Genomic DNA, 72,089 nt, shown 5'->3' with positions numbered 1-72,089 from the left:
ATTTGTTGTTTTTGATGTGCGCGCATAGTATGTAACTCAACCTTAAGAGTATGTTGACTTATACCGTCAGGAGCGTCGCGTTGAAAAATTGCAACTCTGCAAACAAATGCCAAAAATCAACTCGTAAAGGTTTTTAATTTATTTTTAATTTTTATGACTAAAAACACTTACTACACTTGTTGCAGCACTGAATAACGCTCGCTTTCAAGTGTCAAATTTGAAAATTTTCCAACTTTTCCGCGTTGCTTTTGTGGGAATTGTGTGCAGAGTTGCATTTTTGTAACGCAACGCTCGAGAACAAAGGTCAACGCGCTCATTCATGTTTTGGCCTTAAGCCAACAGCACAATGACTTTACTAAAGTAAGCGGCAACTCTGACAGCCAACAGCTTTTAGTTGTAATTGCAAGCCGGCAGACTGGCAGTAAAAAAATGAAAAAAGATGCAACCATTATAGCAATCAAATGCAACCGCTTTTTGTCCAACGATTTAAACCACTTAATGGATTTTTTTGCATTATGTCACAATATGGTGCACAAAAGCAACATAAAATTACCAAAAAAGGAGGTAAAGAAAAAAATCGCCAGCATTAGATAAAAAAAAACACAATCAATTCATGATAATGACCAATTGGTACATCAGCGGAGCATCACAACCGATGCTTGAATCAGATCGAATTTACATTCCGCAATACAGTTTAAACACAAGATGTCCAGGTTTATAAGTCTGAAACCAAATTTGGTAAATAAATGTATAACAAATAAGAGCGTGCTAAGTTCGGCCGGGCCGAATCTTATATACCCTCCACCTCCATAGCATTTGTCGAGTTCTTTGCGCGGTATTTATTTCTAGGCAAACAAAGAATAATGAATAAGAACTGTTATGGTATTGGAATTATATCATGTTTTAGTCCGATTCGGACCATAAATGAATTGAATGCTGAATTCGGATTCGGATAAGAATTGCGTATGAGCTCAAGAAGCAAAATCGGGAGATCGGTCTATATAGCGATTCAGTCCATATTGGACACGTATGTTGAAGGTCATGGGAGAAGTCCTTGAACAAAATTTCTGCCAAATCTGATAAGAATTACGCCCTCTTGAGGCTCAAGAAATGGGATCTTGTCTTCTTGAGTCTCAAGAGGGCGCAATTTCATCAGATTTTGGCAGAAATTTTGTACAAGGTCTTCCTTCATTCTTCGGTTTATATGGCAGCTGTATCAGGTTATATACCGATTGGCGTAATACTAAGCAGAGTTGTGGGAAGACATAACGAAACACCTCATGCAAAATTTCAGACAAATCGGATGAGAATTGCGCCCTCTAGCGGGCGGTTTATATGGCAGCTATACCAGGTTATCAACCGATTTGAACCATACTTAGCAGAGTTGTTGGAAGTGATACCAAAATACCACGTGAAAAACTACAGCCAAATCGGATAAGAATTGCGACCCCTAAAAGCTGAAGAAGTTAAGACCCACTGTCGGTTTATATGGCAGCTATATCACGGTATGAACTGGTACAAAATTTCTGCCAAATCTGATAAGGATTGTGCCCTCTTGAGGCTCAAAAAATGGGATCTTGACTTCTTGAGTATCAATAGGGCGCAATTTCATCAGATTTGGCAGAAATTTTGTACAAGGTCTTCTTCCATTCTTCGATTTATATGGCAATTGTATCAGGTTATGTACCGATTTGCGCAATACTTAGCACAGTTGTTGGAAATGATACTAAAACGCCATGTGCGACATTTCAGATCATTTCAAATCAAACGAGAATTACGCCCTCTAGTGACTCAAGAAGTCAAGATCCAAGATAGGTTTATATGGCAGCTACATATAACATGAACCGATTAGGCCATTTACAATCCCAACCGACCTAAACAAATTAAAAGTATTTGTGAAAAATTTCAAGCGCCTAGCTTTACACCTTCGAAAGTTAGCGTGCTTTCGACAGACAGACGGACGGACGGACATGACTAGATCGACTTAAAACGCCATGACGATCAAAAATATATATACTTTATGGGGTCTTCGACGCATATTTTGAGGTGTTAAAATTATTGGATTGCCAAAAAGTAATTGCGGATTTTTTAAAAGAAAGTAAATGCATTTTTAATAAAACTTAGAATGAACTTTAATCAAATATATACTTTTTTACACTTTTCTAAAGCAAGCTAAAAGTAACAGCTGATAACTGACAGAAGAAAGAATGCAATTACAGAGTCACAAGCTGTGAAAAAATTTGTCAACGCCGACTATATGAAAAATCCGCAATTACTTTTTGGGCAACCCAATAGTATACCCCATCCTAAGGCGGAGGGTATAAAAATTGAAATTTTTCCAAAATTTTCTTCATAAAAAAATTTTGTCGCAATTTTGCAAAAAAAAAACTTTTGTTCAATTCTAAAATTAAAAAAAAAAATCGATGAAAACACATTCTAACCAAATTTCTTATGATTATAAAATTTGTAAGAAATGTTTTATGCATATATTTATACTTTTAGACAAAAATTGTTCATTACAATAATTTTTTTTACAAGCCTACAACCATATTTCGAATTCAGCTTAAAATTGAAAAATTTAATCATTTGCGGACCAAAAATGTGCCATCATGTTTTAACCATCATATGTAATGTAAATGGCTATATACGTTATTGACAAGAACCAGATGAGGTTATTCAATTGTAAAGTGTCTTCAATTGGATCGAATAGTCCGTCCATCCATGACAATCGAAACTTACAAATCTAGTTGAAGGTTAGTATTGTTGTGATGATGGTGGTGATATTTACGGCAGCAGTTTTTTGAGTGCTGATCTTTTTGTTACCCAACGATTCGTGATTTAGGCAAGCCTTGCTATCGCCATAGCAGCCGCCAATTGAATGGCATTGTGCTTGAAGTGCTGGAGGTGCATGTTGCAAGAGTGTTGGCCATCATATTGGCTGCCTCATGATGTTCACTTTTAATGTCAGCTCAATGAAATGAATTTGGATAGGATTTTGTACATGGAGGCACACATCTATGTACAGACATTCGTGCGTACTTGTTACACTTACCATTGATTAGTATGGAAGTATGAAAACATGATTTTAATGTATTTTATTTAAGGTTCTTCAAAATTTAAATTAACCATAAAAGAAGTCATGCTCATAAGTACAATGCTGAAGTGATTTTGGTTGCCAAGAACGTGGATTCGCAGCGGAGCTAAACGGGAACGTGAAAGGGAGGGATTGAGATTGGAAACCGTTCCGCTGCGAATAGTGAAAATTCCGCCCCCATTCCGGCGAAAACTGGACCGCTACACTTTAGCTCCGTTCCACGCCTCGAATCCATGGTCAAGAATAAACGTTTGTTGTTTAATTTTTTAGAGAAATCCAAAGAAGGCTATAATTGTGGTAAGAATATTGGAAAGTATTTAAGAGTTGGACTTGGGAATGAGTCTTTCTTGCAATGGTCTCCAAGGCAGGATCCACGAAATAATGTACTTTATAGTTCAGATCCTTCTCCTAATGCCAGATCTCGAAGATGGGTGCTTCGATTTAAGTGAAATTTTGTGCGCTCCCTAATAGTAACTTAAAAACAAAATTTTGATTAAGAGTATAAAACGTATCCAATAACCAACTGTGGGACCATGTATTCGGCGCATCGCCGCAGCCCCCAAAACACCCCTAACTCGGACGTATTTATCGACCCTGGCAATATGGGGATGAAATAAAAAGTATTTTAAAGTAGACTACGAATCTGATATCCGAATGTGGGACCAAGTGTTTGGGGGCCGCCCCTCCACCAAAACACCCCCAAAGAGGACAAATTTACCGTCCATAACAATATGGGGTTCAAATGAAAGGTTTTTGGAAATAGAGCACGAATCTGATATCAACATTCGGGACCACTCCCATAGCACACCCCACATGGGACGTATTTTCTGACCATTGCAATATGGGGTTCAAATAAAAGGTTTTTATTTTCAGGACCAAATCACTCAGTGGGCGCCCCATCCCATAAAACACCCCACAAACCGGACATGTTTGCCGACTATGCAAATATGGAGCTCCAATGAGAAATATTTGAAAGTGCGACTATGATACCAACATTTGGGACCAACTGTCTAGAGGACGTCCCACCCCCATAACAACCTCCAAATGGACTTATTTGCTCACCATGATAATTTGGCGACTAAAAAAATAGTGAAGCACGATGTTGATAGTTTTTAGGACCCACCCCCCAATCCGGACATATTTGCTGATATTTGGCTGAAATGAAAGTTATTTGTGATTAGAAAAAAAAAATTGATTTCCAATTTTTGGACCAAGTGTTTGGCCTGCTTAAACTAATGGCAATATGGGGTTCAAATAAATGATATTTGAAAGGATCACGATGGTGATATTTTTCAGGGCAAAGTGTTTGGGAGACCACCCCATTCCACAAAACACCCCTCAAGCGGATATATTTAACGACCATGGCAATATGGGGTTCAAATGAAAGGCATTGGGAGGTAGAGCACAAAATTAATACCCACTTTCGGGACCAAGTTTCTGGGGGTCCACCTCCTTCCGCAAAAAACACCCTAAACCGGACTTATTTACTGGCCATGGCAATATGGGGTTCAAATAAAAGTTTGTTGGGAGTAGAATACGAATGTGGGACCAAGTATTTGGCGACCGTCTCTACCGCAAAATGGCGCTCAGAGAGGTCATGTTTAGCGACCATGGCAATATAGGACTCAAATGAAAGATATTTAAGAATAGAAAACGAATTTGATATCCAATTTTGGGGTCAAGCGTTTGGGGGACGCCCCATCCCATAAACTCCCACTAAACCAATGCCAATATGGGGTTTTTATACAATAACTGGTATTTGAGAAGAGAACACGATGCTGATTTTTTTTTAGGGCAAAGTGTCTGGATAACCAGCCAAAACGTTATCTACATAAAATTGTAAGAAAATTCTCCGAAGAAACAATGGATCAATGAATCAAATCCTACTACACACCTCTGGACTTTTGAAATTTTCGCAGAGGCTGATCTCTTATTTTTTTAACTGATTTGTTATGCGAGTTACAAACCAATAAATGTGAAAAAGAAAATTTTTGGTATTTTTTCTTTAAAAAAGTTTTTTTTTATTGTTTCGTCTCTGTACAGAAAACTTGGCCTAGTACTATAAATTTAGCTTAAAGAGGTCTTAATGTAGATTCGTTTTAATGGTAATTTTTATAACTTCAACCATAGGATGGGGGTATATTAATTTCGTCATTCTGTTTGTAACTCCTCGAAATATTCGTCCCATAAAGTATACATATTCTTGATCGTCATGACATTTTTAATCGATCTGTCGAAAGCACGCTAACTTTCGAAGGAGTAAAGCTAGCCACTTGAAATATATATCTCAAATATATCTTATTAGTGTAGTTGGGATTGCAAATGGGCCATATCGGTCCATGTTTTCATATGGCTGCCATATAAACCGATCTTGGATCTTGACTTTTTGAGCCACTAGACTCAATTCAATTCTTGTCCTATTTGACTGAAATTTAGCATGAGGTTTTTCATTATGACTTCCAACAATTGTGCCAAGTATGGTTCCAATCAGTGTATAACCTGATATAGCTGTCATATAAACCGATCTTGAATCTTGACTTTTTTAACCATAAGAAGGCGCAATTATTAACCGATTTGAAATTTTGCATGACGTGTTTTGTTATAACTTCCAATAGCTGTTCCAAATATGATTCATATCGATTCATAACCTGATATATTGGGTTGCCCAAAAAGTAATTGCGGATTTTTCATATTGTCGGCGTTGATAAATTTTTTCACAGCTTGTGACTCTGTAATTGCATTCTTTCTTCTGTCAGTTATCAGCTGTTACTTTTAGCTTGCTTTAGAAAAAAAGTGTAAAAAAAAGTATATTTGATTAAAGTTCATTCTAAGTTTTATTAAAAATGCATTTACTTTCTTTTAAAAAAATCCGCAATTACTTTTTGGGCAACCCAATAGCTGCCACATAAACCGATCTAGGATACTGACGTCTTGAGCCTCTAGAGGTCGCAATAATTATTCGATTTGGCTGAAAATTTGTACAACGGATTCTCGCATGACCTGCAACATACGTGTCAAATATGGTCTGAGTCAGTCTATAGCCTGATACAGCTCGCATATAAACCGATCTACCTATTTTACTTCTTAAGCACCTAAAGGGCGTAATTTTTATACGAATTGGCGAAATTTTATCCAATGACTTCTACTATGGTCAATTATGGTCCGAATTGGACCATATCTTGATGTAGCTCCCATAGCATAGCAATTATTTTCTTTTGTCCTTTGTTTGCCTAACAAGAGATACCGGGAAAAGAACTCGACGAATGCGATACATGGTGGAGGGTATATAAGATTCGGCCCGGCCGAACTTAGCACGCTCTTACTTGTTATAAATTGTGTGAACTTTAGTGAGAGATATGAATAAAATTTTTGTGTCATCTAAGAATTGAGGCCTTTAAGGCTATTTTACTAAAAAATGCCAATTTTGCAAATATTTTTCCCCAGTATGGAGATTTTGGGTATTTTCCTCAAGAAATGTAGGTAAAATGTGTATGTGTAGCGATGTTATATTTTCTACATAATTATAACAAGTGTTGCCACCCAAGAAAATTATTTCCTACCGAAATTCAAGAAAATCTACCAAACTCGACCAAAAACCTACTAAATGTTCTGCAAGCTAAAAATACGGTATATGTTTTTTACCCACCACCGGTAATTCCATTTGCCACACATCAACTTATACATTCTCAACCCTACAAAATACACATACTGCATCGTTGTTTTACTCATAGACGATCTAGACATGTCCGTCCGTTTGGTTGTTAAAAACGCTGTACAGCCTTAAGCTCAGAGATTGCCTATATCTTGATATAGCAACCCTTATATCGATTTCCCGCTTAGAAATCTTAAGTTCATAAAAATTTTATTATTGCCTTGATTTTCATGAACAAACGTGCCGAGTGGAAATACAGCGATCTCTCGATAGTTTGAGCTCAGAAATGCACTATCACTACCCATTTTCGCCCTTACAGTGAGTTGTATGGACCCTTCAACATCTGAGTAAGGACCAGATCTGTATGCTGTTGCCATATTACCTTGTTTTCGGATTGAAGTCTTTGAACGCACCTCATCCTCATTTCCTATTCCAACGAAATATGAAAGCCATCCCTTAACATTCGTAGCAGTTACAATCAAAATCAGAATTACGCCCTTTTTCCTGAAATTTGAAGCAGTGAGGCCAGTCGTAACAGTATTTGGTCCCTCGACATCCATGGTTTTATTCTGCACTCTTAACGAATACACAGAAACTACTGAAAGTGAAATTTTGCACAGATTCTTTTTTTTATCCATAAGCAGGTTAAATTCGAAGATGGGCAAAATCGGACTATATCTTGATATAGCCCCCATATAGACCGATCCGCCGATTTAGGGTCTTAGGCCAATAAAAGCGACATTTATCATCATTCCGTTTTTTAACTCCTCAAAATATTCGTCCCATAAAGTATACATATTCTTGATCGTCATGACATTTTTAGTCGATCTGTCAACAGCACGCTAACTTTCGAAGGAGTAAGGCTGGCCGCTTGAAATATATATCTAAAATATTGGGTTGCCCAAAAAGTAATTGCGGATTTTTCATATAGTCGGCGTTGACAAATTTTTTCACAGCTTGTGACTCTGTAATTGCATTCTTTCTTCTGTCAGTTATCAGCTGTTACTTTTAGCTTGCTTTAGAAAAAAAGTGTAAAAAAAGTATATTTGATTAAAGTTCATTCTAAGTTTTATTAAAAATGCATTTACTTTCTTTTAAAAAAATCCGCAATTACTTTTTGGGCAACCCAATTTTGCTCAAATTCCGGACAGTGAGTTGTGTTAGGCCCTTCGACATCCTCTTTCAATTTGGCCTAGATCGGTTCAGATTTAGATATAGCTGCCATACAGACCGATCCGCCGATTTACGGTCTTAGACCCATAAAAGCCACATTTATCATCCGATTTATCTGAAATTTGGGACAGTGAGTTATATACGGCCCTTCGATATCCTCCCTCAATTTGGCTTAGATCGGTTCAGATTTGGATATAGCTGCCATACAGACCGATCCGCCGATTTAGGGTCTTAGGCCCATAAAAGCCACATTTATTATCCGATTTTGCTGAAATTTGGGACAGTGAGTTGTGTTAGGTCACTTGACATCCCTCTTCAATTTGGCCCCGATCGGTTTAAATTTCGATATAGCTGCCATATAGACCGATGTCTCTATTTAAGGTTTTGGGGCCACAAATGGCGCATTTATTGTCCGATGTCGCCAAAAATTTGGGACAGTGAGATAAGTTAAGCCCCTCGACATACTTCTACAATATGGCAGAGATCGGTCCAGATTTGGATATAGCTGCCATATAGACCGATCTCTCGTTTTAAGGTTTTGAGCCCATATAAGTTGCATTTTTTGTCCGATTTCGCCGAAATTTGGGACAGTGAGTTGTGTTAGGACCTTCGCAACCTTCCTCAATTTGACACAGATCAGGCCAGATTAGGATATAGCTGCCATATAGACCGATCTCTCGTTTTAAGGTTTTGAGCCCATATAAGGTGCATTTTTTGTCCGATTTCGCCGAAATTTGGGACAGTGAGTTGTTAGGATCTTCGATATTATTCTGCAACTTGGCTCAAATTTGGGCCCTTCGACATTCTTCTTCAATTTGGCTCAGATCGGTCCAGATTTGGATATAGCTGCCATATAGACGATCGCTCGATTTAAGGTTTTGGGGCCATAAAAGGCGCATTCATTGTCCGAGTTCGCCGAAATTTGGGACAGTGAGTTGTGTTACGATCTTCGATATTATTCTGCAACTTGGCTCAAATCGGTCCAGATTTGGATATAGCTGCCATATATACCGATATTTCGTTTAAAAGTCTTGGCCCCATAAAAGACGCATTTATAATCCGATTTCACTGAAACTTGACACAGTGACTTATGTTAGGCTTTGCGACATCCGTGCCGTATATGGTTCAGATCGGTTTATTTTTAGATATAGCTACTAAAAAGATAAATATTTTGTTGTACACAATTGAAAAATGACTTGTACTTATTTGGTCCAAATCGGAACAGATGTCGATATAGCTGCTATGGGGCATAAGGTATACATTTTTCATCGGATTTTGACGAAATGTGGTTTACGCATATACCCGAGATGGTGGGTATCCAAAGTTCGGCCCGGCCGAACTTAACACCTTTTTACTTGTTAATATTTTCATTGAGTCATTAATGATTTGAGCGTTACTATTTCTATCGATCGATCCAGTGAAGGGAGAACATGTTCTTCTGTGCATATCAGTAAGAGCGCAAGACAGTCTATAACAACGTAATTGAGCGTTTTTGTCTCATTGAGTGGTTATTGTCTCATTGAGCGTTTGAGTAATGATTAACCATTGCTATGCTATACTATCGATCGATCGATTGACTATAGCATATTTAATGTCTCATTGAGTTTTTGAGTGCTTGAAATGCATTGTAATACTAAGTTTTGATAATAGATTAAAGCCCATCCGGCTATAAAAGTCCATGCAATGCACAAATCTGTCTGATTCTTGAGAAGAGCTCGTTGAGGTAAGATAACTAAGCCTTAGTGGAAACGCATTAGCGTGGCCGGTTGTCTAAACTCTTACATAGCTGATGGCAACTAACACTAGGCGAAAGCGACAGCAGTCACTTGTGTTTTTGCTTTAGCCTTTCCAAAAATATATATTTTATATATAGTAGCCAGTAAGGAAAGGCAAAATTTGGGCGGTGCCAACTGTATAATACGTATAATACCCCACACCTACCCTTTAAGTACAAAGTGGCAGCTTTATCTAACTCTGAACAAATTTTGATAAAATTGTTCAAACTGTAATAACCACTGTTGATAAATGACAATATTACTGCAAATTACTCAAAATCTGACGAACGCATACGTGGGAGCTATATCTTAATCCGTACCGATTTCGACCAATCTCAACAGATATGGTGGTTGTCGTCGAGGAAAGCGTTTGGCAGGATTGGTCAATAAATGCGGTTTCAGTGGCTCTAGAAATGAAAATTGGGCGTATTACATGTAAGGCAGCTATATCTAAATCTGAACCGATTTCCATGATAATCAACAATAATATAAAAAGTCATAGGAAAATCCCTTCTGCCAAATTTCGAGAGAATCAGTTAACAATGTGACATTGCAATTGCCGTCACTTTCTTAGTTTTACAAACTTCACAATTTTCCAGACACCGTTTGATTCATAAGGAAAATCTCTTTCCGTAATGTTGCTAGATGAAGCAACAATCTAAAGTGTTCAATGAAAAACATGGCAAAAACCATAATTTTTTTCCTTAAAAATTCAAGGTCGATTTCAATGTCAAACAAGCTGTAATACCTTCATTTTTTCGAATTTCTAAAATTTTCTAGCATTCCGCAGTTTGAAATTCGAAGATGATTCATAAAGTAAACAATATTGCTTGAAATTTTACATTTTATTTTTTTTTTTTTGCATTTTTTTAGCAAAGATTAACCTTTATGAAAGTTTTCAATTTTTGATGCGAAAAAATGTTTTGAGTTGAGCATACGGTATTGAAGATTATGGCAAAAAATCCGCTTTATTGAAACTCCTATGTTTTTCCTTCAAGAAACCAGCTCAAAATCGCATGATCAATAGCCAAAAACCGCAAAAAAATCAACGTGAGTTTGAAATTGCTGTAACTTCCTTAGTTTTGCTTCATAAAAAAAGCTTCATAATTTTGAGGACACCGTTGGATTCGTGAAAAAAATCTCTTTCCGTAGTGATGCTGCATGAAGCAATACTCTTTTCAATTTCCTTGGAAACTTTAGAGTATTACATCAAAATCACATAATTGATATCCAAAAATAAAAAAAAGAAGCCAACATGAGTTTGCAATTACTGTAACTTCTTTTGTTTTACAAACTTAGAAACTATTGGATTCGTGGGGAAAATCTCTTACCGTAGTGGTGCTTCATGAAGCAATACTGTAAAGTTTTCTATGAAAAACATTGCAAAATGCAATTTTTTTTACGTAAGAATTCAAGGTCGTTTTCAAGGTCAAAAAAGCTGTAACTCCTTAATTTTTTCGAATTTTGAAAATTTTCTAGCATTCCGCAGTTTGAAATTCGAAGACGATTCGTAAAGTAAACAGAATTACTTAAAATTTCACATTTTATTTTTTTTTGCATTTTTTTAGCTTTTTTTTTGCATTTTTTTAGCAACCCCTTTGAAAATTTTCATTTTTTGATGCGAAAAAAATTTTCGAGTTGAGTATAGAGTATTGAAGATTATGGCAAAAAAAATCAGTTTTGCCCAACTCCTATGTTTTTTCATCAATAAACAAGCTCAAAATCGCATAATTAATATCTGAAAAATGCTAACAAAGTCGAGGTGAGTTTGAAATTGCTGTAACTTCGTTAGTTTTGCGAACTTCAACATTCTGAAGACACCGTTGGATTCGTGAAGAAAATCTCTTTCCGTAATGGTTCTACATGAAGCAATACTGTACAGTATTCTATGAAAAACATCGCAGAAACCAAATTTTTTTTATGTAAAAATTCAAGGCCGTTTTCAAGGTCAACAACGCTGTAACTCCTTCATTTTTTCGAATTTCGAAAAATTTTAAGCATTCCGCAGTTCGAAATTCGAAGACGATTCGTAAAATAAACAGAATTACTTAAAATTTCACATTTTATTTTTTTTGCATTTTTTTAGCAAAGGCTAACCCCTTATGAAAATTTTCAATTTTTGATGCGAAAAAAATTTTCGAGTTGAGTATAGAGTATTGAAGATTATGGCAAAAAAATCGGTTTAGCGCAACTCCTATGTTTTTTCATCAAGAAACAAGCTCAAAATCGCATAATTAATATCCGAAAAATGCTAACAAAGTCGAGGTGAGTTTGAAATTGCTGTAACTTCGTTAGTTTTGCGAGCTTCAACATTCTGAGGACACCGTTAAATTCGTGAAGAAAATCTCTTTCCGTAGTGGTGCTGGACGAAGCAATACTCTTTCCCATTTCCTTGAAATCTTCAGTGTATTGCATCAAAATTGCATAACTCATATCCCAAAAATTAAAAAAAACCAACTTGAGTTTGCAATTGCTGTAACTTCCCTATTTTGGCAAACTTTACAATTTTTCAGACACCGTTAGATTCGTGACAAAAATCCCTTTCCGTAGAGGTGCTACATGAAGCGATACTGTAAAGGTTGCTATGGAAAAAATAGCAAAAACCAATTTATTTTGGGCGTAAAAATTCAAAGTCGTTTTCAAGGCCAACAACGCTGTAACTCCTTCATTTTTTCGAATTTCGAAAAATTTTAAGCATTCCGCAGTTCGAAATTCGAAGACGATTCGTAAAATAAACAGAATTACTTAAAATTTCACATTTTATTTTTTTTGCATTTTTTTAGCAAAGGCTAACCCCTTATGAAAATTTTCAATTTTTGATGCGAAAAAAATTTTCGAGTTGACGGTGTCCTCAGAACTTCAACATTCTGAGGACACCGTTAAATTCGTAAAGAAAATCTCTTTCCGTAGTGGTGCTGGACGAAGCAATACTCTTTCCCATTTCCTAGAAACCTTCAGTGTATTGCATCAAAATTGCATAATTCATATCCCAAAAATTAAAAAAAAACCAACTTGAGTTTGCAATTGCTGTAACTTCCCTATTTTGGCAAACTTTACAATTTTTCAGACACCGTTAGATTCGTGACAAAAATCCCTTTCCGTAGAGGTGCTACATGAAGCGATACTGTAAAGGTTGCTATGGAAAACATAGCAAAAACCAATTTATTTTGGGCGTAAAAATTCAAAGTGGTTTTCAAGGCCAACAACGCTGTAACTCCTTCATTTTTTCGAATTTTGAAAATTTTCTAGCATTCCGCAGTTTGAAATTCGAAGACGATTCGTAAAGTAAACACAATTACTTAAAATTTCACATTTTATTTTTTTTTTGCATGTTTTTAGCAAAAGCTAACCCTTATGAAAATTTTCAATTTTTGATGCGAAAAAAATTTTCGAGTTGAGTATAGAGTATTGACGATTATGGCAAAAAAATTGGTTTAGCGCAACTCCTGTGTTTTTTCATCAAGAAACAAGCTCAAAATCGCATAATTAATATCCGAAAAATGCTAACAAAGTCGAGGTGAGTTTGAAATTGCTGTAACTTCGTTAGTTTTGCGAACTTCAACATTCTGAGGACACCGTTAAATTCGTGAAGAAAATCTCTTTCCGTAGTGGTGCTGGACGAAGCAATACTCTTTCCCATTTCCTTGAAATCTTCAGTGTATTGCATCAAAATTGCATAACTCATATCCCAAAAATTAAAAAAAAAACCAACTTGAGTTTGCAATTGCTGTAACTTCCCTATTTTGGCAAACTTTACAATTTTTCAGACACCGTTAGATTCGTGACAAAAATCCCTTTCCGTAGAGGTGCTACATGAAGCGATACTGTAAAGGTTGCTATGGAAAAATAGCAAAAACCAATTTATTTTGGGCGTAAAAATTCAAAGTCGTTTTCAAGGCCAACAACGCTGTAACTCCTTAATTTTTTCGAATTTCGAAAATTTTCTAGCATTCCGCAGTTCGAAATTCGAAGACGATTCGTAAAATAAACAGAATTACTTAAAATTTCACATTTTATTTTTTTTGCATTTTGTTAGCAAAGGCTAACCCCTTATAAAATTTTCAATTTTTGATGCGAAAAAAATTTTCGAGTTGAGTATAGAGTATTGAGGATTATGCCAAAAAATCGGTTTAGCGCAACTCCTATGTTTTTTCATCAAGAAATAAGCTCAAATTCGCATAATTAATATCCGAAAAATGCTAACAAAGTCGAGGTGAGTTTGAAATTGCTGTAACTTCGTTAGTTTTGCGAACTTCAACATTCTGAGGACACCGTTAAATTCGTGAAGAAAATCCCTTTCCGTAGTGGTGCTGGACGAAGCAATACTCTTTCCCATTTCCTTGAAATCGTCAGTGTATTGCATCAAAATTGCATAACTCATATCCCAAAAATTAAAAAAAAAACAACTTGAGTTTGCAATTGCTGCAATGCAATTTCCTTCAAGAAACAAGCTCAAAATCTAATAATCAAAATCCGAAAAATGCAAAAAAATCAACGTGAGTTAGAAATTGCTGTAACATCCTTTGTTTTGCGAACTTCAAAAATCTGAACTGGATTCGTGAAGAAAATCTCTTTCCGTAATGGTGCTGGATGAAGCAATACTCTCTTCTATTTCCTTGAAAACTTTACGAGTATTGCTTCAAAATCACATAATTGATATACAAAAATAAAAAAAAGAAACCAACATGAGTTTGCAATTGCTATTAACTTCTTTTGTTTTACAAACTTCACAAACTTATACACTGTTGGATTCTTGGGGAAAATCTCTTTCCGTAGTGGTGCTTCATGAAGCAATACTGTAAAGTTTTCTATGAAAAGCATTGCAAAAAGCTAATTTTTTTACGTAAAAATTCAAGGTCGTTTCCAAGGTCAAACAAGCTGTAACTCCTTAATTTTTTCGAATTTCGAATATTTTCTAGCATTCCGCAGTTTGAAATTCGAAGACGATTCGTAAAGTAAACAGTATTACTTGAAATTTTACATTTTATTTTTTTTGCATTTTTTTAGCAAGGCTAATGAAAATTTTAAATTTTTGATGCAAAAAAATGTTTTGAGTTGAGCATGCAGTATTGAAGATTATGGCAAAAAATTCGATTTAGTGAAACTCCTGTGTTTTTCCTTCAAGAAACCAGCTCAAAATCGCATAATCAATCGCCAAAAAACGCAAAAAATCAACGAGTGTTTGAAATTGCTGTAACTTCGTTAGTTTTGCGAACTTCAACATTCTGGGGACACCGTTGGATTCGTGAAGAAAATCTCTTTCCGTAGTGGATGAAGCAACACTCTTTCCCATTTCCTTGTAATCTTCAGAGCATTGCATCAAAATTGCATAGTTCCTTTCCTAAAAAATTCAAAAAAACCAACTTGAGTTTGCAATTACTATTACTATCTTACTTTTACAAACTTCGCAATTCTTTAGACACTGTTGGATTTATGAAGAAAATCTCTTTCCGTATTGGTTCTACATGAAGCAGTAATGTAAAGTTTTCTATGAAAGACATAACAAAAACAAAAATTCTTTTGGCATAAAAAATTCAAGGTCGTTTTCAAGGCCAACAATGGTGCAACTCCTTAATTTTTTTTTGAATTTCGAATATGTTTAAGCATTCCGCAGTTCGAAATTCGAAGACGATTCGTAAAGTAAAAGGATTACTTAAAATTTCACAGTTAATGTTTTTGCATTTTTTTAGCAAAGGCTAACCCTTATGAAAAATTGTAATTTTAATGCGCACTATTCTCTTTGGCATTCTCCCCTAGGTAACGAGCAGAGATGCATGTCCTTGGCAGAGTAGATTGACAGCTCCATGATTTGCGCGCTGAATGGGGACGCCTCCACCATAAGAATGGGTAATTGCTGAACAGTAGGTGGACTGGGGTACAGCTCACCGGGGGCAAGGTTCGTATTTGATCTGGGACTGAGAGAGTGAAACGCTTTTGAATTTGGTTTTATATGTTTTATTTGTTCGATGGAGTCTTAAAACTAATAAAAGGTGAGGGGTGTGTTTCAAAGGCACGATCGCTGAGATGCTGGGTGACATGGTTGGGCACTGGGGTTCGACAGCCAGTAGGTGACACGAGGTACGCGCCACTACTCGGTTGGGCGCTGATGGGTGGCTAGCATGCAGACCCTAATACACGTCATTATTTGGGTTAACCAGCTTTTACGGCACAAAGATGCGGAAGGTCACACCGTAGCGAAGCGAGATATCCGGGCAGGGTAAACGAAGGAAGTCACACCCTAATATGTGGTACGATATGGGAATTGGTGTCAGGGGCACATCCTTATACACGACACTGTTTGGGGCCACAGAGGAAAAGCGCGGGGAGGAGAGAGAGTACTCATTGTTGATAAAAGTGGGGTTTCGGGCGAGGTGACAAGCGAGTGGCAAGGAGGCATTTCCTATTTTACGACACTATGCGCAGGTTGATGGCTAGGAGGCACATCCTAATACACGGCAGTATTCGTGTTAACTAGCTGACGGTACGAGGAGTTGAGAGAGGGCACTCCGTTGATAAAAGTGGGGTTTCGGGCGCGGGGGGAAGAAAGGGGCAAGGAGGCACACCCTGCTTTACGATACTACACGCGGTTTGGTGGCTAGGAGGCACACCCTAGCACACAGCACTGTTCGGATTCACTAGCTAACGGCACGAGAAGACGAAAGAAAGCACTCCGTTGATAAAAGTGGGATTTCGGGAAAGGTGGCAAGAGATTGGCAAGAAGACACACCCTGTTATACAGCACAATACGCGGGTTGGTGGCTAGCAGGCACACCCTAGTACACGGCACTAGGAGGCGAGAGAGGGCACTCCGTTAATAAAAGTATGGTTTCAGGCGCGGTGGCAAGCGAATGGCAAGGAGAAGGAGGAGACACACCCTATTATACGAGACTGTTCACAAAGCTAAGAGGCAAGAAGTCACTCTGTTAACAAAAGGCGCTGGGCGACGAATTGGCACACCCTAATATGTTTGAGACTCTGGCCCCTTCGTTGAAAACAATTTGGTTTTCCCAAACTCGAAAATAAGTTATTTACCACTTTAAAGTTTTAAACAACTCCTTGTTTTGTTGGTGCAGTAACAGTTGCAAATGTTTTTGACAAAAACAACCCCTGTGTTGTGTTGTTGCAATTTGTCCCCAAAAGCAAGCCCTAACATTTTGTTGTTGTCTGCTCACGGGCCGTTGAGGAGGAAACCAACCTAAATGACATTGTTGGTCAATAGGCTAAATAGACTAAGTCAACTTATGATCAATTAACCATTTAATTAATTTTCTCTAAAACTATGCTGATTAACTTAAACCTACTATGCAATTCATTATTCTTAACCTAAGGTGTGGAATAAAACAAAGTTTGCTGGCTTTCGTCATCACAAAGTCAAATGTGCCCATGAACATTCCATTAAGGAACAGAGACAAACTTATCACATCAGTCAGAAGTTTGTCAATGAGTGCTTTCCGATTCAAGTTTAAGCTCAATGATAAGGGGCATCTTTTTTATAGCTGAGTCTGAAAGGCGTGCCGTAGTGTAAAACCTTTTTGAGTTTTTACATGGCATAGTACCTCTCAAATTTCGCCGGCATTTGGAGGAGATAACCACCGCTAAAAATTTTTCTGATGCTCACGCCGTGATTTTTCTGATGTTAACGCCGTGACTATATATTCCCGAATCCTGGCCCTGCACAAGAAAAAAAAACAATTTTCATCATCAAGGATATCTGCACCCTTTCAGCATATCAAGATTTAACAGACTCTAACTAAAACCTCTTTTCAACTTAACCCAACCCAATAAGTTTTCTGATTGAAACAAATGTTAATATTTTTTTATGTTTTAAGTTTTATCCCAAGTTTTAAGTTTTTAATGTTAAACTACTTAACTCAATTGGCTTTTATTGCTTAGTCATTAAAAACAAAATAGGCAGGTTCTAATATTTGTAGGAAATATTTAAGAATGGTTGTAAAGCTACATAAGATAATATCGTTAGATATTTTATTTATCACACACCCGTTATCTAGCCATAAAACACAGAGGACTGATAACATCAACATCAATTTGCCTTTCTTAGACTTTTACTCGAGTATTACAATAGTATTATGAAATTTTAATTACCAAGGTCACTAACACTTAAAAAAGTTAGGCGCAATCGAAAGGGGCCTAATGGAGGGTTCACTTACCCAGCATCAAAGAAGTAAATACGTAGACGGACAAAAGCATAAAAACTTAGAAAGAATTGCTTTTTTCCTCAAGTGACTATGGCCACATAGTGACTATGAGTGTTTTCTAGGGCCCCAAGTCACAGGTTACAAGTAGGAGCTGTGAGCGCCCCAAATTATGTGGCACAAACTCAACTTGGAAAGTTCTACCGCCGTATTGTTGTCTTAGTCTAGACAAGGAATCGAACACATGGCTGGTCGCTGTTTGATTGGAAAAGTTCTGAAAACCTGAAGAAAGCAAATGAACAACTTTGCGGAAGCTGTGAGTGCTTTGAGGAAAAGGACACTAGAGAACATCTACTATGTACGCATGCCGCACTAGCTATCAATAGTGTAGATGCAAGTCATTAAAAGGGGCGTTCATCGTCATAGGAGGACATGCTATCCTCTGCCCTACGTTGGTTTTTGTAGTATCACAATGTTCTAAAATTTCTAAAAGTATCTGTTTTCAGGCTGTCATTATAAGCCAATATAACTGTTCATTGGCCCGACATGGATAACTATGAGCACCACACAGGCTGGAATTTTGATAACCATCGTTATCTCGGGAAGCTTAGCTGAAAGCTACCGGGCGCATCCACAGTTTGCGAATAGTGGAGAACTTCGTTTTTATGTGGAGTAGCTGCACATGCTGCAGCGGGCAGTCAGCGATTTCGAGAGGAGAGTGTCAGTAAGGAGTCAGGTAACTCTAAATTAAATACTTAGTGCCAATGATACTCGAGATGACAAGGCGAGTTATTGGCGCCTTCAAATAGCCAACATCAGCGTCTGTTTCCAGGGTGGATGCGGATGGAGGCGAGCGTCGGATTTTGAAGCAATCGGCTCAAGACAACAAGGGATACATGTGCGATCTCACAAAACCCATGCGACTGGGGCGCTGGGCCAGTAACCCGCCCCTGGAAAGCTATAACAATCATTCTGAGAAACAAAGGAATAGTAAAAACGGACCCCCCTAACGTTGACGACCCACGTAAACGAAATAAGGACCATGATTTGCGGATCTGCACTTGGAATGTCGGCACTCTATATAGAGAAGGTGCAGTATATTCGCTGACGAATGTATTGGGGAAGTACAAGGCAGACATTACCGGCTCACAGAAAGTGCGATTGGCCGGTAATGGCGTCACAACAACACCGAACAGTGAAGAAATATACTATAGCTGCCATAACGCGCGGCATGATTTTGGCTGCGGATTTATGGTTAGTCGGAGACTGAAACCCCTTGTCTCAAGCTTTACTCCGGTGGATGAGAGGCTAGCCACAATCCGCATAAAAGCCAAATTCTTCAACATCAGACTTATTTGTGCTCATGCCCCGACGGAAGACAAGGACTAGCAGACCAAGGATAGTTCCTACGAGCGCCTAGAGAGATAATATGACCGCTGCCACGCCCATGATATTAAAATCGTTCTGGGAGATTTTAATGCGAAGATAAGGAAGGAAGACATCTTTGGTCCAACAGTCGGAAAATTTAGCCTCCACGAGATAACGTCCGATAATGGGTTGAGGCTAATAGATTTCGCCGCGGCAAAAATACATGTAGTAAGCAGCACCAGATTTTAACATAAAAACATTTACAGAGCCTGTCACCCGATCAAAACACGAGGAACCAAACTGATCACGTTGTGAGAGATGGAAAGCATTCAATTAGCACGTTAGATGTACGATCGAATATAGATTTGGATCATTACCTTGCATGGCGAGGAAAATACAATCTGACACTGCACGGAATCTGGTCATTGAAAAGCTGCAAACACAACAGTTGACAACGGTATAATCCACTCGACTGACCCAAATGCTTGATGAAAGCACTCCTTGATCCGATGATATAATGGCGCAGTGGCAAACCGTTGAAACTGCCAAGAAATCCGTACGACCAAGAAAATACGAAATACGTTACGACCAAGAATGTCTAGATGCTACTGAAGCCAAGAATGCGACATACAGAGCAACCCTTCAATCCGTAGCAACGCGCCAGATGAAGGAAAGGTATCGAGAGAAAAGGAGAGAGGAGAAATGTCTTTTCCGCAGAAAGAAACAGGAAATAGAATTCACGTCTTTCTATTTCCTGTTTCTTTCTGCGGTATAGACGTTTCTCCTCTCTCCTTTTCTCCCGATACCTTTCCTTCATCTGGCGCGTTGCTACTGATTGAAGGGTTTCTGTAAGCGAATTGAAACGTACAGCAGTTAGAATAAGGTCCAGAAATTCTACCGAAGAATAAAAACTCAAACTGCTGGCTTTGTTGCAGGCACATCCTTCTGCAGAGACAAAGAAGGTAATCTGGTACTGACACAGAGCGCTTGCCGAGGATATGGAAAGAACATTTTACTCAACTGCAGGTGTCCAACGATGGCGGCGAAGAGGATACTGTAGAATCAACCCCTGATGATGATATGGAATGATCACCTCCCAGTCAGAATGAGGGCCAAGTAGCAGTGACCCCGACTGAAGAACAACAAGGCAGCAGGAGCCGACGGGTTACCCGCTAAACTATGCATCAGCTTAACTGCGCAATCTGGCTAGAAGAACATATACCCGATGATTGGAACCTCAGCATACTATGTCCCGTATACAAGAAAGGAGACTAGACAGAATGTGCCAACTACAGAGGAATTAGTCTCCTCCCCATCAAGGTACTCTCGAGCGTAAAGTGTGAAAGATTAAAACCTATAGTCAATAAGATAATTGGGCCCTTTTAATGCGGCTTTAGACCTGGTAAATCCACACTAGAACAGATATTCACACTGCACCAAATCCTGGCAAAGACCTGAGAAGGCCAAATCAACACCTACCATCTCTTTGTGAACTATTTACAAAGCCCCTTTCGATAGTCCTATACATTCAAAGGTCTGAGTTTGGTATCCCCGCAAAGTTAATAAGACTCTGCAGTATGACACTTGCTGATACACGTCCCTCAGTAAGATTAGAAAAGAGTCTCTCCGAACCATTTAATACCAAACGAAGTTTCAGACAAGGTCGTGCTGGAGAAGATTCTACGAGATGCAGATGTGAATAGATATGGCACACTACTCACAAGACAACAAATGCTACTCGCCTATGCCCACGACATCGATATCATAGGTCGGTCACCGGAAGTGGTATTTTCAATCTTTGAAAGAATCGAAAGGGAATCAGGGAAAATGGATCTAGAAGTAAATGATGAGATAAAACGAAATGGATGGTATCAACTCTAAAAATGCCCTGTAGAACCGATCAGATAAAGAAATGAAGAAAGTTGGGAACCACAACTTTGAGATAGTCAGAAACTTTATCTACCCCGGCACCGACGTAACCGAAACAAATGATGCCAATTTTGAAATAAAGCGGAGAATAATACCGGCAGACAGATGTTACTTTGGATTAAGTAGAACCGATCAGATAAAGAAATGGAGAAAGTTGGGAACCACAACTTTGAGATAGTCAGAAACTTTATCTACCCCGGTACCGACGTAACCGAAACAAATGATGCCAATTTTGAAATAAAGCGGATAATACAATAGACAGATGCTACTTTGGATTAAGTAGACAGTTTGATTAAGTAGACAGTTTAGAAACAAGGCCACCTCTCGACAGACGAAGATTACGCCATACAAAACACTGATACCACCCGTGTTGTTATATGGTTCTGAGTGTTCTGATGGTTGGAGTGTTTGAGAGAAAGATTCTTCGTAAAATACATATGGACCAGTTTGCCTTAATGGAGAATATAGGCGTCGTATGAACCACGAGCTGTATAACGACGATAGCATAGCTACACGTATCAAAATACAACGGTTGTGTTGGTGTTGTCATAATGGATGAAGAAGCTTTAGCAAAGAAGTCTTTTGAAGGCAAACACGGTGGTACACGCAAACCGGGACGACCAAAAGCCCGATGGAAAGATAAAGTGGTGGAAGACACCTCGAAACTTGATGTCAGAGATTATAAAATTAGCGCAGAAAATCGAGGCCCTTGAAACGCTATTCTACGTTTAGCTAGTGGGACATATGTTCAGTCATATTTGCAGCTCAATAACACTTCACATAAGAGAGGCTCAAAAAATGCCATTATTTCGGGCCTGGATAAATAACCCTTTCCAAGCTTTTATGAAAATGTTGGTAATGCCGCAGATTATAGACAGAAAATCACACACGTTTTAATGCTTTATGGCAGATAAGAAAGTAAGAGCAACCGGCAGTATAAAGCAAAAGATATTGAGCAAATCTTAATAGCAGGTCGTTGAGCTGAAAATTTATAAATTCAACAGTTTTCATGCGATTCCATGTGCTATTGGGAGAACTCGCCCAAATGGAAGCATGAAGAATAGAACGAAAAAGGACGCGAATTAAAAAAAATAATAATAAAAGAAAAGAAAAGAAGAACGTTAAACAAATGTGAATTTAAAAAAAAAAAATTATCGATATTAATTTGTGTGTGTAAAATTTTCAAAAATGTCCTTTTCAAATATCACTCTATCCAACATGGTGACACCACCCAACATAATACGTGACATTAGCCAATTCACTTTTGGTTATGTGGATTATGGTGTATTTGTGTTCATGCTTTGCATTTCGGCCAGCATAGGAGTCTACTTTGGATTTTTTGCAAAGAGCGCGGATACCACTGAAGAATATTTACATGGTGGCAAACAAATGAAAACATTACCCATAGCCATTTCCCTGGTAGCCAGTCAGTTGTCGGGAATTTCCATTATGACCATACCCGCGGAATTATACACCTTTGGTATAACATGGTGCTTTAATGTGGTCTCCATGATTTTAATAGTGCCGATCTTGATTTGGATTGTAATACCGGTCTTCTACAATAATAATATAACCAATTGTTATGAGGTGCGTATGTGTGTGTGTGGATATATGTGTGTTTATGTCCCAGTGTACCCTGAAGAAAATAATGTTATGTGATATATTCGCTACAAACATTTCTCATAATTTTGGAAGACTGTTCGTCCCCGCAATGAATAAAACAATCTTCTGAATATTCCCTACAAACATTTCTCATAATTTTGGAAGACTTTTCGTCCCCGCAATGAATAAAACAATCCTCTGAAAGACTTTTACACAATTTCCGTATATGTCGCGAAACACTCTTCGTTGATACCATAGCACAATCCATTGCGTATGCTGAAGTTTTAGAAATTCTTCGCGACAATTCTCTTGCGTTAATCGTCCCTATGACTCGTGAAACACTCTTCTAGGTTATCATTAGACAATCCATTGCATGTGCGGAAGTTTTAGTAAATCTACGCTATAATTCTCTTACAACCCATTGCGTTATAATCTTCCGTATGACTCGTGAAACACTCTTCTAGGTTATCATTGGGCAATCCAATACGTTTGCGGAAGTTTTAGCAACTCTTCGCGACGATTATTGCGCAACCCATTGCGTTATACTCATCCAGAAGATTTGTTTATTAACCAACTGAGTTAACTTTTTGCGATTTTTTTTTTATTTAGGGAGGCCACCATGGTGCAGAGGTTGGTATGGCCGCCTTTGACGCCGAAAACGTGGGTTCAAACCCCGGCGTGAACATCACAAAAATTTTCAGAGGTGTTTATCCCCTTACTAATACTGGCAACATTTGTGAGGTATCCTGCCTGGTTAAAACTCTACATAGTGGTGTCGCTATGCGGTACGCCGTTCGGATTCGGCATAAAAAAGGAGGCCCCTTATTATTTAGCATAAAAACTTTTATCGGACTGCACTCATTGATATGAAGGAAGTATTCACTGTCCTTAATGGAATATTGATTGAAAATTTATTTTTGTTTTAAACCCTGGTGCGTTTAGGACTTGTAATTTTGTAATGTTTTGAGTGGACAACTTCCACAACAACAAACAGAATTCTCACTTGGGTTATATGACGATTGGTACTTCTTTTTTAATTTTTTCGTAGCTATGACGTTTTTGATGAACAACTTATCTTGATATGCGTTTTTAGACCTTCTAAGCGAATAACACGCAACTGTTTTTAAACAATATTCAATAAATATTCCAAAACACTAAAACTAACTCGTTCAGGCGAGTAATGCGCAACTCTTCTACAATAAAAGAGTGTTTTATTAATCATCCAAAACACTAATTTGTTATTCGCCCACATTATTCTTGCGCGTTTCTAAGATCTTTCAAGACTCTTCTGACTTACTCTTTTGCAACTAATAGGGAACATTCGAGGAACACTCTTCCAGAAGATTCGTTTTAACGACACAACTCCTCAAGACGGGGGAATCGTCTACGACTCTTAGACGAGCACGTTCGCGATCGTAACATTCTTCTAGAAGATTCGCGAAAGATTGTTTGGCTATCGAAAATGTTTGCAATAATTGCTGCGTTTTAATTTAGTCTTACTCTGCAAACATTTTCGATTACCAAAAAATTTTCTGCGAATCTTCTGAATGATGATTATGATCGCAGACGAGCTCGTCTAAGAGTCGTAGACGATGTTGTGAGGTGTTGAGTTGTGTCCTCAAGACGAAGAGTTTTTCACAAATCTTTCATATAAGTTGCTAACGAGTTAGTCAGAAGAGTTTTGGAAGATCTTAAAATCGCGCACGAATGCTATGAACGAGTAACAAATGAGCGTTTTGGAAGATTTATAAAATACTCTTCTATAAGAGTTGCCAAAATTGGACCAAGCGGATGGACATTTGAGGCGCAGTCGCTATCAACATTTGCATGAAATAATCTTCAAACATTAAATTATATATTGGGTTGCCCAAAAAGTAATTACGGATTTTTCATATAGTCAGCGTTGACAAATTTTTTCACAGCTTGTGACTCTGTAATTGCATTCTTTCTTCTGTCAGTTATCAGCTGTTACTTTTAGCTTGCTTTAGAAAAAAGTGTAAAAAAAGTATATTTGATTAGAGTTCATTCTAAGTTTTATTAAAAATGCATTTACTTTCTTTTAAAAAATCCGCAATTACTTTTTGGGCAACCCAATACTATCGATTAAATTATCGTACTATCGATTCGAATAGAGATTTCATGCATTTTTCTGAATTTTATGTTTTTCGTTTTATGAAAAACTTTCCTATAGCTCTTAAAAAAGCACCCTTTATATATATATATATATATAAATATGTGAACTTTATATAAATCTGAATCGATTTTTACCAAATGACAGAGTTTGGCTAAAAAAGTGATATATGCGAAATTTCGTGAAGGTTGGACAACAATTTCGATCTGTGCCTTGATTCGCGGACAGACGGACATGGCTAGATCGAACTATAAAGTATATTTGAGTCGATCAGTAGACTTTTAATTGCCAAAGTAGTGGTTCTAGGTGTAACTTGTGTTAAAAAGTATCATATTAATGTTCACTTTGTGCTCAAATAAAATTCTAAAACATAAAATCCTCCAATGGAATCCAAAAAATTCCCTCTTTTCAATTTTAAACACTGTTGCGGCATGTGTTATCGTTAACCGATGATCATAATATTTCATATTTCCCTAAATGAGATCAAAAGGAAAAAAGGGTGGAGGGAATGCATTTCTCTATTTGCAAAAAAAATTTCTTCCTTATAAGATGGGACGGTCTAATGTTCATAGTGGCATGGGGCGAATTAACAGAATCTGATAAACTGAAAATTGATTCATACATACTTCATCGAACAAGTAATTTCAAAAATTGTTTGCCACAACTAACATTTAAGGGCAGGTTTCAGGTAAAAATAATGAATTATAAATTTTTGTATTAAATTGTTTATTTTCAGTATTTGGAAATTCGTTTTAATCGGCAAACCCGCCAGATTCAAACAGTGGCATTTATGAGTACTCTATTCTTGTTTTTGCCAGTTTTTATTTTCATACCATCATTGGCTTTTTCACAGGGTAAGTTATTGATGAAGATAACTCATGATTTCTACAAGACATTGCTAAATTTTAGGGTACTGATTCTATTTAAAAGCAAGTAAAAGCCTGTTTAGTTCGGTCGTACCGATTCTTATGTACCCTTCACCATGAATCATACATAACAATGACTTTTTCAATTATATAGGATTTACATATGAACTATATAGAGTTAGGAACTGCTATGGACCATACAAAAAATGGACTCAAACTTAAAGATTTTGTCCTTGATCTAAGGGTTTCGGCAATAATTGGAAGCTAAAGAAGCGAACCTTCAAAATACCCATGTGACACCGTCTCGCTACCAATGTCACGGGACATGGCGCTCTTAGGATTTCGGGCATTTGGAAGGCTGCTGGGATGACTACGTGACATTGGCAGCGTGCGAAGTTCGTGTCGAGCGGATCTTTCTTCAATGGCGACCTAGACACTATTCCATCCAGAAGTCTATGTGTCTCACTCAATCCTAGGAACGCAACAAAAACCCTGCCGCGGTGCCCTCATCCAACTTGGACCCATCCGTGTAGACAGAGGGACCCAAGAATGGCGGAACATCCCAGAGCAAGCTTCCTCTCTAGGAACACAACCTCCAGGTCACCATCGAATAAAGATCCACCCGGCACAAAGTCCATCGAGCCGTCAATGTCACATAGTCATCCCAGCAGTCATCCGAATGTCCTAAGTCCGAAGAGCGCCATATATCCGACTCCCTCAGTCTGAAAGCAGTTTTCAACGCCATGTACTCCACGTACAAGTGTCGGATTTCGGACATTCGGAGGGCTGCTGGTATGACTACGTGACATTGGAGGCGCGACGGACTTTGTGCCGAGCAGATCATACTTCGATGGCGACCTGGACACTGCACCTTCCAAAAGTCTATATGACTCCCTAAAACGTAGAAATTCAACAAAAGCCCAGCCTCGGGACCCTCATCCAACTTGGACCCATTCGTGTAGACAGATGTACCCAAGAATAGCAGAACACCCCAGACCAAAGCTCCTTCCCCGGGAAGACAACCTCCAGGTCACCATCGAAGAAAGATCCGCCCGACACAAAGTCCGTGTCGCGCCAATGTAATGTAGTCATCCCAGCAGCCTTCCGAATGCCCGAAATCGGAAGAGCGCTATGTACCCGATTCCCTCGGTCAGAGAGCAGTTTTTAACGCCGTGCACTCAACGTCCAAGGTTTATATCAAGTATAGCATTCAGCTTTGCTGAGCACCACCCCAATACCCTGCACCTTCACCAATATACCACGAAGACACACCTTCTCGAGAGCCCGTTGCACACCAGGCACCCATTCCAGTTCAAACTCTGGTTAAGAATAACGCCCAGGCATTTAGCCTCCGGAAAGAGCGGCAGTTCCACTTCGCCCAGGACATTTCCCCTGAACTAGCCATATCTTCTCCTTCTTGTGGACAACACCAGCTCTGTTTTCCTTGGGTTTATGTCAAGTCCATTTGCCCTCAGCCATCTCGGGAGCTTTCTCATCATGCCCTGAGGGATATTCGTGCCAGTAGAGAGAAAGCAACCGACACTCAAAATGACGACATCATCGGCAACCACCATTGATAACCAAGCGTCAAGAGAGAGGGAAACCTGTTCCCCAGTTCCCCTCTATGTAAACCACCGCGTCATGGAGGGCGCTATTGACTGACCGACACTTGGTATAGTCATGCTGGTAAACGCTTACCAGCGATGGGTACGCATCCAGCAGTCTCTCAAGTGTCTTCAATGCGAAATACGATAGACTGATCGCCCTTAAGTTCTTGGACCGGTAGTGACCCTGTTCCCTTGCCTTGGGAATGAAAACGAACTTAACCTCCCGACACGCAGTTGGCAGAAGCCTAATGGCATACAGCCCGCCCTTTGCAGCATGCCAGGCTATATTCCATCCGATCCGAACGACTTGTAGGGGTCAAACGAACAAACTTCTTGGACTAACCTCTCCCCCGTTAAAATCCTCTCAGCAACCCACCCCAAAGTTAGTCGCTTTTGGAGTCGGTGATAACTTCACTCGATTTCTATCGAGCTTTCTCAGAGATCACACTATACGAGTGGTTGTAGATGGGTTCTCAACCGATGAGTATACATTGACCGCAGGTGTGCCACAAGGCTCTGTTCTTTCCCCTTCCCTTCTACCTATTTTCATTGACGATTTATTGGTCAGACTTCGAATTCAGTCTACTCATTTCCCGATGACCGTAGTCTGTGTCATTCATATTCATTCCACCAAAGGCCCAGTCCTCAAGAAATTGGGGACAGAAGGCGCATTATGGTAAGACGCTCTCCCAGGATTTGTTGGCCATTTCCGTGTGTGGTAGAATGAACAGAGTAGACTTAAACGCACAGAGAAGACGCAGTACAGTTTCTTGTCTAATAAGCGATTTACTGACCTACTACAATCGTAAATATCTATCGACGGTATAGTCATTGAGCAGTCAGATGCTCTTGATGTTCTGGGCATGAAGATACAGTATGATGTCCGTTGGTCAATACACGTATTTGAAGTGTCAAAAGAAGCATTCAAGTGTTTGGACTTTCTTAAGCTCGGCATAGCAATCCTAGGTTATGTTAGGTTAGGTTGAAAAGAGGGTGTGGATATTAATCCGCCCTATGCCACTATGGACATACACCTAAGCCAGTTATCGGCTTGTTGTGCGCTCTACAGCAATCCCAGTTAAATCTCCCATCATTTCTGTATGGTGGATCATTGTCCGTGGACAGGCCTCTTCGGACACTCTCCAATCCTTCAAAACAGTATCTCAAAAATTTGGGTGCCGTGCCAAAGCGGAGTAAGGTGGAACGAAAAAGCCGACTAATTGGTCGTAGGTGCCAGAGGACTACCATCAGTAATCTCGCTGAAGGGGAAGCCTTTAAGGACGACACAACAGTAAAACGGTCAATAATATTACGAAAACCCTACGATGGAATCCGGATCATGAGAAGACAAGGTTATTACTGAGAGTAAGTAGAAAGGAGGTCAGTTTTGCTTTCGGTGTCATTACGGGTCACATAGGACTACGGTCGCAGTAATGAAAAAGTGAGGAAGTTGACGAAACTTGAAACAATTTCAAAATCAATGCCTTATAACTTGAAACATATTGGAGGCATAGAATGGAAATCGGTTGGGATTTTTGAAAGCAGCACGGAATTCCTGACATAGATGCTCAGGGCCATTTTTCGGATGGTAACGGCATACTCCAGTCGACTGATCCAATTACTTGAAAAAAATCACTCTCTTTCCCGATTATTAGCACCGCAAATGCATCGAAATTCGTAGTCGGGAACCAAAATCCTCACCCAAGGCACCTGGGGTTTCGAAAAGTTACTAAAGCTAAGAACTTGGACTACAGAACAACCTTGTGAGCAATAGCAACCCCCCAGACGAAGGCGTGGTGTCGGCAAAAAAGGAGAGGGAAAAAAAACGCATATGCCGCCGAAAAAGAGAAGTGAATGTAGCGCATCCTTCCGAGACTTCTATCAAAGATTTAAACATCAAACCGATGGCTTTGATGCAAGCAAATACTCCTGCAATAGTGTGCTTAGGAGAAAATTATCTCAGCTCTTGGTATCCGATAGTGGTGGCGATGGGGAAACCAACGAACTAATCCATGATGATGGTTTGGATTGTGCACAACCCATTGAAAAACATCCAGGCAGCAGGAGCCGATGGGTTGCCAGCTGAACTATATAAGACTAGAGGCGGCACGCTGGTGATTGTTATTGTATAATGATGTTTTGTTTTAACCCTAAGCCCTCAGAAGGCACAAATTTTTTTCCAGGCATTTCTGTTATAACCTCTAGTTGTACTCTGCGTATAAAAGGAAATCGGTTATATTCCGACAAATTCGTTCCTTGGTACATAAGATTCGGCACAGTCTAACCATTTTACATGTAACCTCTAAGCCTATAATACTTCTATTTTTACTTAGATATATGGTCGTAGTTTTTGGCCGTTAATATGTATCCCTTTCATTTCTTCTGCAGTATCTGGATTTAATATTCACCTTATCAATGTTATTGTTTGTGCCATATGCGTCTTTTATACCATGTTTGTAAGTATAGAACAGTAACTCGTATCGTAGAATCAACAATCGATAACCACTTTCCGCGTTCTCTTTTCCTAAAAGGGTGGTATCAAAGCAGTCGTCTGGACGGATGTGGTACAAGGCACTATAATGGTTATATCAGTTGCTTTGGTATGCATTTTGGGTGTTATTAAGGTGGGTGGTATCGGAGAAGTGCTACGCCTTGCTCAAGAAGGACAGCGTCTGCATGTTAAGTAAGCCCGCCTATCATAACCTTATAGAAATGATTAACTTTTACTTTTGAAACCCCTACAGCTTTGAATTGGATGCCACAACACGCATGACTTTCTGGAATGCTTTTATCTCATCTACCTTAACATGGGTGGCTTATGTGGGTCTCAATCAGAGCTGTGTGCAGCGCATTGTCTCTTTGCCCACTTTGAAAAATGCTCAAAAGTATACAACTTTTTCCTTATCCTTTAGAGTAGTTTAACTTTCATTCTTATTTCCAGTTCCCTTTTCATTTTTGGTGCTGGCTTTTTGCTTATCATGTTCTTCACTTCCTTTACCGGCGTTGTAATGTATGCCCGTTATTACGATTGCGATCCCTTGACTGCCGGCTATGTTAGCAAAGCCGATAAACTTATGCCCTTCTTTGTGCAAGATGTTGCGGGTCATTTGAGAGGAATGCCTGGTATCTTCATTTCATGTGTCTTTAGTGCAGCCCTTAGCACAATGTCAGCTGGAATGAACTCATTGGCCGGTGTTGTCTACATTGATTATATCAAGCCTTACATTCGCCATACGGAACGTCGTGCCAATTTTATAATGAAAACCTTTGTTTTCCTTACCGGCTGCTATTGCATTGTGGGTGGCACTGTGGTGGAGAAATTTTCCTCGATTCTACAGCTGATCTACTCGATTGGTGGTGTTACCTTTGGTTCGGTCATTGGTGTGTTCATGTTGGGAATGTTAGTGCCGCGAGCACATGGAAGAGCTGCTATTTGTGGCGTCATCAGCAGCTTATTGTTTATGTTGTATATTGTGACTGCATCACAGGGCAGAAATCATTATGAGCCCTTGCCGAGTTCGGTGGAAGCATGTCCAGCTTTAAATGTTACCACGTAAGTAGTATTTCCTTTCTAGTCCCAAACTTTGCACAAATTCGTGGCGTTATCGTGAAGAGAGATAACCTGAGTAAGGGCTTCCCACATTAGGACTTCCTTCAATCCAGTTTGTAATTCTTTGTCACTGCAAACTTTCCATAGGGAAAATTAGATTGTATCCAAAATGGTCACCTTTTCCATAGTGAAACGGAAGTTTAAGTACCTTTTCCATTAAAAAAGTGTAGTATTAGTAACTTTTCTACAGGGAAAGGGTAGTTTTAGTACCATTTCCATAGGGAAAAGGTAGTTTTAGTACCCTTTCCATAAGAAAAGGGTAAATTAGTTTCTTTCCAAAAGAAAAAGGTAAATTGAATACCCTTTCCATAAGAAAAATGAAGTTTTACAACCCTTTCCATCAGGAAAAGGCAGTTTTACTAGCCTTTTTATTAGGAAAGGAAAGTTTTACTACTCCTCTCATTAGGAACGGAAAGTTTTACTACCACTTTTATTAGGAAAGGAAAGTTTTAGTACACTTTTTACTAGAAAAGGACATTTCTAGTACCCCTTCCGTAGGCAAAGAGAAGTTTTACTACAATTTCTCTTTCCCTTTTTATAATGGTTATATCAGTTATATCAGTATAAAGGAAAGGGAAGCTTGAGTACCATTTTAGTACCCTTTCCATAAGAAAAAGTTAATTTAATACCCTTTCGATAAGAAAGGAGGAAAGTTTCAGTATTGTTTTAATACCCTTTCCACAGCGAAAAGGTAGTTTTAGAACTCTTTACCTTGGGAAAGAACCCTTTTCATAGGGAGGGGGTAGTTTTAGTACCTGTTCCATAGGGACAGGGTAGTTTTGGTACCCTTCCATTGGGAAAGGGCAGTTTTAGTACCTTTTCCATAGGGAAAATTTTGTGTTAGTTCCCGTTCCACAGGGAGAGGGTAGTTTCAGTACCATTTCCATAGGGAGAGGGTAGTTTTAGTACCCTATCCAAAGGAGAAGGTTAGTTTTAGTAATCTTTTCATTGGGAAAGTGTAGTTTTAGTACCCTTTCATTGAGGAAAATAAAGCTTTTGTACCCTTTACATAGAGAAATAGTAATTTTTGTACTTTTAGTACCCTTTCTATTAGTAAAGGGTAGTTGTTTCCATTGGGAAAGGGTAGTTGTTTCCATTAGGAAAGGGTAGTTGTAATACCCTTTCCATCGGGAAAGGGTGGTTTTTGTTCGCTTGCCATTGGGAGATGGTAGTTTTAGTTACCTTTCCATTAGGAAAGGAAAGTTTTAGTACGCTTTCCACTAGGAAAGGACACTTTGGAAAGGGTACTTTTAGTTCCCTTCTCATTGGGAGAGGGTAGTTTTAATACACGTTCCATAGGAAAAGGGCAGTTTTACTTCTTTTTCTATAGGAAAAGGGGAGTGGTAATACCCTCTGCTTTGGAAAAGGGTTAGTTGTAGTACCCTTTCGAAAGGGAAAGGGTAGTTTTAGTATCTTTTCCCGAGGGAAAGAGTTTTTTTAGTATCCTTTCTATTAGGAAAGGGTAGTTTTTATACCTTTTCTATTAGCAAAGGATAGTATTTATACCCTTTCCATTAGGAAATGGTAGTTTTTATACCCTTTCCATAGGAAAAGGCAAGTTTTAGTACCCTTTCCATAGGGAAATGTTAGTTTTTATACCCTTTTTATAAAGAAAGGGTTGTTTTGATACCTTTTCCATTAGGGAATGGTAGTTTTTATACCCTTTCCGTAGGGAAGTTTTAGTAGCCTTTACATAAAGAAAGGGTAATTTTAAAACTTCTTTCAGAGGGAAAGTGTTATTTAAGTACCCTTTCCATGGGGAAAGTGGAGTTTTTCAAAAGGAAGGCGTAGTTTTAATACCCTTTGCATAGGATACTCTTTCGATTGAGAAAGGGTAATTTTAGTACCCTACCCAAGGGTAGTTTTAGGGCATAAAAACACCCTTTCCCAATGTATGTTTGTACCCTCTCCATTGTGAGAGGGTAGTTTGGGACCCTTTCCAATGGGAAGGGGTAGTTTTAATACCCCTTCCATAGGGAAATGGTTGTTTTAGTACCATTAACATAGAGAAAGGGTAGTTTTAGTAACTTTTTCCATAGGGAAAGGATAGTTTTAGTGAATTTTCCATTGGGAACTTACACTTTCCATAGTTTTGGTACCCTTTCCATAGGGAAAGGGTAGTTTTGGTACCCTTTTAGTAGGGAAAGAGTTGTTTTTGCATCCTTTCCATAAGAAAAGGGTAGATTCTGAATAACCAGTTGTGGGATCGAGGCCCGATATTACAATATTTAATAGAATGTTCATAAGGCTAGGATTGAGTCCTGTCCACTTTCCTTACTGTCTTACTATCTTACCAACATAATCTTGTATTCTGACTAATCTATTTCAGTTTCTTCTCCATTTCCAGCATTCCACTGTTTTCGAATTTATCTTTGTCTCACAATCATAACACTTCCATTGACAAAGGATTTAATATACTCGATTTATCCTTCAATTGGTACGTTACTCTGGGAACTATTATCGTATTCGCTGTTGGAATTCCTCTCAGCTACATCCTCCCACCTGATAAAGGTACCAAATTCGATGTAAAGCTATTGTCACCTATCATTCAACCCTTTGTCAAATATGAACTGGCCGAAACGGAAGAAGTGGTTGAAGTTGTGATGGCAAACATGAAAACGTAAATTTCACACCAACAACTCAACTTAGAAATTTAGATAAATATTTATTTTAGTGTCTGACATGTAGCTATAAAAATCTCTTGTTTTTGCCATATACATACGTATATATGTATAAACTTGTGTATCTGTTAAAATAGAGATTAAGTGAATGTAGATATTTACACTTCTATGTACTTGCTAAGATATTTAAAAAATAGTTAATGTTAGATAATTATTGCAGCTAATTAGATTTTATCTCAGGGTTTAGGTTATATTTGAAAGACGTCACTTTGTTGTCACATTTTGTGCCGACAATTTATTTCAGCAAAAATTCAACATCACCTTTAGTTGTAGTTTCACACTAAGTATCACCATGAGTAAACATAAATGTTGTCTGAGATAAAATGCTATGACGGCTATGAAATTAAACTGCCACTCACTTATGTCCATCGCAGATGCTCTGAAATCGTTAAATGGTTGTAGAAGAAACTGAAAGCTTTTATAGTTTAAAGCAAAATAAAAATCCTGACTCCTTAATCGATTTATGTTGTGTAAGCAATCCTCGACCAGTTTCTTAAGGTTGCATGATCGCTTCCGCACATAAAACTGACACTGTGGCAACGATTGATCGCTTGTATCGATTCTATTCAACTATCTTATCGACTTTGCAACTGTTTTATCGAAATCCCTTTTGTCACATATGCCTGTATTTACATTACAAAAACACATAGACAGATATAGCTAGATCGACTCGGTAAGGGATGCTGAACCGATCGGTATACATTTCAATAGGAGGGAAGGTATATCTCTTTCAAGTTGTTAAAACTAAATGAATATAATTTATAATACTTAATTACTCTGAGAAAATGAAGAAATATAGAAACGAGGTCCCCTAACGTTGACGATCACCGCAAACACATTAGACCATGATCTGCAAATCCGTCGGAACTTTTTACAGACAGTACAAGATTGACATTAACACCTTATAGAAAGTGCGATGGGTTGGGAGTAGAGTCACTACAACACCGAAGAGTGAGCCGCGGTACTATAGGAACCATGATAACTATTTAGCTATGGATTTGGGGTTAGTTAGAGACTGCAACACTTTATCTCCAGATTTACTTCGGTGGGTGAGAGACTAGCTACAATCCGCATAAAAGAAAAATTATTTTTTATCAGTCTTTCATGTGCTCTTACCCCGACAGAAGACAAGAACGAACAGACCAAGGATATATTTTATGAACGCCTAGAGAGAATATATGAACGCTTCCTCGCAAATGTCATTCATATCGTCCTAGGAGAATTTAGTGACGATCAGAAAATTCAGCCTCCACCAGTTAACATCCGATAATGTATTAAGGCTAAAAGACTTCGCCGCGGCAAAAAAAACATACTAGTAAGCAGCAACGGATTCCGACATCGTAAAATTCACAAGCCCACATGGTTGTCATGGTTGAGAAACCAAAGCGTTGTAATTGATGGAATCCATTCATCCAGCATGTAGATGTACAATTGATCCGAAAAGTGAATAAAGATTCCGAGTAATACCATGAATTAAGCATCGCACTCGTCTAAGCGTGGCGAGAAACGAACGATCTAACACTGTATGTTCGCTGGGAGTCGAAAAGGCAACAAATGTTAAAGGCATATTCCACTTGACCGACCCAACCATTGTCAACTCACTGTAAATTACCGCCAAATCCGTACTTAGGTACCAGAAGCCTCCTCCAAGCAACCCATAATAAGACCAAGAGTGTCAAAATGCCACTAAAGCCGAGAATGCGGCAACGAGCGCAACCCTGCAAACACTAGCAATGCACCAGGTAGAGATATTGAAAGAAAAGAAGAGATAAGGAACATATATTCCACAAAAAGAAGAGGGGAATGGAAAGACGTGAGTGTAAATTTCGGAAAATTTACCGAAGCATCAATCATCAAACCGATAGCTTTGGTACAGGCAAATCTTCCTGTAGAGACAAGAACAAGGCAGCAATAGCCGATGGGTTGGCACATAAACTATTTAGGACAGAAGGCGACACGTTGATAAGGTATATAAAATAAGCTTTTCTGCGCGATCTGGATAGAAGAATGCATACCCGATTGGAACCACAGCATACTAGACCACGTACACAAGAAAAGAGACAAGGCAGTATGTGCCAACAACAGAGGATTCAAAATACTGTCGAGCATACTGCGTCAAAGACTAATCTTATCTAATCATTAAAACAATTGAGTCCTATCAATGCAACTTTAGAATATGCATAACCACCAAAGACAAATCCTGAAAAGACTCGAAAAGAACAGGTCAACACTTACCATCTCTTCGTCGACTTCAAGTCCACATTCGATAGTCCTATACGTTCAAAGATATTTCAAGCCATACCGGATTTTGATATGCCTTGAAAATTGGTCAGGCTCTGCAAGATATACCTTTAAGGTTAGTCAGCAATTTCAGCTAGCGATTTTAGTAAAAACAAGTAAAAGCGGGCTAAGTTCGGCCGGACCAAATCTTATATACCTTCCACCATGGATCGCATTTGTCAAGTTCTTTTAATGACTTTTTATACCCACCACCACAGGTTAAGGGTATACTAATCTAGTCATTCCGTTTGTAACACCACGAAATATTCGTCTAAGACCCTATAAAGTATATATATTCTTGATCGTCTCGACATTCTGAGTCGATCTAGCCATGTCGTTCTTTGTCCGTCCGTCTGTCGAAATCACGATAGCGGTCGAACGCCCAAAGCTAGCCGCTTGAAATTTTACACAAATACTTTATATTGATGTAGGTCGTTGGGGATTGCAAATAGGCCATATCGGTTAAGATTTAGATAAAGCTCCCATATAAACCGATCTCCCGATTTGACTTTTTGAGCTCCTGGAAGTTCCAATTTATGTCCGATTTGGCTTAAATTTTGTAAATAGTGTTCTGTTATGACTTCCATCAACTCTGCATCAACTCCCGATTTGACTTTTTAAATCCCTGGAAGCCGCAACTTTTGGCCGATTTGGCTGAAATTTTGCACATAGTGTTCTGTTACGACTTCCAACCGATAACCGATTTGATTTCTTCAGCTCTTACAATCCGCAATTTTTGTGCGATTTGGCTGAAATTTCGCAAGAAGTGTTGCGATATGACTTCCAACAACTGTGCCAAGTACAGTCCGAATCGGTCTATAATCTGATATAGCTCCCACATAAACCGACCCCCCGATTTGACTTCTTGAGTCCTTATAAGCCTCAATTTTTATCCGATTTGATTTTTTACATGAAGTGTTCCGTTATAACCTCCAACAACTTTGCCAAGTACCGTTCAAATCGGTGAAGAACCTGATATAGCTCCCATATAATCCAATCATCCGATTTGACTTCTTAAGTCCTTACAAGCGGCAATTTTTTCCGATTTGGCTGAAATTTTGCATGCGGTGTTGTGTTACGACTACCAATAACTGTGCCAAATACGGTCCCATGCAAACATCGATCTTCCTTGTTCGGTTCCTAGAAGCTTTACTTTTTGCTGATTTGGCTGGAGTTTGGTATGTGGAATAAAATTATGCTCTTCAACTAAATCTATTTTGTATACATTTTTAGCGGAATCCATGGTGGTGGGTTCCCAAGATTCGGCCCGGCCGAAATTAGCACGCCTTTTCATTGTTTCATTTAATTTTCCAAAAATTTTTGTTATTGCTGCTTATCGTGCTTTACATTGAATATAACCTCATCCACTTGGGTTCTCGTTATTTTCCCTACAAAATGTCATCCAAGTACATATTATTTAAGTTGTATGTTAAGTTATATGTTATATCACTGTCATTCTGACAAGAGCAAATATTATCGTTAAGTTGTACACAACGCCACAGAAGGGTGTTTCTAGACAAATAATTACACAAGATTATATCAGCAAAGAAACAACTTAAGTGATATTTTTTCCACATTGTTGCTGTTTCTCTCTCGCATATAGGCATAGTAAAGATAAACAAGTTTTTTTAATAATAAATTATTTTTACAGTTGCTATTTTTAGAATAATTACAAGGATATTTGTGCATGTAATAAAGTTATTTTCGTATTTTATAGCCTTTTGAGAGAATGACTCCATTTTAACACTAGAAAGAACGGCTAGTCATTTTACCGATTTTTAAAATTCATTCGAAATTTTCTTCGAGAAACAGTTATTTTTGTTCGAAATTTTATGTAGCATTATAATAAATTGGCGTAATCTTTACATTTAACACATTCTTTTAATTCTAATTTTGTTTCGGGATATGTGGAACTATGTGGTATACCTAGATTGATTTACCGGCCATATTGACACCTTATATAAAATTGTACCATTGTTCGCCAAATTTCATAAAGTTCATTCATAAAGAATATATGAATGAACCCTTTGATCAAATGGAAGCACATTTTAACGGTATCCCAAACTTTTCTTGGGATACAATTATTATACCCTACACCACCACTGTACACAGTACAGGGTATTATAACTTAGTGCTTTTGTTTGTAATACACAGAAGGAAGAGATGTAGACCCATTGATAAGCATACCGAACGACTCAGAATCACATTCTGATTCGATTTTGCTGTGTTCGTCTGTCCATATTAATTTGTGTACAAACTACACAAGAGGGCTGCGTAGAGACGAAGCCTATTGGAATCGGTAAAAATGGTTCAGATTTGGATATAGCTCACATATTTACACTGTCGGACAAAATAAAGTGCGGTTGTGTACCCTTCTTCATTAATCCTCAATATTGTTTATTTACGTGTATTATTTACTGTTTTTTATTGTCTCGTTATATGTTGGAGTGCCTCAATTATTTCCATGAACATTTGAAATTTTCAAACTCGTTCATTCAGATTTCTGATGTAAAAGTATTGTAGTGATCGTGAAATTTATAATATTTCTTGGTTTTTTTACAAACATTTTTGGTAATTTGTAGCAAAGCACCTAACTTTTTCGTTCAATACCTTTTTCGGACCATTACTTTTTCAAAATAAAGCTCTTAAACGAAATCCAAAAAGTTATGGATGTGGATATGGAAAATGGGATGCAATGGAAAGCTTTGAGTTCCAAGGATAAAATATCACAAACTGGGGTCAGAAAAATTATTGCTTTGTATAAAATAAGGAAGTCAAACAAAAAGTTTGAAAAAATTATGTGGCAGGAAACGTAAGACGACGAAGCTTGAGGATGATCATATTGCAATTTTAGTAAATAGAAATTCTTTTACGACAGCCAGAGATATAAAAGAGATATGTTAATATTTTGGAAGAAAATCTTTATAGCAGTGCGGAGGAAATGGGCTTGGGGGAGTTCATCTTTCAACAAGACAACGACCCCAAGCACACGAGTAAGATCGCTAAAAATATTTTGAAGAAAATAACGTTGAAAAATTAGAATGGCCTGCTCAAAGCCCTGATCTAAGCCCCATAGAGCATCTTTGGGCAAAATTCCGATGGAATCCAGATCAAATTTTCAAACATTTAAGGGGAAAAAAATGCAAAGTGAATGGAGGGTAATTCCAACAAATACTTTGAAGAACCTTGCTTTAAGTATGCCGAAAAGATTGAGATAAGTCATAAATAATAAAGGAGGAGCAACTTCGTACTAAATTTTAAAGTTATTTCATTTTATTGAGATTCCATTGCAGGATATTGTTATTTAATTTTTAATAATATTTATTAGAGAAGTTTTACTTTATTTTGTCACTTGAATTTCCTTATGTGCCATATGGATTGTATTATAAGTAGAAAATGTAAAGTAAGAATTCAATGTTACGTTCATTATTAGATAAAATATAAAACCAATTACAAATATTGGGTTGCCCAAAAAGTAATTGCGGATTTTTTTAAAAGAAAGTAAATGCATTTTTAATAAAACTTAGAATGAACTTTAATCAAATATACTTTTTTTACACTTTTTCTCTAAAGCAAGCTAAAAGTAACAGCTGATAACTGACAGAAGAAAGAATGCAATTACAGAGTCACAAGCTGTGAAAAAATTTGTCAACGCCGACTATATGAAAAATCCGCAATTACTTTTTGGGCAACCCAATAGTATATCCCCTTCCTATAGTGGACGGTAAAAAAATTTTCAGCGGTTTATCCACTCCTAACGCTGGCAACAGTTGTGAGGTACTTCGCCATGTAAAAACTTCTCCTCAAAAAGGTATCGCACTGCGGAACGTCGTTCCGAATCGGCTATAAAAAGGAGTTCCCTTATCATCGACAACACTCAATGATTTATGACAAATTTGCACCTGTTCCTTAATGGAATGCTCATAGGCAATTTTACTGTAATAAAGGGTATTATCAGACTCATTGATAAGTATACGGATCGACTAGGAACCACTTTCTGATTAGATCTAACTATATTCATCTGTCTGCCCCTGGTAATGTATATTCAAAAAAGAGATCGCAATTTTCAATGAGTTGTTCTTTCGTCGTATGCTTCTTTTTTATTTTATTGTCGTGAATTGCAATTTCATTGCAAAAACTTATCTTCACTTTCCTTGTCAATGTGGAGAGGGTTCATAAAACTCTTCATTCAAAACACCAAAAACGTCCAAAATTACTGTCTTTTTTTCGTGGAAAGATCTTCATGTATGATTCCCCTAATCATTTAAAACGAAAAGTAAATATTTGTGCTAGAAAGCTGCTGCAGGTTAGATAGTAGTTTTATTGTAGTAAAAATAAAATAAAATTTTTGGTGGAGTATTTTAGAATTGCCATAAGAAGGAAATCGACTAACATTTTACAACACCAGATTGTATTTGATGACATTCGGATTTTAAAATTATGATAAAATGTCTGCTATCTGTTGATCGCACATGGAAACATATGGCATGGATTTTTAGGATTTTCAAAATAAAATATCAAACTCGATATAAAGGTATTAGCTAAAACTAGTAGGTTCTGGTAGCGTGCGAATCAACTTGACTGTACAAAAAAGTGTAACAATTAAAGGTTTTTGCTGAATCGAAGGAACTTGGTAATGATTTCGAGCCAAAGAAGCCGAACTTCTTAATAAGAATCTTGTTTTTAAGTTTAACAGACACAACTTTTCACTCACTGACGGCAACTGTTCTCAAACTTAGCGTCTTTACTTTTACATCGGTATTGACAAAACTTAATGCAGCTTAAAAGTTGGTTTATTTGACAGTTCTATGAAGAAAATCTGTCAAATAACCCCACATTAAAGCTGCATAAAGTTTGGTAAATTCAAGTGTTAGTATATATGTATTTAATGACTCTCCTATGGTAAGGCTCTTCTTCTTTACCTAAAGTATAAAAGTTGTCATTGCCACAAAGTTCAATAATAAATTGCAAAATTAAGATCTAATAAACTAACACTTAAGATTAAATTTTCTTAATATCAAGTAAAAAAACCCCTTCGCTAAAGGAAACTTTACCCCAAAACTTAGAAAACTGGATTATGTAACACCAAAGGCCTACAGACCTATAAGCCTTACGTCCTTTCTATTCAAAATCATAGAACGTATTGTGGATACCATGATAAAGAGTAGGACATCCAGCGAACTGCCCAAACACAAATAGCATGCCTACGTCAAGGGAAGGTCGGTGGAGACTGCCATGCACGAGGTTAAATAGGTTAAAATAGAAGAACCCTTTGATGACGTACATATGGCGGTTTGCATTGACATCGTGGGTGCGTTTAACAATGTGCAGGCCGACACATTGATCCAATCCTTAGACCAGTACCAGGTGGATCGGGTTCTTAGAGACTGAATAAACCAAACGCTAAGGAACAGGTGGATAGATTGCGGGTGCCATGAAATAAATATAAGGGAAAAAGTGGCACAGGGCAAGCCACGAGGGAACATTTTATCGCCGCTCCTTTTTGTGACCACCACAAACCTATTACGGATACTGACTGAGGAGGGATTTGAACACGTCTGCTATGCAGACGATATTTTAATACTTCTTAGGGGTAAGGATCCGAACCAGCTATACAGAAGGGCCGAAAGGGTCTTGCATATGGCATATGACTGGGTTAGACCCAGGGGTCTCAATGTTAACCCAGAGAAGACTGAAATATGCCTGTTCACGAGGTGGTCCAATTTGACGCACCACGTTTCCTCAATAAAACGATATCGATATCTGACAAGGTCAAATACTTAGGAGTGATCATGGATAGGACACATAATTGGAAGTATCACATTCAGGAGCGTACTGAGAAGGCTCACAGTTGTTGGGCACTATGTGGACGGACCGTAGGCTCGAAATGGGGCCTCAATCCTGTACAACCAGTGTTTTATCCATTGGCTCTACAGGAGCGTGATAAGTCCAATACTTACTTACGCCTCAGTAGTTTGGTGGACTGCTATGGAAAAAAAGTGCAACATAAGGACCATGCAACAGGTTCAGAGAACATGTTGTCTTGGCATAGGCGAAGCGATGAGGACTGCGCCCACTTGGACACTGGAGTCTATTCTAGATACTCGTTGACATACAAAATAAGTGTGAGGGAGCCACTGCGGCTATGAGACTTAAAGCGATGGGAGAATGGATTGAGGATGGGAGCAGCTCATATCATCGCGGTATAATCGAGGCGACGATAGGAAACCTGGAAGGAAGGGAAGAGGTTTCCGATCGGATACCTGAGACGACACTTAAGATCGTGTGCGAGGCACTGCTGCCAGCGGCACAGTCTTGGATTGACGGAACCCAAGTATTACCATCTGGAAGATCATGTTACACAGATGAAGCAAGGCTAGAGGACAGATTGGGCCTGGGGGTCTACATTGAGAACCTAGGGACTGAGATTTGTTTTAGACTGCCTGACCATAATACTATCTCGCAGGCGAAAACGTCGAGTGAGAACATCTTTACGGACAGTAAAACAGCCATAAGGGCAATAAAAACCAGGAACCTTAAGTCACGAACAGTCTTGCACTGTAAGAAGGAGATTAACGCCTTCTCTGACGATGGCTTAATCTGGGTGCCGGGCCATAACAGAGTAAGGAGGAATGAAAAGGCAGTCGATTTGGCAGTGTAGGCCAGAGAACTGTCATCGATAACTTTGGTTAACCCGAAGCCTTTTGGGTCGACGCAGTCCGAGTTAAGGGCATGGGCGAGAAATGCACATGCAACCCTGTGGAACAGCGAAGCAGACGGTAATATGGCGAAAATCCTATGGGGTGATCCGGAACGTGAGAGGACGAGGCTATTACTGAAAGGAAGTGAAAAAAAGTCCAGTATAGCTTTCGGTATCATTACGGGACATTTACGAGCTCACTTATGTAAAATCGGTGCGGCAAGTGATAGCATGTGTAGGGCATGTGGGGAAGATGATGAGACGTTGGAGCATTTCCTATGTCATTGCCCGTCTTTCGCATCAAAAAGACACCGGTATTTAGGTGGGAACCCAATACCAGACATGAAACAACTTTTGGGAGTGGTATGGAAAACAATTAGGGATTTTGTATGTAGCACATTCCTAACTTAAAATTGTCTTTTTCGAGGTTATTTTTTACTTTAGGTATATGTCCATAATGGCATGGAGCGGATTAATATCCGCACCCCCTTTTCAACATAACCTAACCCAACACTAATGTGTTATATAGAGTATTATAACTGAATGCATTTATTTGCAACGGCAAGAGGGAAGAGAAAGTTATAGATCCATTAACTTCAACTTGTAGAACTTTATTCAAAGAGAACAACAACAGATCCGTAACCAAGGCACGTTTTAAATATTTGTGAAATCACTGACACAAACTATTTATTCACAAATAACACCTTAAATATTAACAATGATTACAGCCTCTTGCCTAATGTTTACATAAGAAGCGTCAATATTGACATTTATTTGAACGGCTTATCTTAGGACAAAAAAGGGTACACCGCAATGTGCCATAATCTATATGGCAATAGAAAAGACAGATAGATAACTCACAAGACAAAAGAAAGTGATAAGCATACTATTTTTATGACACTGCAAATTTGTCCATGAATATTCCATTGAGGAATAATAAGGGGGAATACTTCTCTCATACCAATGCCCTCCAATCAGGTACAAGTTCATTGTATGACACTACAGCCAGGACAAATAATGAGGATAAAAGCAAACTTCGTCTGCTCAGTATATGTAGTAGATTTTTTGGTTTAACATGTCCCCCTAGCGAAGTCCTAAGTTAAAATCCTGGCAATTACATTAAAAATTTCTTCAGCGGTAATACTTTTCCAAATGCTTGCAACCTTTATGAGTATTAAGTATTGGTTGTTGTTGTAGCAGTTTATTGTGTTCTATCTTTCGTCTGCGTGATTCTGTTGAGTGTCAAGACCCAGGAACTCCGCGACTAAGATGGGGTGCGTCCACAGGGATCTGGGTGTGAGTCGAGTGGGTCTGGCCGGGCAGTTAAACAGGTGACGTGTATCGTGCGACCCTGGTTACAATCGGGACATACATCTTGCACATCGGCATCAATCCTAGCTCTGTGGGAATTGAGGCGGCTGCATCTGCCGGAACGTAATTGAGCCAGAACTACTCTGGTTTGACGGGGGAGGTCGATTTCTTCGGGTGTAATGGGTGGCGGTCGTTCTCCAAGGACTACATTCACCCGGTAGCCAATTACCGCGTCTGCTACCGTGTCTGCATGAATGTTGTTCAGACCCGCTTGATGCCGCTTGATCTAGAGGTTCTCTCTTGTAGCGCTGAACCTCACGCTCTAGATCGTGTAGATCTACCTTAAGGCTTCTGGGCGGTGGGTATCTATCCACAAGATGATGATTTGGATGGTTTCTGCGATAACAGCCCAAAAGGTATTGCTTAGACAGTATTGGTAAAACATCTCTACAAATAGGTGTGGCTCTGCGATTGGCCGTTCAGACTCATCGTTAGACAGAAGGTTCCTTATCATTGAGTTAAAAGAAACTAGAATCAGAAATCACTTATTGATATTAGAGAAGTCTTTCCGCTATTCCATACTGTTAAATTCCTTAATGTGATGCAAAATTCTATTTTAAGACGTCATGGTTATGCGACTTTCACCGCTTCAATGAGTGCTTATGAAAAACTGCGAATACGATTGTAAATATGCCAGGATGCTTTAGATAAGCTTTTTAATATAAATTACATTAACAAATATTGTATAATGAACATTAACCCGCTCCATGCAATGCCAAGATGCCGCTATTTTATGATAATGATATGAACGGCAGGAAAGACAGACAGACATTTAGATCGACAGATGTCTATCTCATCTCATTTCGTTTACATGGGCATACTTGTATGAAGCAGAACATTCATCTCGTACAGACTCTGTGATAAGATTTGAAATTTTCATCTCAAAAGAAAGTTCATCTCCTCATCTTTTTATCTCTCAGAAAACATTTAGTGGTCAATCGTGATGGATCGATGCTGGCGGTATCGTCTTACAATCGAGAAGTGTTAAAATTTTAATTTCGAATAACTTAAACGCTCACAAAAATGACAAGTTCTTTAGCAATGGCAAGTTCAACCGTTGCTACTAGCGCTGCGGAAAATATAGCGCAGAAATTTACTTTCGGTACAATCGATTATATAGTGTTCGTATTTATGTTGTTGACTTCAGCCGGTATTGGGGTCTATTTTGGCTTCTTTTCAAAATCGAAAAATACCACCGATGAATATTTGATGGGAAGTAAGAAAATGAAAACTCTACCCATTGCAATTTCACTTGTAGCCAGGTAAGTAATTCCTTTGGGGATCCTTTTAGCTGCTTTGCCTAACTTATAAAGTTCGATTGTAAAAGGACTGTTAACTATGTGTGAATATAAGCTCCTTCTTGCCATTAGGTGATACTACCAATATATTGGGTTGCCCAAAAAGTAATTGCGGATTTTTTAAAAAAAAAGTAATTGCATTTTTAATAAAACTTAGAATGAACTTTAATCAAATATACTTTTTTACACTTTTTTTCTAAAGCAAGCTAAAAGTAACAGCTGATAACTGACAGAAGAAAGAATGCAATTACAGAGTCACAAGCTGTGAAAAAATTTGTCAACGCCGACCATATGAAAAATCCGTAATTACTTTTTGGGCAACCCAATATAATAACTCCAAATAAAGAAATATTGAAATTTGTAGAGAACATGTTAAAAGATGATCTGAGGAATATGTGACGAGTAATTTGTAACCCCTCGGCGCATGCGGGCTTGTAGTTTTTCAGTCGTGTCGCAGCTATTGGACTTCTTTGTGATTAGTTGGTATGCATTCTATACCATCATCAAAGATTGGATCAAATGCTAGCAGCTGGGAAAAATGTGTTTTTTCATATCCTAAGCACATTTTTGCACCCTCCACCATAGGATGGTGGAATCGAAATGTATTTAGTGAGTGGGCCGGTCCCAGACTCTGCCAAACGTGTATACCAGACTCTGCCAAATGTATTTACCAGATTTTGTGGAGTTGGTCATTCATGACCATTTTGGGGTATTTTAGGGTTGGGGATTGGGACAATATGGGTATCAAATGAAAGGTATTTGGAAGTTGAGTACACATCTGTTTTAAGAAAGTAGTCCAAAGCTTCCCCAACTCTAAAAATCCCCAAAATGACCATGAATGGTCAACGTCACAAAATGGGTATAAAATGAAATGTCTTTGGGAGTTGACTACGAATCTGGTAGAGTTTGGGAGCGGCCCACCCACTAAATACCCTTCAATGGGACATGTAGATCTATCGGGACAATATGACAATTAAAAGAAAGGTCTATGACAGTAGAGTTCGAATCTTATGTAGATATGAGTGTTCAAATATGTGGGTCACGCCCTGAAGTTCTATCGTTCAGCAGGACATGTAGATCGCGACAATAAAGGACTCAAATAAATTATTTTTTGGGTCTTAACGTCGGAGAGACCGACCCCCTCCTCCCAATAAAAACAACACCAAACCGTCATGTAGGACGACCGAGAATATATTGCACTCAAATGAAAGGATGTGTCAGAGGGCAATCCCCCTCCTACTATCCTACCAAAAAAAAAGATTTTAAAAAAATATATAAAGGCCTATCACGTCAAATCCCCCTGCCATCAGGAGGACCTAACGCCGAAGTGGCCTTACAATTGCAGAGATTTATCTGCAGGAACCGGACCATAGTCAGGATTCATAACTTCCACCACTGTTGCGTAAGCCTCTTCTTCTGATTACGCCAGGAATTCATTCTCACAAGATTCGTTAGATCTTGTCATGATGAGCTTCCGTACGCATCCAGAGGCAGGTGAGAAAGCAGTGGACCCACTCTTCCGGATGGCCTACCCATACAGGGCTTGCCGGGTCCCGTTTCGATGTCTTCCTCTCCCGTCTCGATCGTGGCAAGGGGATTTTTAGTCTCCTGCAATCCAATCAAAGTACACACAAATACAAGTCGTACTAAAATCAATTTAAAAAATTCTTATTCAACGGGATCTTCTGCCAATATCATGTGTGAACTCGATCAAAAAAAAGAAAATAATGCCCAAAATAAAAATAAAAAAAAAATTGGTACCGCATAGCTTGCCTTGCCGGGCTTGGGTATTAACACTACTACCCTTGCCTCTTGCCAGGCCTTCGGAGTATACGCAAGTCCCAGGCTTTCTGTATGTATTGCTGTCAGTTGGACACCAGTTAATCCGTCTCTCTCTGCAGTAACGCCAGAACAATATTCCATCAAGTCTGGAAAACATAAATGGTTAAAAAATATTCAAGATTTTCCGTAATGGTTAACCCTCGATCAACCTTATTGTTCCAGAGTACTGGTGTCTCCACCCTCCACCCTTGCCTCTTGCCAGGCCTTCGGAGTATACGCAAGTCCCAGGCTTTCTGTATGTTTTGCTGTCAGTTGGGCACCAGTTAATCCGTCTCTCTCTGCAGTAACGCCAGAACAATATTCCATTAGGTCTGGGAAACATAAATGGTTAAAAAATATTCAAGATTTTCCGTAATGGTTAACCCTCGATCAACCTTATTGTTCCGGAATACTGGTGTCTCCATGTGTCCAGTCGTATCGCGTGCCAAATCCGCTTTCAACAGAAGCCTCAACATATCCTCTGTTTTCTTTGTTTTTACTCCCATGCCATATTGCAGTTTCAGTTGGACAGGTGTTTTGTAGGGAATCTTTTCAATCTTCCCGGCATTGACGCTCTCGACCTGATCACAGAAAAGCTTCAGAAGGTACGTTTAGCCGCTCTGATCATCTTATTATATTCCTTGAGCCGTGTGTAATACACATCCCAATAAACTGCCGCGTTTTTACGATGTGCTCGGTTATAAAGTCTGCGATGTGCTCAGTTATAAAGTCTGTGGACCTCTTTCCCAATGTTGCGAATCTCCACGGCCATCCAGGGACGCAAAGCGCAGCGTTATGATACCCCCTCTACACTCGCAGCTCATAATTTGTATGGTTGGACCCTCCTCAGAGATCAACACATGTTCCAAAATCCGCTCGTTAACCAAATCCTCCACTTGGGACCGGTGATCTTGCCGAATCCTACCGGAAGCACTGTTAATATCGATAACTGCATAAGTCAGTTCGCATCTGTTGTGCTTCCTGGCAACTTTGGTGTGAGAGGGCGACTCCTTACCTTTTTCAGCAACCAACTTCCCTGTGGCAATTGTGGCATTGTTTTGGAAGTCACAATCCTCAACGACGACTCAGAGGCCGTGTGCGTTTCCTTCGTAACTGTATCGACTTTGTCCCCTTGTGTAGGATACTATCTACAGTCCCCATTAAGGGAGGGCTGGCTTGATCTTCCCAGAGTTCTTGAAAGCGAGGAGTTCTATTTCAGAGGTTTCGCAGTGTTCTGCTCTTCAGGAAATCTGAGTCACTTTTCAGCTCCTGTAGAAGTGTTTTAAAAGACAGTTCCATCTCTAGTAGCATACTCCTCAGTCTCCTTCATCGTGCCCCAAATTGCTTTCTCGGTCTTCTTGTGAGCTTAGCAAATCTCTAGCTTACTACTGCCGCCATCTCGCTGACCTCATCAGTCGATTCGCTCACGAGGACTGCTTCATTGACACTGTCCCTGTCTGAGCTTGAATCGGAAACACACCTTTTACTTAAAGGCTGGGGACGAACTGCGTATACGTATGGGTTATCCGCCTATTATTCATCCGTTTCTCTTACAACTGCTTGGGCGCTTGAAGCCAAGCCACTCACACCTGTAGGACGGGCAGACAACATTCTACGGTCTGATGCCACTACCGCAGGTGCTAGGTTTTGGAGTCTATTCTGTGCCTACTCCTGGCCTTTAGGTCTGCGGCTAGTGGATAATCCAATCGTAGCTATACTTGAAAAGCTTTAAAATTGTTTGCGTAATAGGTGGTACCTATTCCGACAGACAGATATGTTTTGAGGAGCGAAATGAAAACACGACCGACCCACTCAGCGGTTACTTCAAGCTGTTATAAGTATTTCAAAATTATTTTTGTTAATTCATAATTTTATTTTTAAATCTTTTAATTTCAGCCAACTTTCTGGCATAGCCATTATGTCAGTGCCGGCCGAGAATTATTCATTTGGCTTCGCATATATCTATATGGTTTTTTCAATTATCCTGGTGGTGCCCATATTGAACTACATTATTGTACCTGTGTTCTACAAAAACAACATCTCAAATTGTTATGAGGTATGTATGGGAATAATGTTACGAAGTTCACGAACCCGTTCTTATGAATACCGAGCCCAATATGTTGTTCTATACATGTGAATACTCCTTGCAAATAGTTTTTTTTGCTTAATTTTTCTTCCAGTATCTACAAAAACGTTTCGATAGACGTACACGAAGAGTCGTCACAGCCTCTTTTGTTTGCAATGCCTGTCTCATGTTGCCCGTTTACATTTTTGTTCCTGCCTTGGCATTCTCTCAAGGTAAAATGGAAATAAATTTGTAATTCAATATTTTTTTTTTAATTTTGGAAATGGACTGGATTAAAATTCATTTTCATTTACAGTGACAGGCATAAATATTCATTTAATCAATGCCGTCGTTTGTTCGATATGCATGTTCTATACCATGTTGGTAAGTACAATAATTAAGACAATAGGATTGTGTTATTTACCCCCTAAGCGGATTTTTTCGCTTATTTGGTATGGAGAAAAATGCAAGTTAAGCAGCTTACCTTATACGAAACTATTATCACAGATTATTAATGAAAGAGCTAGCGAATCCGCAAGATTGGTACAAAACCAACCAAAAAACTATAAATTAGAAACCATATGGTGTCATCATTCAATCTGAATGGCAATTACTAAAAGAGGAAGATCGCATATTTATTTAATAATTAAAGGTTCTGTAATACAAAAGTAGCTAAGAAATTAAAAAAACACAACTATGAAATGCGAGAAACATTTATTTATGATTAAAATTGTCATCTTATTTCTATTAAATTGAAATTAACAAGCTATATTGTATCTTATTTAAATTTTTGAAATAAAAGTTTTTTTATTTTTAGGGTGGTATTAAAGCCGTTGTTTGGACCGATGTCATACAGGCTGGCATAATGATCACATCAGTGGTGTTGGTGGGCGTACTGGGTACTCTTAAAGTCGGTGGTTTATCCAAGGTATTGGAAAATGCAGCCGAAGGTGGTCGTCTAGATTTTTTGTAAGTAATCTTGTAATGAGTTCTATTGTATCCTCTTCAAATTGACACATTGTCATTTACAAATTTTATCACCAGCTATGGCTTGGATCCACGAATAAGGACATCTGTTCTAAGTCTCTTTACCGGCGGCATATGCATGTGGACTGGTCACATTGGTTTGAATCAGAGTTGTGTTCAACGTATTGTATCGCTGCCAAGTATGGAAAACGCCAGAAGGTGAGTTTCACAAAATTTGAGAGAATTATGAGAATTTTTTCTATAAAATAAAATTTTACAAAATTTTTTAAAAGTTTAATTTCAACAACATTTTTCTATACAAAAAAAAAGGGGAAACATTTTTCTATTAAAAGAATATTCTGACAAAATTTCCTATAGATATAACAATTCGCCTGAAATTTCTATTAAAAAAAAAAAGTTGAAAATTTTTTCTATAAAGATTTTTTTCAAAATTTTCTATAAAAATAAAATTTTGATAAAACGTTCTATTAAAAATAAAATTTTGATAAAACGTTCTATAAAAAATAAAATTTTGACAAAATTTTCTTAAAAAAAAAATTTTGACAATAATTTCTTAAAAATAAAATTTTGACAAAATTTTCATTAAAAATAAAAACTTTTCATAATAAAATTTTCTTAAAAAACTAAATTTGACCAAAGTTTCTATAAAAATAAAATTTTGACAAAATTTCCATTAAAATACGATAGAATTTTCTTAAAAAAACTAAATTTGACCAAAGTTTCTATAAAAATAAAATTTTGACAAAATTTTCTTAAAAATAAGATTTTCACAAAATGTTCTATAAAAATAAATTAAAAAAAAAAATTATATAAAAACTTATATCCAAATTTAGTCAGACTTTAATTTTGCATACCTTTTGAAATATGGAATTTTCTACGATTTTCTTACGATGGATGGACGAAAATTGTGGGTTCTACAGCCTTAAATGTCGAAACGCATAAAAGATATATATGGGAGTTTTATCTAAATGTGATTCGATTTTGATGACATTTTTTGCATGTAGTGCGACGTCAAATAAAACAACTCCTGCAAAATTTTGTAAGGATGGGACCAAAATTGTGGCTACTACAGCTTTAAAAGTGCATATCGGATGAAAGAGATATATGGGAGCTAGATATAAATCTGATCCGATTCTGATGAATTTTGCACACATGCTAGGATGTCCAAAAAAAAGCTCTTCGTGCCAAATTTGGTAAAGATCGGACCAAAATTTTGCCTCCTACAGCCTTAAAATGCCATATCGGATGAAAGTTATATGTAAATCTGATCCGATTCTGATGAAATTTTGTACACATGCTAGGACGTCAAAAAAAGCCCTTCTTGCCAAATTTGGTAAAGATCGGACCAAAAGTATGCCTTCTACAGCCTTAAAAGACCATATCGGATGAAAGTTGTATATGGAAGCTATATATAAATCTGATCCGACTTTTATAAAATTTTGAACACGTCACAAATCGATCGGACCAAAATTGTGGCTTCTACAGCCTTAATAGGCCACATCGGATGAGAGTTATATATGGGAGCTATATCTAAATCCGAATCGATTTAGATGAAACTTTGCACACGTATTAAGACGTCACACGAAACATATCATGCTAAATTTGGTAAAAATCGGACCTAAATTGTGACTCCTATAGCTTTAAAAGGGCATCTCGGATGAAAGATATATATGGGAGCTATATCTAAATCTGGACCGATTTCAATGAAATTTTGCACACATATCAGGACGTTAAAAAAACACTCTGTGCCCAATATTGTAAGGATCGGACCAAAATTGTGGCTTCTACAGCTTTAAAAGGCCACATCGGATGAAAGATATATATGGGAGCTATAACTAAATCTGGACCGATTGATTGATCAAAATCAATAGCGTTCGTCCTTGGACCAAAAAAGGGACTTGTGAAGAATTTTGTGAAAATCGAACAACAAATGCGACCTGTACCTTGATTACAAGAAAACATTGGCACACAGACAGACATACAGACGGACAGCTAAAACGAATCAGGAAGTAATTCTAAGCCGATCCGTATACTTATCGATGGGTCTAGCTCTTCTCCTTCTTAGCGTTGCAAACAAATGCACAAATCTATAATACCCTGTACCACAGTAGTGGTGTAGGGTATTATAAAATTTTGATAAAATTCTTTATAAAAATAAAATTTTGATAAAACTTTCCAAAAAAATCAAAATTTGACAAATATTTCTATTCAAAATAAAATTTTGACAAAAATGTTCTATAACAATTAAAAAGGCGTTAAGTTCGGCCGGGCCAAACTTTGGATACCCACCACCTCGGGTATATATGTAAACCACCTTTCGTTATAATCCGGTGAAAAATGCATAACGTATACCCCCATAGCAGCTATATCGAAATATGGTCCGATTTGGACATTAAGGGTTCTAATATTTACAAAACATTGTTCAATTTTGTATAACAAAATATTGGTCTTTTTGGTAGCTATACCAAAATATAGACCGATCTGAAGCATAGAGGATTCGTTAGTCACTGTGTAAAATTTCAGGGAAATCGGACAATAAATGCGCCTTTTATGGGGCCAAGACTTTAAATCGGGAGATCGGTCTATTTGGCAGCTATATTCAAATCTGAACCGATCTGGGCCAAATTGAAGAGGGATGTCGAAGGCACTAACACAACTCACTGTCCCTAATTTTGGCAAAATCGAACAATAAAAATATATTAGGTAAGGTAAGTTTTAAGCAGCAGTCTACCATCAGACTCTTTACTTTAATTGGCTATGACAGAACTTTTTTTCCATTAGTCGAACTCAGAATAGCATTCTAAGCGCCTTGTTCTTCTGCGCTTCTTCTATAATCTATGACACCAAGTCTCGAGGTGTCTCCTACCACTTGATCTTTCCATCGGGCTTTTGGTCGTCCCGGTTTGCGTGTACCACCGTGTTTGCTTTCAAAAGCAAACACGGTGGTACACGCAGCCAACGCATTTTAATACGTGTACCTATGCTATCGTCGTCATACAGCTCATGCAGCTCGTGGTTCATACGACGCCTATATTCTCCATTAACGCAAACTGGTCCATATATATTTTACGAAGAATCTTTCTCTCAAACACTCCAAGCACTACCTCGTATGCTTTCATAAGTACCTCAGAACCATATAACAACACGGGTGGTATCAGTGTCTTGTATGGTGTAATCTTCGTCTGTCGAGAGGTGGCCTTGTTTCTAAACTATCTAAATACTTAATCCAAAGTAGCATCTGTCTGCCAGTATTATTCTCCGCTTTATTTCAAAATTGGCGTCATTTGTTTCGGTGACGGCGGTGCCAAGGTAGATAAAGTTTCTGACTACCTCAAAGTTGTGGTTCCCAACTTTCTCCACTTTCTTTATATGGTCGGTCGGCCATTTCGTTATATCTCAATGTACTGCCAGACCCATTTTCACTGACTCTCTTTCGATTCTTTCAAAGGCAGCTTCTATGGTGATCCATATCATAGGCATAGGCTAGTAGCATGTGTTCTCGTGCGATTAGTGTGCCATATCTATTCACATCTGCATCTCGTATAATCATCTCCAGCAGGAATTTAAAGAGATTACACGATAAGCTGTCTCCTTGTCTGAAACCTCGTTTGGTATTGAATGGTCCAGAAAGTTTGTATTCTATTCTTACTGGAGAACGTGTATCAGTCTTATTAACTCTGGAAATTTCTTTTACTCAAACACATAGATACAGTCCTCCCTTTCTAGTTAGATTATCGGGATCATTAAACTCGATCAACCCTCTCTTGGGTCGATCGAGTTAGACAAGAATTTTAATAACAAAAAAATATTTCTCATCAAATGCAACTTTCTTTTATTTTCAGAGCTTTAGTCATTACCTCTTTTGGAGTATTCTTCATTATGGGCTTTACCTCATTCACTGGAATTATTATGTTTGCCCGTTATGCAGGATGTGATCCCATATTAGCTGGAGTAATTTTAAAAAGTTAAACACTAAATACACTAAGCTAAAAATTTCCAACTATTTTCATTGTAGGTGGTGGAAAAAGCAGATAAAATGATGCCTTTCTTTGTCCAAGACATTATGGGCCATTTAAAGGGTATGCCGGGTGTTTTCATATCCTGCGTTTTCAGTGCAGCTCTTAGCACTATGTCGGCGAATTTAAATTCCTTGGCCGGTGTAGTTTATTTTGACTACATCAAACCCTTCATACATCACACGGACGCAAAGGCTAATGCCATTATGAAAATATTTGTGGTGGTTATGGGAACTTATTGCATTATAGCCGGTATAATGGTGCAAAGATTCAAATCGATTCTACAGACCATCATAACTATAACGAGCATAAACACTGGCGCTGTGGTTGGCGTCTTCCTCTTGGGAATGTTAGTGCCCAGAGTCAAAGCAAAGGTAAAGGAATGATGGATGGATATGACAGGGCCTTTTCCTTATATGAGATTTTCTGTTTTTTCTCTTTTAAAGGTGGTATTTGTTTCCCTTGCTTTAAGTATATTAACCATGCTGTGGATTATAATCAATGCTCAAATGCGTTTTAAATCTGGTGTTATAAGATACGATCCCCTACCCACTACATTGGATAGATGTGAGGAGTATAATTTCTATGAGTTAATACAAAAAGGGTAGGTATACGAAGATGGAACCATTTTTTATAAATTTTTCGAATCAGCAAATTTCATAGAGAGATAACAGCAGAATTGAGTGTGTTCGTTTACCCAAAAATTTGTGCAAACTTGCACAAATTGTTACTGGAAGTGATTCGCGCAGTTTATTTGACAGCAGAAGAGAGCGGGAGAGTGCGTAAGAGCAAACAACATGTTTAAATTTTGGTAAATGAAAGCTTGCAAATTTGTGCTGGAGGTTTTTTTCTCAGCAGCAATTTGCAGCATCGAATATTCAATAAATGGCAAAAAAGAAAAAAGGCTGCTGCAAATTTTTACTGGAAAAGTACGCTAAAAGACCCATTGTGTGAATAACTCGAACGAAACTCATGCCTTTGCATATTCGTTTTAGTTAGCCTGGCTGTCGAATAGACGCAAAACTGATATCCATTATATAATTGTAACAAACATAACATGGATCCTAATAACATTTTTTTTTTATTTCTTACAGCAACTCCTCGATTCCCACTGTATCATCCCCAACTGAGGCTCCTTTAGTAACGACTGCTTTTGAGAGCAATCGTCCATTTTCTATTTATGAAATCTCCTTCTATTGGTACAAGTTGATCGGGGGCTTTATTGTATGGGCCACAGCCATACCACTGAGTTATATCTGGAAACCCAATGAAGATGACAAATATGATCCCAAACTTTATTCACCCTTCATAAATAGGCTGTTAGATTTAGGTCCCAAGGAAATGGAAAACTTTCCTTTGAAAATGGAAAATGGAAACACAAAAATTTCTATAGAAGCAAAAAGTTGAAAAGGCTGCCAAGAGTTTTGGAGATAAGTTTAGTAATTAGCAATAGAATAATCAATAATAGTGTTATGTATTATAATTTAGTTAATAATATTTTTAAAATAAATTTAAATGAATAATTAAAAAAAATGACTTAATGTCTTTTCTTCTTTAAAAGTTATCGTTGAGTGGAGAGGACGTTTTGTTTTTTTGACTTCGCAAGAAGTTTTCTCTACCTTGTAATAGGTCATTATTTTTTAGAAAAAAAATGTAAGTCACTCAGGGATAGCTTCGATATTGTTATCCATTAGGCAGTTGATGATCTGCGTCTGTTTTCAGTGGCGCGGTAGATCTTAAGCCCGGGTGTAGGCTTAGAATGGACTACAAAGACCCAACAGCTGCGGTGGGGGTATCAGATCGTAGCATGTTGTCTGCTACTGAAACCTCGACTGGTGAGAGGCTGCTCCAGGCTCCACTAGCCGACAGACAACTGGTCAGCAGGGGCTTCTGAGAAAGACACCTTGTTCGAGTCATAAAGACAAGGCATAACCTATTCTATCTTCCCATGCCTACAATTTGCCTAGGCCATCGGCCTTCCCCGGAAAACCAACACCAATAATAAAGGGTGATTTTTTAAGAGCTTTAAGAAAGTTTTTCAACAAAAACATAGAATTGAGAAAAATGCATGAAATCTTTATTTGAATCAATAGTACGGCCGACATAATTTATTGTTTGAAGATTATTTCATGCATCGTGACTGCGCCTCAAATGGTCCATCCGCTTAGTCCAATTTCGATATACTCTTTCAACATTTCGGCCGGTATCATTTGAATAAATGCTTCAATGTTCTCTTCCAATGCGTCAGTTGAAGCGAGCTTGTCTGTATGAGCTATAACATAGCCCCATAAAAAATAGTCTTAAGGCGTTAAATCGCACGATCTAGGCGGCCAATTGACCGGTCCCGAACGTGAAATAAAATGTTCACCGAACTCGCCTCTCAATAAGTCCATTGTTACGCGTTGTGTGTGGCATGTGGCACCGTCTTGTTAAAACCACATGCCATGCAAGTCAAGCTCTTGCCTTTTTGGGCAAAAAAAGTTGGATATCATCTCACGATAGTACTCACCATTCACAGCTTCATTACGATTCGAATCATCTTTGAAGAAGTACGTTCCAATGATGCCACCAGCCCATAAACCGCACCAAACTGTGACTTTTTCTGGATACATTGTTAGCTCTTCCAATGCTTCTAGCTGATATTCACTCCATAGTCGACAATTCTGCTTATTTACATACCCATTGAGCCAAAAATTAGCTTCGTGGTAAAATAAAAGAGCGCGCGATAAACTTTCTTAACAGAGCACGCATTTTGATAATAAAATTCAATAATTTGCTAGCATTGTTCATTTGTAAGACAATTCATGGTTAAATATAGACCAAACTGAAGATGTTTGAGAGTGAAACAAAACACGAAACGTGCGTGAGCTGTATAAACCGGTGTTGCCAAAAAGATAATAACTAAAAAATCATCTGTTGTATCACAATGGACTAAAACTTCTAAGTGAGTCTGATGGCAGACTGCCATTTAAACCTAAACTAACCATCCTGTTGGAAATGTCTCCTCTGAAGTAGAAGTAATACATTTTTGAAAGAAGGGTTTTCGAACCACTTTGCGACGTGTCGTAGATCGACACCTTTTAAGGAGAAGTTTTACAAAAACTGTTAAATGCCGACAAATTTGCAAAGAGATAAATACAGCTAAACTAATTAAGTAGTATTGACATATTGATCTCTGACCCTATAAAGTATATATACATTTTTGATCGTCTTGGAATTCTGAGTTCATCCATGACCGTCCATCTGTCTGAGCGCCAGTCAAAATCGCGAAAGAATAGAAACATCCGCTTGAAATTTAGCGTTGATACCTCTTATTGATGAAGGCGTTAGACCATTTCGGTTCAGATTTGGATATGTAATCCGTTTCCCAGATTTGACTTTTTAAGCCCGTAGAATTTCATCCGATTTGACTGTTAAAGTACACCTATGCCCTTCAAAACTCCCACCAACTCCCACTCAGATAGGTCCATAATATAATCCAATTCACGGATTTCACTTCTTGGACCCTTGAGGCTTCAATCAAAGCGATTTGATTGCTTCAAAATATTTCCAAGTTTATAAGTGTGAAATTATCCATTTCCAACGCTATAAAGTATAGAAATTCTTGACCGTCGTTAAAATCTAAGACGATCTAGCAATGTCTGTCCATCTGTCTATTGAACTCACGCTACAGTCTTTAAAAATAGAGTTATTGAGCTGAAACTTTGCACAGATTCTTTTTTTGTCCTTAGGCAGGTTAAGTTCGAAAGATGGGCTATATCGGACTATATCTTAATATAGCCACCATATAGACCGATCTGATGATTTGAGCTCTTAGGCCCATATAAGCCACATTTATTATCCGATTTTGCTGAAATTTAAGACCGTGAGTTGTGTTATGCCCTTCGACGTCTTTTTTCAATTTGGCCCAGATCGGTCCAGATTTGGATATAGCTGCCGTATAGACCGATCTCTCGATTTAAAGTTTTAGATCCATAAAAAGGGGCATTTTTGTCCGATTTCGCTGAAATTTATGACAGTGAGTTGTTCAGACGGTCTATATTTGGATATAGCTGCCAAATAAACCAAGACTGTACTCAATGTCCGCGATAAATTGGATCCAAATTCGACCATATTGCGATATAGCTGCTACGGGTGCATAAATAATGCATTTTAGACCGGATTATGACGAAAGGTGGTTTACATATATACCCGATGTGGTGGGTATCCAAAGTTCGACCCGGCCGAACTTAATGCCTTTTTACTTGTTACTTGTTTTATTTTCACGATAAAGGGGGGATGCTACTTCTGCGTCACACTGGAAAGCCAAATGTTAGAAACATAAACAAGTAAGAGCAAGCTAAGTTCGGTTGGGCCGATTCTTGGGTACCCACCACCATGGAATCCACTAAATATGTGCCCTTATTAACTGAGTTGGTATTTTAAATACTTTGGTCTCAAGAAGTCATATCGGCATATCGGTACTTAGGGGGGCCTTTATCACCATATTGACTGATTGGGATAAAAATTTGCACTGATGTTGTAAGTTTGAAGATAGATTTTTGGGCCAAATTTCAGCCAAATCAGGTGAAAATTGAGGCTTCTAAGGGCATAGAAAGTCAAATCCGGGAATCGGTTTATATGGAAGCTATATCTGTTTATAAACGAATTCGGGTCATACTTGGCATTGATATTGAAAGTCATAACGCAAGTCTTTGTTCCAAATTTCAGCCAAATCAGATGAAAAGTGAAGCATCTAAGGGTTTAAGAAGTCAAATCCGGAGATCGGTTTATATGGAAGCTACATCTGTTTATACACCGATTCGGGTCATACTTGGCATGTTTGTTGAAAATCATAACCTTATTATTTGTTCCAAATTTCAGTCAAATCAGACGGGAGGGGGCTCATGAAAGCAAATCTGGGGATTGGATTATATGGGGGCTATACCTGTTTATTGACCGATTAAAATCATACTTGGCATAGATATTGAAAGTCATAACGCAAGTCTTTGTTCCAAATTTCAGCCAAATCTGATGAAAAGTGAGGCATCTAAGGGCTCAAGAATTCAAATTCGTTTTATACTTGGCATAGTTGTGGAAGGTCATAACTTGAGCCAAATGGGATGAAAATTGAGGCTTCTAGGGGCTCAAGAAGTCAAGTCTAGGAATCGGTTTATATGGAGGCTATATCCAAATCTGAACCGATATGGCCCATTTGCAATCCCCAACGACCTACATCAATCGTAAGTATATGTGCAAAATTCATTCATGCGGTTAGCTTTACGCGTTCGACCGCTATCGTGATTTCGACAAACAGACGGACATGGCTAGATCGACTCAGAATGCCGAGACGATGAAGAATATATATACTTTATGGGGTCGCAGATCAATATTCCGAAGTATTACAAACGGAATGACTTGATTAGTATACCCCCATCCTATGGTGGTGGGTATAAAAAGCTATGCAAACTACATCAACCCTGTATGAATAGGAGAAATTTCGAAGATAATGAATTCTCTTTATCTACAAAGTTAGCTAAATTAACTTTAAATTTATAATGCCAATTAGAAATTATGGCCAAACGATTAAAAGGGTGTTAACTCAACTTCCTTTTAGAAAGTGAATGTACAGCTTCGTACAGATGTTCATATGCTAATATGATACGCATATGTGCGCACAATTTTATCTAAAAGATAAGATTTAATTTATATTTCTACCAAAAATCAAATAAAGCTTGTTTTTTATCATGGCGTCGAGGAGTAGGATTGCAATGTAAAAATTCAGAAGTCATCTGGTAATCCACATTAACAGATCATTCGTAGTGGTTAACGGATTGTCAAAACGTTAGCAACACTTAATTGGCAATGTGAAAAAAAAAAATTAAATAAAGAAAATACTTCGTAAAAACATATCTCGCTCTCTCACCTCTAAAACTCTAATGAAAATGTCTCAAAATATATTGGAAAATGCGGCGAAATCTTTCACCTTCGGTGTTATCGATTACATTGTCTTCGCTTTCATGTTAATGATATCAGCTGGTATTGGTGTTTACTTTGGCTTCTTTTCGAAATCGAAAAATACCACCGATGAATATTTGATGGGTGGCAAGAATATGAAAACTATTCCCATTGCCATATCTTTGGTAGCAAGGTAAGTTAATAAATCTATGTTAAATAATCTAAGAAGTAACTTTTTGAGATATTTTTTATAATATAATAAAACACTCAAATTTGCATCAATTATTCAACATTTTTATTGTAATGGATAAATTGGACTTTGCCAGGTCGATATGGCCAGTACCAGTTCTTAGGAGTACAATTCAAGCCCGCCTGGTCATCTAGTACGGAACCATCCGTATAGAAAGAAGTCTATGTCACTTCTATTACCAGGCATATCGTAGTTCCAATCGGTACAGTACTTTTTATCAAAAAGCGACTCAGGTAGAGTGTAATCCACACTGCCTGGAACATCGGATTTTGTATCAAGGATAACACAGTGCCCGTAGCCGCCACATGACCAAAGAGAAAGCTCCCTTGGCCTCACGGGAGTGGTAGCAGCAATTTGCCTAGCCACACCGTCCAAAGGCATTAGAGGTAGCAATAAATTCAGTGCATCCTGTTAACATTGCAAACAAGTAAAAAACTATTTTTAAATAACCTACAAAACAACTTTACATACACAAAAACTACATAAAACTTAAATAAATACATTTTTTTTTCAAAATTCATTATAGATTTTGTCAAAATAAATTTGAATTATTTGAATTGTATTCACTTCAATTTGCACTTAACTCACAGCTGAAACCAACTAATTATGGGTTGCCCAAAAAGTAATTGCGGATTTTTTAAAAGAAAGTAAATGCATTTTCAATAAAACTTAGAATGAACTTTAATCAAATATACTTTTTTTACACTTTTTTTCTAAAGCAAGCTAAAAGTAACAGCTGACAACTGACAGAAGAAAGAATGCAATTACAGAGTCATAAGCTGTGAAAAAATTTTTCAACGCCGACTACATATATGAAATCCGCAATTACTTTTGGGCAACCCAATATACATATTGATCGATCGGTATATATGAAAGCTTTATATAGACCGATTTAGACCGTACGCACAGTTGTTGGGAGTCATAACAGAACACCATATGCAAAATTTCAGCCAAATCGGACACAAATTGCGCCTTCCAAGGGCTCAAGAAGTCAAATTGGAAGGCCGGTTTATGTGGAAGCTATATCAGGTTATATACCTATTTGTCGGAAGGTTATAGACCAGTTGTCGAAAGTCGTAACGGAACTTTACGTGCAAAATTTCAGCCAAATCGGACAAAAATTGCGCCTTCCAGCGGCTCAAGAAGTCAAAACAGGGGATCGGTTTATAGGCGAGCTATATCTAAATCTGAACCAATATGGCCTTATCCCCAACGACCTAAAGTATATATAAAATATCTGGGCAAAATTTCAAGCGGCTAGCTTTACGCGTTCGACAGCTATCGTGATTTGGACAGACGGAGAAACGGACAAGGCTAGATCGACTCAGAACGTCGAGGCGATCAAGAATATATACACTTTATGGGATCTCAGATCAATATTTCGAGGTGTTACAAACGGAATGACTAGATTAGTATACCCCAATCCTATGGTGGTGGGTATAATGAAACCAAATTGTTATTAAAATTATATTAAAATACTTTTCCCCAAAGAGTTGTCACACCTTTCGGTCCGGCAATTAAAAGGATATCCCTTATCATTGAGTATAAAACTTGAATCGAACAAAACCCTTTGATATTTTGAAAGTTTCCTTAATATGCATTTGTATTAAAATATTATTAGCAATTTATTTTCTATTTTCTTCCATTTTTTCAGTCAACTTTCAGCAATTGCCATAATGGCTGTGCCCGCAGAGAGCTACTCATTTGGTTTTGGCTATATATTTCTAGTGCTGTCAATTATTCCGGTGGTTCCCATGCTAAATTATATCATTATACCGGTATTCTATAACAACAACATATCAAATTGTTATGAGGTAATATTTTTTTTAAATTAATAAGATCTGGGCAACAAAGTTGAAAACCCCAAAACACAACTCCATTTTAGTGATGGACTGCATTTCTCTGGAGAATCTTAGAGAACATCAAAACATTTAGGAATACATATGTATTGTCATACCTCAGTATACTTACATTGTGGGCAAAAAAAAACTAGCCAATGCCCACTTTGCAAAGTGACCTTATCTTAAGTTCGAAGTTAACTAAGCTTTTAAGTCAGCTATCAGATGAACCTAACCTAACAGCACTTAGGTCTGTTCGCGTACTTTTTTAACTAAGCTTTTAAATCGGCCATCAGATGAACCTTACCTAACAACACATAAGTCTGTTCGCGTACTTTTCTAGTAATTTTTTGCAGGAGAGTAGGAACAGCCTTTCGTATCTTCTATTTCAATTTATTTGAAGAAAACAGCTGGTGTTCACCAAACAGCTGTTCAAAGTTTTAAATTCCTGCTGGGAAAAAATTCTCCAGTAGATATTTGCACGCAATCAATCTTCTGCGGGCGAACGACTTCCATTAACAATTTTGTGCAAATTTGAACAAATTTCATGTCAGCCATCAAAATCAGCTGTTAAATTACTCCTATAAAATCAGCTAATTTAACAAACCCCTAAAACGATAACTTTGAAATATACTTATATCGAATGTCTTTTTTTATTTTCCTACCATTTGCAGTATCTTCAAATACGTTTCAATAAACATACCAGACGATTTGTCACCGCCGCCTTTGTTTTCAGTGCCATTTTAATGTTGCCAGTTTTCATGTTTGTTCCATCTCTTGCTTTTGCTCAAGGTACACTCAGAAAAATTTCTTTGCATTGCTATAAATCTCATAATACCGATGATTTTTTTTCAGTTACTGGCATTAATATTCACATTATCAATTCGATAGTTTGTTCCATATGCATATTCTATACAATGTTGGTGAGTAAAAAACAAGTAAAAATGTGCTAAGAGCCATGGATACCATTTGTCTAGTTCTATGGCCGATATCTCTTATAGACAAACAAAGGATAATGGATAAGAATTGCTATGGTATTTTAGCTATTCCAAGTTATGAACCGATTGCGGCCATACTTGGTATGACTGTTGGAGACCAAAGTGGAATTCATTGTCCAAATTTCAGCCAAATCGGATAGAAATGCGCCCTATAGTGGCTCAAAAAATAAAATTTGGAGGTTGATTTATATAGGAGCTATACCAGGTTATAGACCGATTTAGGCAATATTTAACACATATGTTTAAAGAATTCGCTGTGCAAAATTTCAGCAAAATCGAATAAGAATTGCTCCCTCTAGAGTCTCAAGAAATATAATCAGGAGATCGGTTTCTATTGGAGCTATATCAGGTTGTGAACCGATTTGGACTATACTTAACATCGTTGTTGATGGTCAAAGCTAAACACTTCGTGGAAAATTTCAGACAAATCGGATAACTAAAAACGCGGGTGATTAGTCTATATGATAAATATAAATTTAACGAAATCGGGTAATAAATGCGCATTTTGTGGCCCGCGGGCTAAAATCGGAAGATTGGTATATATGACTGCTGTACCAAAATATAGATCGATCTGATCAACGGATGAGACCAACACAACAAATTTTGGCATATTTCAGCGAAATCGGGTAATCCATGCGCCTTTTGTGTCCAAATATTGACCATAGAGAGCACGGATACCGAAGAGTCTAACACACCTCATTGTGCCAAATTCAAATATTGGGTTGCCCAAAAAGTAATTGCGGATTTTTCATATAGTCGGCGTTGTCAGCTGTTACTTTTAGCTTGCTTTAGAAAAAAAGTGTAAAAAAAGTATATTTGATTAAAGTTCATTCTAAGTTTTATTAAAAATGCATTTACTTTCTTTTAAAAAATCCGCATTTACTTTTTGGGCAACCAATAAATCCGAAAATAAATGAGCCTTTTGTGGGATCAAGACCTTAAATCGGTAGATCTGAGTTACGAATGTCAAAGAGCCTAACACAATTCATTTTGCCCAAGGGGCCAAGGCCTTTAATCGGGAGATCGGTATATATGACAGCTATATCTAAATATAGCCCGATCTAAGCCATACTCGCTTTGATTGTCAAGGGACCTAACACAACTAATTGAGTCAAATTTCGCCAAAATCGGGTAATAATTGCGCTATTTTTGGCCCCTCGACTAAAATCAGGAGTGTGGCATATATGACAGCTATATTCAATTTGTAACCAATCGAGACCATATAGAGCACGAATGTCGAAGAGCTTAACACAACTCAGTTTGCAAAATTTCAGTGAAATCGGACAATAAATGCGTCTTTTGAGGATTCAAGACTTTTAATCGGGAGATCGGTATGCAGTTATATCCAAATATAAAATGATCTAGACCATACTCATTGTGCTAAATTATTGCGAAATCGAGTAATAAATGCGTTTTTGTGGTTCCGAGAATTTAAATCGGGAGATCGGTCTTCATGACAGCTATAAGCAAATATTGACTAATTTGAACCATATAGAATACAGAACAAAAAATCGGACAGTAAATGCGTCATTTAAGGGCCCAAAACCTTTAATCGGGAGATCAGTATATATGGCAGCCATATCCAAATATAGCCCAATCTATAACATACTCGGTACGATGGTCGGCGAATCTAACACAGCTCATTGTGCCGAATTTCACAATTGTGGAGGCTATATCGAGATATAGTCCGATATAGTCCATCTTCGAACTTAACCTTCCTATGAACAAAAAAGAATTTTTGCAAAATCTCAGCTCAACATCCCTATTTTTAAAAACTTCAGCGCTGTTTCAACATACAGAAGATTAGACGGACGTACATGGCTAGATCGTCTTAGATTTATACGACTATCAAGAATCTATATACTTTATGGGGTCGAAAATGGATAATTCGATAAGTTGCAAACGGAATGACTCAATTAATTAATCTTTTGGTGGTGGGTAAAAAAATTAATAAAGAGAAAAATTTACATTTACCATTATTTTGCCGCTACAATGGCTACAATTCTCATAACATTCGTTTTTAAACTACGACGTATACTTTTGTGCTTTGACATTTGCAATGACGTTTCCGAAGTGTCAAATATTCCCTGCCAAAACCCATTAAAGGTGCTATTAGACGACATGTATTTGTCAACTGATATATGACATATTGCAATTACTATATACATAGAAGGGCATTAGTAAAGGCCAAAACTTTTGAGCGTCGTGTTGCAAAAATACAACTCTGCACACAAATTCCACAAAAGCAACTAGAAAAAGCTAAAAAATTTTCAACTTCGACGCTTTCAACGCGACGATCCTCAACGCACTCATTCTGTTTAGGCCTTAATAGCCACACGATTTATAACAGCCGGTATAATACCCCAAGAGCTTTCCAATTTTCCGGCCTAGGCAGCGGTACTCGTAGATGAGCGAGTGTGATGACCCGAAAAGATGCGCGAGGTTGTTCAATCGCCAATTCATTAAGCATCCCGAGAGAGACAAGGCTAGGAGGAGAGCTACCCGTCAAATGCGTAGTCTGTCTCGAATGTAATCCTCGCCAAGTCGTCTGAGACGACGGGCCCCGACAAAATCGCAACACTTCCATTATACTCAACGCCGCTGCGTCCTGGTTCATCTTCTTCCTACGTAGTAATTCGTATCCCATCAGCGCCTTCCAGTTCATCTCGTTCTCCAACTTCCTTCGGACTTTTATCCCAGGCGAAACGTCGTTAGTCCCTATTTCTAGTTCCCAGCGTATTTCGAATCAGCGCTCGCAGTGGCAAAACGTATACTCTGCATCATCTGCAACTTCTTGCGCCTCATATTCTATTTTGGCAAAAACCGTCGTCTGTGTAACGTCATATCTCAAGTTTTTTAGTCCACCCATTACATGTTTCTTTTATGTTCTTCAACTTCTAGGGAGGCATTAAAGCTGTCGTTTGGACGGATGTTGTTCAGGCTGGAATTATGATTTCTTCGGTTGTGATCGTAGGCATCTCAGGTATATTTAAAGTTGGTGGATTGAGCCAAGTTATTGAAAATGCCGCAGAAGGTGGGCGTTTCGATTTATAGTAAGTACACTAAATAGGTTTTTAAAGGGATTGTGTAAAAAAAGTTTAAAATTTTATTTCATTTCAAAAAAGTTTCGGTTTAGATCCTCGTGTACGTACCACAGTTTTGGGACTCTTCAATGGAGGAATTTTGCTGTGGGTTGGTCATATTGGTCTTAATCAGAGCTGTGTACAAAGAATTGTCTCGCTGCCCAGTTTGGAAAAAGCCAAAAGGTAAATATTACTTGTAAAATAATATTTCATCTGAGAAAATACCTCAAAAGTCAAATTAAATGCCTTTTGAAGTAAAGGGTTTTACAATAGGGACTTGAAAACTTTGCATTTAATCTGTGTGAACGCACTATTACATCGAACTGCCACTGTCAATTTATTCAATAAACTCAACATTTTCACCATCGTAAAGTACACGAACGAACAACGTCTGCAAATCATACCTTAGGAGCGAAATCATCTCCAGTGACGAGTCCCATTTTTTACTCAATGGGTTCGTCAATAAGCAAAATATGCGTCAACGGTCAGGTGAAAGTCCAAATCAATCTTCACGAATCAACACTTTATCCACAAAAAATAACTGTGTGCATGCCGGCGGCGTCATTGGGCCATACTTCTTCGTCGACGTTACAATCGTCACGTTACTATGAAAGGACAACACCACCGCACCAAGCTCACTGATTAGTTTTTAGCCTGAAAAGATATGGACCTGGATGACATGTGGTTTTAACAGGACGGTGCCACACTGCACACGTTAAAATCGATTTATTAAAGAGTAAGTTTGATGAGCTGTGTTATCTCAAGAAATGCCCCAGTCGATTGGCCGCTTCGTTCGTGCGATTTGACGCCTCTGGCCTATTTTCTTTGGTGCTATTTCAAGTCATTGGAAGAATCGTTCGATGTCAAGACGTACACATTGGCGGTTTGCATTGACATCGAGGGGCGTTTAATAATGTGCCACACATGGATCGAATCCTTAGACCATATGCTAAGGAACAGGTGGATAAATTACGGGTCCCATGACATATATATAATGGAGAAAGTAGCATAGGGCACGCCACAGGGGGCATTTTATCGCCATTCCTTAGGGTGACTACCATAATTGACTGAGGAGGGATTTGAACCCGTCTGTTATGCAGACGATGTTATAATACTTCTTGGGGGTAAGGGTCCGAACCAGTTATGGTCGATAGGGTCTTGCATTTGGCATATAACTCCGCTAGACCAATGGGTCTCAATGTTAACCCAGAGAAGACTGAAATATGCCTGTTCACGAGGAAGTCGAAGATTGGCCAATTTGACGCACCACGTTTCCTCAATAAAACGATTTCGATATCTGACAAGTTCAAATACTTAGGAGGGAATTTGGATAGAACACTTAATTGGAAGTGTCACATTCAGGAGCATGCTGAGAAGGGCCACAGATGTTGGACACTTTGTAGACGGGCTGTAGGCTCGAAATGGGGCCTGAATCCGACGATAGTCGACTGGCTCTACAGAAGCGTGATTAGACCAATACTTACTTACGCCCCAGTAGTTTGGTGGACTGCTATGAAGAAAAAGTGCAACGTTAGGACCATACAACAAGTTCAGAGAACATGTTGTCTTGGCATAGGCGGAGCGATGAGGACCACGCCCCCAAGGGGACCTGGAGACTATTCTAGATATCCGACCCATTGACATACAGATGAAATATGAGGCAGCCACTGCAGCTATGAGACTTAAGGCGATGGGAGAATGGATTGAGGATGGATTTGTAAAATCGGTGCGGCCAGCTTGTATAGGGCATGTGGGGAAGGTGATGAGACGTTGAAGCATTTCCTATGTCATTGCCTGACTTTCGCGGCTAACAGGCACCGGAACTTAGGTGGGGACACGATACCAGACAAGAACCAACTTGGGGGAGTGGTATGAAAAACAATAAAGGATTTTGTAAGTAGAACGGAATTCCTAACTTTAAATTTTCTTTTTCGAGATTACTTTTTAGTTTTTAGAGCGTACAACAAGCCGATCACTAGCTTAGGTGTAGGTTCATAGCGGCATGGGGCGGATTCATATCTGCACCCTTTTTATACCCTCCACCATAGGATGGGGGGTATACTAATTTCGACATTCTGTTTGTAACTACTCGAAATATTCGTCTGAGACCCCATAAAGTATATATACTTGATCGCCGTGACATTTTATGTCGATCTAGCCATGTCCGTCCGTCCGTCTGTCTGTCGAAAGCGCGCTAATTTTCGAAGGAGTAAAGCTAGCCGCTTGAAATTTTGCACAAATACTTCTTATTAGTGTAGGTCGGTTGGTATTGTAAATGGGCCATATCGGTCCATGTTTTGATATAGCTGTCATATAAACCGATCTGGGGTCTTGACTTCTTGAGCCTCTAGAGGGCGCAATTCTTATCCGATTGGAATAAAATTTTGCACGACGTGTTTTGTTATAATATACAACAACTGTGCCAAGTATGATTCAAATCGGTCTATAACCTGACATAGCTGCCATATAAACCGATCTTGGGTCTTGACTTCTTGAGCCTCTAGAGGGCGCAATTCTTATCCGATTTGGCTGAAATTTTGCACGTAGTATTTTGTTATGATTTCCAACAACTGTACCAAGTATGATTCAAATCGGTCCATAACTTGATATAGCTGTCATATAAACCGATCTGGGTTCTTAACTTCTTCAGCCTCTAGAGATCGCAATTATTATCCGATTTGCTTGAAATTTTGTACGACGGATTGTCTCATGACCATCAACATACGTGTTTATTATGGTCTGAATCGGTCTATAGCCCGATACAGCTCCCATATAAATCGATCTCTCTATTTTACTTCTTGAGCCCCCAAAGGGCGCAATTCTTATTCGAATTGGCTGACATTTTACACAGGTCTCCAACATATAATTTAATTGTGGTCCAAACCGGACCATATATTGATATCGCTCTAATAGCAGAGCAAATCTTTTCTTATATCCTTTTTTGCCTAAGAAGAGATGCCGGGAAAAGAACTCGACAAATGCGATCCATGGTGGAGGGTATATAAGATTCGGCCCGGCCGAACTACTTTCAACTTAACCTAACCTAAGGACTCAAAAAGTCAAATCGGCAGATAAGAGCTATACCAGATTATATGCCGACTTGGACTTTACTTGGTACAGTTGTTAAAATTTCAGCCAAATCAGACAAAATTTGCGATTGTGTAAGGGCTCAAGAAGTCAAATCGGGAGATTGGTTTATGTGGGAGCTATATCAGATTATAGACCGATTTGGGCCGTACTTGGCACAGCTGTGTGAAGTCAAAATAAAACACTATCTTTAAAAATTTTAACCAAATCGACAAAAATTGAGGCTTCCAGGGGCTCAGGAAATCAAATCGGGAGATCGATTTATATGGGAGCTATAGCTAAACCGAACCGATAGGGCCCATTTGCAATCCCCAACGATCTACATAAATAAGAAATACAATGCAAAATTTCAAGCTGCTAGCTTTACGCGTTCGATCGCTATCATGATTTCGACAGACGGACGGACATGGCTAGATCGACTCAGTACGTCGAGACGATCAAGAATATATACACCTTAAGGGGTCTTCGACGAATATTTCGAGGTTTTACAAACAGGATGACTAGATAAGTATACCCCCATCCTATAGTGGTGCGTTTAAAAATAACTGTTTGATGCGGTTTACATGGCGGCGGCGTCATTGGGCCATGCTTCTTCGTCGACGATACCAATCGTCACGTTACCGTGAATGGACAACGCTTCCGCACCATGCTCACTGATTATTTTTGGCCTGAATAAGATGATATGAACCTTGATGACATGTGGTTTCAACAGGAGTGCGCCACAATACACGTTACAATCAATTTATTGAATAGTAATTTTTCATAAGAAATGGCACAGGCATGCCAAGTCCTTATTGGAAGCCCCGATATTTACGGATTATTTGGCGGTTTTCAGCTGATTAAAAAACATTAATTTCCCCTTTTTTCATAAAGTTAAATAACCATAAAAAGTTTTATCAACATTTTATTCTTGTAATTCTAAAAAACTGTTTTTGTTTTATATCACCAGAGCCCTTATCTATGCAGCCATTGGAATACTTTTGATCTTGGGCTTTAATTGCTTCACTGGTATTATAATGTTTGCCCGCTACGCTGGCTGTGATCCGATTTTGGCCGGAGTAAGTTCCTATTAATAAAACATACCCTTTTTGATATTCTTAGACTCTGTGTTATTTTTCTTCCACATATGTAGGTGGTGGAAAGAGCGGACAAAATAGTACCCTTTTTTGTGCAAGATGTTGTAGGCCATTTAAAAGGAATGCCCGGAGTATTTATTTCATGCGTCTTTAGTGCAGCTCTTAGTACCATGTCGGCAACTTTGAATTCTTTGGCTGGTGTGGTATATTTCGATTATATAAAACCCTTTATACGACACACGGATAATCGGGCCAATGCCATTATGAGGCTATTCGTGGTGATCACAGGATGTTATTGTATAGCAGGTGGATTTGTTGTGGAGAAATTCAGTTCAATTTTACAAACAATTCTCACAATAATGGCCATTAATACGGGAGCTGTTGTGGGTGTATTTCTATTGGGCGTTCTTGTACCCAGGGTTACGGGAAAGGTAAAAATGAGATATCTAATAGTTAAAGTTTTGTTTCTACGCTCTGTTTCTAATTACTTTTCCCTGTAATTTTTAATGAAATTTGTTTTTCCCCTTGCTATAGGCTATACTCGTCTCCATTGGCGTTAGCTTGACTGTCATGATATGGATTGTGCTTAACGCTCAAATGCGTATAAAAGCTGGCATCATCAAATATGACCCATTGCCCACCACTTTAGATAGATGTGAGAACTATAATTTCTATGGTCTAATTAAAAATGTGTAAGCCACTCAATATTCTTAGAAAACATTTTCTAAACTAAATTGAACATATTTGCATTACTTTCAGCATTACCGTACATGCAGATACAATTTCGGCTAAAGATGAGGTACCTTTGATAACCACAGCATTTGGCAGTAATCGACCCTTTTCCATTTACGAAATCTCATTCTATTGGTACCAGGTGGTCGGTACAGCTCTGGTCTGGATAACAGCCATACCTCTGAGCTATGTCTGGAAACCAGAAGAGGATGTGCAGTATGATCCCAATTTATATGCCCCATTTATAGGCAGATTCATACAGCGCTCCTCCTTGGAAATGGAAAGTATACCTTTGAAAAGGCCCCACCCATCGCTAGCTGATGGAAATACCCACATACAACTGCCATATAAGAAGTAAAAAATCCCTCACAAAATTCTATTCAAATCCTCAGATTAGGAAAGAGATGCCAGATGGTATTTCATTAGTGCAATTATATTTAAATATAGGCTAAATTAATTAATAAATTTTATAAGGCATACATAACTAAACTTCAAAAATTCAGCATTGTCTAACATGACAAAAGATTCTCGAAAACCGAAGAGGAGCGAGTCCCTGAAATAAAATTAAAACGCCTCAAACGCAAAAGACTCCTATCAAGTCCCCAAAATGTATCACAAAAGCCAAACACATCTATTTTGAGGACTTTTTACATGGTTTTTTTTAAAACAACAAATTGTTAAATATCTCACTTAACTGTTCAGACTTATCATAACTAAATTATTAAATAAAAAACTCAATACAACTACGAAAAGATGCACAGAATTATAAGTATGCCATGGGAGTAGTGTAATTGTATAGACAAAAAATCTGCCATTTCACAAAAATATGCATTGGGAAAGGAACAGCAAGAAGACAGTGTTGTCGAGCGTGGGTAATGTGATTCATTTTTATATCATAGAGGCATTTTC

General features: G+C 38.2%; 3 protein-coding genes across 3 annotated transcripts; all 3 read left to right on the top strand.

Moving 5' to 3' along the window:
* Positions 1–22,349: 22,349 nt before the first annotated feature.
* Positions 22,350–34,073, top strand: LOC106083584 (sodium-coupled monocarboxylate transporter 2). Its single transcript, XM_013246702.2, has 7 exons — positions 22,350–22,731; positions 25,614–25,731; positions 29,739–29,806; positions 29,882–30,033; positions 30,095–30,235; positions 30,292–30,903; positions 33,308–34,073. Exons 1-7 carry the CDS (start codon positions 22,363–22,365, stop codon positions 33,582–33,584), a joined length of 1,737 nt encoding a protein of 578 aa, XP_013102156.2. The 5' UTR covers positions 22,350–22,362; the 3' UTR covers positions 33,585–34,073.
* A 10,846-nt stretch (positions 34,074–44,919) lies between these two features.
* LOC106083622 (sodium-coupled monocarboxylate transporter 2) lies at positions 44,920–55,646 on the top strand. Its single transcript, XM_013246765.2, has 10 exons — positions 44,920–45,254; positions 49,008–49,167; positions 49,292–49,409; positions 49,493–49,560; positions 49,994–50,145; positions 50,221–50,361; positions 54,006–54,114; positions 54,179–54,553; positions 54,626–54,783; positions 55,274–55,646. The coding sequence occupies exons 1-10, from the start codon at positions 45,016–45,018 to the stop codon at positions 55,584–55,586; spliced, it is 1,833 nt and encodes a 610-aa protein (XP_013102219.2). The 5' UTR covers positions 44,920–45,015; the 3' UTR covers positions 55,587–55,646.
* A 4,349-nt stretch (positions 55,647–59,995) lies between these two features.
* Positions 59,996–71,878, top strand: LOC106083623 (sodium-coupled monocarboxylate transporter 2). The gene is made up of 10 exons (XM_013246766.2): positions 59,996–60,309; positions 62,021–62,180; positions 62,879–62,996; positions 63,060–63,127; positions 66,104–66,255; positions 66,328–66,468; positions 70,322–70,430; positions 70,505–70,879; positions 70,983–71,140; positions 71,208–71,878. The coding sequence occupies exons 1-10, from the start codon at positions 60,098–60,100 to the stop codon at positions 71,536–71,538; spliced, it is 1,824 nt and encodes a 607-aa protein (XP_013102220.2). The 5' UTR covers positions 59,996–60,097; the 3' UTR covers positions 71,539–71,878.
* The last annotated feature ends 211 nt before the right edge of the window (positions 71,879–72,089 follow it).

This window comes from Stomoxys calcitrans, chromosome 2 (assembly GCF_963082655.1).
Source record: "Stomoxys calcitrans chromosome 2, idStoCalc2.1, whole genome shotgun sequence".
NCBI classification, from domain to species: Eukaryota; Metazoa; Arthropoda; class Insecta; order Diptera; family Muscidae; genus Stomoxys; species Stomoxys calcitrans.
The sequence above is the reverse complement of the archived record's forward strand: the minus strand, read 5'-3'. Positions and strand labels throughout refer to the sequence as shown.

Coding starts and splice junctions, on each gene's coding strand:
- LOC106083622 (XM_013246765.2), top strand. CDS start 45,016: ATGACAAGTTCTTTAGCAATGGCAAGTTCAACCGTTGCTACTAGCGCT. Junction 50,362..54,005: donor AGTATGGAAAACGCCAGAAG/GTGAGTTTCACA, acceptor TTTTATTTTCAG/AGCTTTAGTCATTACCTCTT. Junction 54,115..54,178: donor GTGATCCCATATTAGCTGGA/GTAATTTTAAAA, acceptor TTTTCATTGTAG/GTGGTGGAAAAAGCAGATAA.
- LOC106083584 (XM_013246702.2), top strand. CDS start 22,363: ATGGTGACACCACCCAACATAATACGTGACATTAGCCAATTCACTTTT. Junction 30,236..30,291: donor ACTTTGAAAAATGCTCAAAA/GTATACAACTTT, acceptor TCTTATTTCCAG/TTCCCTTTTCATTTTTGGTG. Junction 30,904..33,307: donor CCAGCTTTAAATGTTACCAC/GTAAGTAGTATT, acceptor CTCCATTTCCAG/CATTCCACTGTTTTCGAATT.
- LOC106083623 (XM_013246766.2), top strand. CDS start 60,098: ATGAAAATGTCTCAAAATATATTGGAAAATGCGGCGAAATCTTTCACC. Junction 66,469..70,321: donor AGTTTGGAAAAAGCCAAAAG/GTAAATATTACT, acceptor TTATATCACCAG/AGCCCTTATCTATGCAGCCA. Junction 70,431..70,504: donor GTGATCCGATTTTGGCCGGA/GTAAGTTCCTAT, acceptor CCACATATGTAG/GTGGTGGAAAGAGCGGACAA.